We start from the raw sequence: 72,089 nt of genomic DNA on the forward strand, positions 1-72,089 counted from the left end.
GTTCTAGATCAGGGGTGTCCAACTCTTTTTTGTTCAGGGGCCACGTTCAGCCCAATATGATGTCAAGTGGGCCAGACTAATCAAATAATTACTGTGAAAAAAGTTAAATTACATTATGGAAATGTTTACATCTACCAACTGTCCTGTAAAAATGTGAATAACATGAACAACCTGAAACATCTTAAGAAAAATAAGTGCAATTTTAACAATAGTATGCCTGTGTTTATCATTCATACATGTACAGATCACAGTGGACCTACAAACACGCAAAACATTTAATAATAGGTAGAATAGTTGTAAAATTGCACTTATTTTTCAGGTTGTTCATATTTTTTCAGGTTATTCACATATTTTGTGAAAGTATAGTTTATATATGTCAACATCTCCACGTAATTTCACTTTTTTACACTAAAACAGAGAAAACTGTAGAATTGTAATCATTCATAGATAATTATGATAGTTTTTTACTGGTCTGACCCCATTTAGATCATATTAATCTGTACATCCTTTACTGTTAATATTTTCAGTGTCATTTTTGTATTTCACAAATTCATCCCCAAGGCCGGATTGGACCCTTTGGCTTTGGCCTTTGGTTTTGGCCCATGAGCCATATGTTTGACACCTGTGTTCTAGATAACTACAAAACATATTTCACAATATTTGCCCGTCTTCCTAACGATGATTCATTTCCTTTTCCTAAGTCCTATTGTAATCAGCATATTCTAATATTCTCAGATAATTTAATCGTAAGACACACATAGACAAATACAGACCAACAGTTATTCCCTCTCACATTCAAAGACCGACTGGGTAATTTAGACTGACCAGTTAACCTGTGCATGGCTTTGAATGGAGGGAAGAAGCTGAAGTATCCACAGAGAACCCATTCAGATGGGTAGAGGAGGAGGGAAGAACATGTAAACTCCACCCAGAAAGGAAGGGAAAGAGAAAGGAAGGAAGTCAAACCCAAGACCTTCTCGCCGTGAGGTGAAGGTAGTGCCACCATGACACCCTGGTATAAATATTAGGGTGGTCCAACAATCACGGTAAAAAATAAAGTTTCAGATAACCTCAATTAGAACCCTGCATTTGGTTTTGGCATTCAAAAGATGATTTAGGAAAAAATTTGGAAGAAAAAGGAGATGTTTTAGAGGCTGCACAAAGCCTCTACATCAGAGCATGGTTTGAAGCCCCATCACCAGTGAAAGCCCCTGCAAATGATTTGGCATTCCTTAAAAAGCTGTCACAGTATGAAAATTCAGTTGTCAAGAAAGCAGCCTTAACAGCTTTCGGCCAACATCTTTGGTACTTGAGTGAAGAATTGGTTGTCCTGGCATTCTTCGACTCCAGTGTGACACAAGAGCAGAAGCAGCTGATGGTTCACAACATGATGGAAAATGAAGGTTCTTTCGGTTCCACTAAAGCGTTGGGATGCCCTTAATCAAGCAGATTATGAAGGGAAGCAGATCACTGCGTTTCTTTGAAACTTTGGATCTGCCACAAACATTCTTAAGAATTCCTCCAGAAGACTGGGCTGATGATGAAGACTTTCAGCAGGCTGCTAAAACTGTGCATTCCAGAAAAGTTGTCAATGATGTTGCTGAAAGAGGGGTGGAGCTTATTCAAGACCTCAATTGTAGCCGAACAAAAAATGAAGATCAGAAACAGTACTGGCTCCAAGTTGTCAAAGAACACAGGAACTTTTTTTGTAATTTCAATAAAGCAACAGTGGTTGCTGGACTTTCTAAGTAACATTTTTATACGAGTTGCAGTTTGATTTTGAGAATAAAATTACAAATTATTCTAATATGCCTTATTCATTTGGCTAGTTATGTTATAGTATATAGAGCAATCTCCACGTGTCTTGTGCAACCTCTAAATATTAATTACTTTGCATAAAATTAGGACCAAAGTAATTTGGCCAGATATGGAACCAAATGCAGGGTTCTAATCCAGAGAATCTTAAAAAAAAATTTTTGGACCACCCTACTAAATATATTTGGTCTATAAAACTCCCAAAGTGGTTAAAATAAGCTCATCTACAACAATAAAATGAAGCACACACATTAATGCAGAAACAGTGTTAATCTATACTGTTCTCAATGCAGAACTTTGAGTATTTCCAGTGTGGTATTAGTACTTTTCCTTAAATAATACTACTGACACAACTGCTGCCTTTTGCCCCCCCATCACAAAATCCCCAAAGATCCCCAGAGGATAAACCAAACATGCCACAAAAACACATTGATGGATCAATGAAAAATTATTATGAAGCTGTCCGACCTGAATTATTGTTCTGTCTGTTGATAATCCCTTATTTGTCTCTTCCTGGCATCCAACAAAATCTGTCAGTCTGACTAAAAAAAGCGAGGGACGGTTGATGGAAGATGATGAAGTGAGTGGAAGGGGGGAGATGTGGGGCCCTCGTTTCCCGCCTCTTTTATGAAAAGAACATACTTGAAGGGAACGCTGTACACTCTCTCTCTCTCTCTTTCTCCCTCTCTCCCTGATATGAAAAATGAAAACTATAAGGGAGACAATAATAAAAATAGCAGTATGAGTGGACAGGCCGGAGCAGTCCATTACTCACAGCTGCTTTGGGCTGCGTGGTAAAAATGTGCTGTTCGCTGCAAAAGCATGCATCACCGCCGGCCCAAAACAAATGGGCTGTCTCCAACGTATTTACCTCCAATTGTTCAGGCATTTGTAGAGAGAGCTACGGCCTGTCCAGACAACTCAGGCCTGTCCATCTGAGAGACATGGGAGGGTCATTGGGAAACATGATGAGAGAGATGTTGGATAGTGGATGACAATAACACAGGATGAGGATTGGGATGAAAGACCGACAGGAAGCAAGAAACAGATCCTAAATCTGTGAGAATATGATTGGCGGCTATTTATTTTAAATAAAATACGTACTGGTTTATCAAGTCAAAGATGAGAACATTTGCTGTGTTTACGTACGTCAGAGAAGTTGGATTAAACTTTCTGAAAAAGTTATATGTACTAAACATAAAGGAAAACTGATTAAGATGAAGTGAAGGTGTTTAGCAACTAAATAAAGGTCCCAAATTGAGCATAAAATCAGGCTTGTAAAACATTTTATTGTTAAGTTTTATGCAGTTGAACAACCCTGTATATATATTCTTAATGAGATAAAGAAAAGGGCATTAACATAATATATTTTGGTTCAAATGGCAAGTCTTTGACCTGGAAACACAAGCAAATCCTCCTTTTGGGTTGTTATTCTTCTGTGTGTGTGACTGTGTGCAACATTTGCATGTGTTGGAGTGTGTTACTGAGGAGTATATCATGTTCTCATGATTACAGATCTATTTGTTTCCCCTCCGAAGCCGATGACAATTTTGGGAAAGGGTGATGAGGAGAAGAGGGAGTGTTGTGCATAAACATAGCGGAGGAGACAGAAGGAGCGAGGGAGTGAAACTCAAATAAACCACCAATTCAAGTCATCCCCCACCCTCATGTTATTGCCTTTAGTGTGGAAGTGTCCCTGGGAGGCTGAGACTAGAGACCTTCGGTGGTGGGTAATTATTTAATTTGGCTGGATGTAAGGCACTTATCTTTGGATTCTTGATCATTGTGGAATTAGAGGACAATCAGAACAACATCGGACCCCCGTGGAGCTCAAGGCATCGGCTGGGCCGGCGTCACAGCGTCGCTTTACAGCTCAACATCTCCCATAATCCTGGTGTGATACAGCTGTGCTTAATGAGAGAGCCCCACTCTTAAACAGCCTTCCTGATTAGGATGGCTCTCTGCATCGCCTATGTTTATCTCCAGGACGTCGTTAGACAGGATGGGCCCGCTAATGATGAGTAGTTTACAATATGGTGTTCTGGCATAATCGGCCTCCTGTCATCATCTTGTGACAGAGAGGAGACCGCCCAGCCCCAGCCTGTAGCTCTTTACACAGCGTCCATCTGAAAGACAGCACATTTAGAGAGCACACAGTGATAAACAGGAACGAGTAAACATATTTTCTGTTTTGATGATCTGTTGTTAAGTACGTCAGACGTCGCCTGATGATGAGAACATCAAAAAATATGCTAAAGGCAAAGCGGTAATCAGACACAAAAGCATCTTTATTGTCTCATCACATTACAGGGAAATTTGTGATTGAGAGTATGTAACAAATGTGTGACTATTACCACCACAACATTGGCGCTGACTGCTGTAGGTTTGATGTGCGTCATGTGCAGAAAACGCACAAAATGTAATAAAATGAATAAAGCTTAAAGGAGTAATGAAAAGGAGCACATGGAGGCACAGAGGGAGAAACAAGTGAGAAGTGGAATAGAGAGAGAGCAAGAGGAAAAAGAGAGAGAGAGAGCTGGTTATTTAATTTATGTGGGGAGTGGGAGAGAGTGGCAGTGATACATGGGTTTGTTAGTCAATTGATAAAGGAGAGGAAATTTCTAAAAAACATTCATCACCGAGAGATATGGCCACCATACATCACCTATTTGCAAACAACGAGGACTAATATTTATCCCTGGGAGGGACAGAATGACCCACACACACACACACACTCTATCTCACACAAATACACACACACACACACACACACACACACCATGACTCACAACTCGCCATGACCTAATTAAGCCAAGAGAATAGACCTTAATTGGAAAAAGAAAACTGAATTGTAAAGAAAATAACAAAATAGCAAACATCTCATCCCTTTATTGTAAAAGTGAGCGCCTTTATGCTGTTGTGTGGTTATTTATTTATTTTAATACAGATACATATTGCCCCACATGTGAGCTTTTAGTGCTGCAGAGGTTGTAGTGTCTGGGAGAAGAGGCCCAGATAAGAAAAGTGAAGAAGAATCTGGTGGGCCTACGCAGTTAGCTGAATGTATTTACTCAAACCTATATGTCAGTGGAGAGTATCTGCACGTACATAAGCTAAAAACAGTACACCCTTTTGCCAACACACACACAAACACACACCCACGCTTTCTTCCTGTAATGTATTAGATGTTGAATCTTTCTGATACATTGCTGCAGGCAGAATCTTTCATCTTTCTCTTTCCTCATTCAGTCGACTATGTGTGGCGAGACTTTTAAATTGTCAAGGCTGAAATTTAATTATTTAATCCCCCGTGATCGATCATTAGTTAAAACGCCCGATCTACAAACCCTGCACCCGCCACCCCCACATCTACTTCATTGCAACCCCTCCAAACCGCCCATTAAGACAGAGACTGTTCAAAATGGGGAAGGGGCGGGGGGGACAAGGGAGGGGGGGATTGAGAAAAATTGTGTTTCATTCACAAAAAAACCCCACACACTTTTCTAATCCCCTACTGGCAGTTTTCATTTAATTCAACAAACAAACAAATAAATAAATGTGTAAATAAATATGGCTACTGTGTGATGGTTCCTGTGTAAGTGGGTGTATGTGTGTGTTGGGGTGGGTTGGGGATATATTGGGGGCGTCTTTGTTGCGACTCATAGTCCAGATGGATGACTTGTACGAGGGAGTGTATTTATTTTGCAGAGAGGCGACATCAGGAGATTTGTTATTCCCTGGCGTTGCCGAGTTTTTCACATTGCTCCACATCCCTGGGACCATATTTCATCCCCACACCCCCAATCCCCAAACAGATTTATTTACAGGCTCTCTTCCTGTACATATACACCCCCTTCTAACACATGCATACATACTGCTACAGACACATATACTCATGCATATACACTGTAAACAGCAGACGTGTTCAAGCGCTGAGGATGGCAAGCATGCCTTATCTGAAATCAAATGTATGAACACACACGACACACTTACACGCAAAGGCAGTGTGTATATATATATATATATATATATATATATATATATATATACACATACATACACCCAGGCACTTTTCTTTTTTTTAATCTCTATAGTGCAGAGCTCTCTATGAGTTTCCATTGTGGATATTCAACAATGTTGCAATTTAGCCATTGTTTTTAGGTCCACAGTCTTTTCATGATGGGGTTATAATTGCTCTCATATATTCCACCAAGTGGGACTCTACTGCAGCCTGGAAAGAGATGAAATAAAGAGCCAAATAAGGAAGCAACATGGGAAAAATTGCTATAAATATCTCATGATTAACATAAATACACAAAGAGAACTCTGCCAGAAAGCAAAGATTTCCTGCTAAATTCTACATTCATGAAATCTGTTCCTTTGCAACAGTTTCTCTGAATGGTTTGTCCTCTTTTAAACTGATGCCATTGAAGAAGGGAAATGTGGAATCATCCAGTATGTGACACTGATTACACGGTACATCTGTCAGCACTGCTTATTATTATTAATTATCATTAATAATGCTTATTATGTAGCACCTCCAAGAGTGCACACTTGAGTCTATTTCAAGATCATTGGGTCTTTTAGGAACTGACAGTAGCTTTTTTTTCTTCACCCCTCCTTTTAGGTGTGAATTCTTTCAGTTTATAAACCTTTCCTCCAACTGCAGAGGCTACAACCTGATGATAATCGATGTTTGGAGACTCTGAGCACATGTGGAAACACATACTGGATGTTAACAGAAACCGTTTTTTTTCCCCCTATTCTTGCTTTTAGTCTTGTGAGGCGAGAAGCTGTTGGGTGGGTGGACGGCATCCCTAGAAAGAAAAAGAGGAAAAAGTGAGAACGAGACAGAGAAGGAGAGAGAGATAGAAATGAAAGATTAAGAAAAATGATGAGAGAACAGGCAAAGAAGAAGGGTGCAAACAAAGAGTATAAGGCCCAATCGAAAACCATCCCTCACTCGCCCTTTGCGAGAGGAAACCCAGCGCCTCTGTCTCTTAATAAAGGGGGGTGGAAGTGGTGAAATGCCAGGCACTCTGCTTAGAAATGAATAACCTGGGGATGTGTGTGTGTGTGTGAGTGTGAGTGGATGTGAGGAGGAGAGGATGTTAGGGGTTCCTCGGCCCTGGGTCTCTCCCTATCTGTGTGAGTAATGATTCAGACTGCCAGTGTGGTGGTGTCGCCCCATCTATAACCATTTCCACACAAGCGCACATACAAACAAACACACACACACACACACATACAGAAGATTAATCAGACAGGAAACGGGGCAGGTGGATGGACACGGCGGCAGGCTGGGTTCATCCATTCAGCCCTAAAACAGACACATCGGAAACACACAGGCAGCTCAGACACTGACCAACCGGCAGCATCACTGACAGCTTCACTTACACAGAGAAATGTGTACACAGGGCTTTTCACTGCTTCCCCCTTTTTCTATATAAAGGCCGAATATTACAGAGATAACAGCAACATTAATAACAGAATAGACTATGAAATATCAATAGTAGGTCTGGATTTACAGATAGAAGAAAGAATGTGCCAATATTTTTGAGCTTTACAAGGAGTGACATACTATATAACTTAAAAACCAGATTAATAAAGGGTTCAGCACATGTATTAAATTAAATTACATTAAATAAGTGAAATTACAACTTATGAAAACTGCTAAGACCAAAAGAGAAAAAAATATATGAATCTATGTAGAATTTCCAAGCATGAACATGTCTGAAGATGAGTAAGTGCAAAACTTGTGCCAGTAAATAAAGCTACCATTAGATTAGGTGATGTAAGTGAACATGGATTCTTGGTAAACAGAGCTTGTCCTGTGGGTTTAGAGTAGGTCGGGGTGTGGTCCAGTGGTCAGGGAAATGGCCGGATGACCTGAACTGTGCTGAGTCATGTCCCAGGTGAGGGATAGAGCTGCCTCCACTGGGCTCCGGGACGTGCACTTAACCTGCAGTAATTACTGGAAACAACACTGAGGACATGGCAACATGGAAGTCATGAAAGCAGCTCGAAGATTTCAAATTACTCCGAACCTCAAGAGGCTGAGCGCGGGGAAGACTGCCAGGATTGTAATGTGGATGCTCAGGTTGGTTTGCTTAATATCATTTTGATTTACCCAGAGTGAGAAACATCATCTCTTTGAAACTCATCGAACAACAACAGTAAGAGTTTTGATTTATTTTTTTCATCATAAAATTAAGACATTTACAAGACAAATAATGAGGTACCATCAGAGGCAGCAGCTCTTATACGGATAATGACGTTACAAAGTGAAGACATAAATGGTAAACATTGATTGGACTAGCAGTGAAAGGGAGGAGGAGAGAAGTAAACCAGTGAGGAAAAAGAAAGAAAATCAGGAGGTATAGGCAGAGAGTAGAAGAAATAGGTTAAAGAAAAAAAGGACGGCAATGAACAGAGAAAAGAGGAAAAGGGGCAAAGAGGGAAAAAGAGAGAAGGACCCTGCGAATGAGACCCAAATGGCTGCTAAAAATCATTAATCTTGTGGGGATCTGTGTCAGCGAACGGTGGCGACACAAAGAGCTCTCGGAGTAGCAAGGAGAGCAGCTCAGTGACCCGAGCCCAATTGGCTGAGAAAGGCCCACCAGGCTTTAATAGACTTTTGCTGATCCGACACTTGTTTGCTGGGAGCCACAAAGAGGCGATTGCAGGGGCTGACAGGGGCCTGCAGGCCTGGGGGGCTCCCCTCCTGGCCCATGATAAATGACCCAGGGTGGGCAGGGCCAGGGCCAGAGGAGAGGGGTGAGGCAGGGGAGGTCAGATGAGGAGAGGAGAGGAGAGGAGAGGAGAGGAGAGGAGAGGAGAGGAGAGGAGAGGAGAGGAGAGGAGAGGAGAGGAGAGGAGAGGAGAGGAAGAGAAGAGAAGAGAAGAGAAGAGAAGAGAAGAGAAGAGAAGAGAAGAGAAGAGAAGAGAAGAGAAGAGAAGAGAAGAGAAGAGGAATCCCAAAGTAAGGATGGAAAAAAAAAGAAGTAAAAACACCCGCTCAGCTCTTCTCCCTAAATATGCGAAGCCCACCTCCTGATCAATCATGCCCACACACTCACACACTGGCACCAAACTGACCTGTGGGTTAACTTATCACAAACCCAAATGCATTACACACTTGACAAGAAAATAAAGTCTTCTCTGATATTAAACAGAGCCATTTGAGGCCCATTAAAGCTCTTTCTTTGCCCCAGGCTTAATAAGAGGCTGCTGCTGCTGCACATATAGTACATGGCGCACATTTTCCAGAATATCACATGCAGTGGAAATTTTATATAAGCCAGAGATATAATCTGACAGCCACATATGCACACAATTAAAGAGCACCATGAATGACGAAAGAAGCTCCTGGGTGTTGACATGTTAATGCCAGAGACTGTTTTAGACAGCAGAGTGCAAAAAGATATGATAAAGAAAAAAGGTCCAATAATTTAGGATTAAATCATGTTTTATCAGCTGCATATATGTCATTGCATTTTAGAAATAAACAGGTGCAATTGGGGGAAATGGTCTAATTATGTATGACTTGTATGTTTCAGTAGAATTACAGTAGCCAGTTATTGGCTTTCAAAATACAGATGTAAATTGTGGTTATGACCAGAGAATATGGGCTTTAATTATGTGATGCCTGCACTTTGATACTTGGTTCTTGTGGCGTCCCCCACATTCTGTGGTCACACAGATTCAGTTTATGATAAAACCCAATGTTATGCGTAAACCTCAACAAAGAGCCAACTGGAGAGAAGCCAAAGTATTGTACATAGCATTGCAATTTACATTAATGAAATGACCACAGCAAAAGGCAGATTTATTGTTCTTTTTCCTTTGGGATTAGGCCAGTACAGTGTGCACTGACATTTATTTGTTGTTATATTTACAACATGTCAATCAGAGACATCTAATCTTAGAAAAGGCCTACTATTATGCTTTGGCCCCACATCATATTTTATATCCTCTCTCTGTCCATCTCTCTCTTTTCTTTCTCTCTGTCATCCTCTCACTCTCTCTTTCATTAAAAAAAAAAAAAGATTAAATAACTACAGTCCTGAAGTTGGAGCTGGCTGCATAGAGTGAGCGCCAAAAAAACGACTTGTCACTGATGATACACATCAAACTATTAGCAATGAGTAAATGCGCCACCAGAGGCGCCCTGTCACAAGAAATCAGCCCTAATTTTCCCTGCGAACCCAACTACCTTCTCTGTGCGTAAATGGTGAGAGTGCAGCTCTGATGAAAACACTACAGATGAATTATGAAAGTCCACAGCAGGCCCACGCATAAAGAAGACCACATCAAGAGCACATTTTTAACGACAAACATGTGATGTTCACTGTTAAATCGATACTTATTCATATTAATGATGTTGCCAGAATTTGCTCTTATCTCACCTCTTGTTGTTTTCCTTTAGAGACTCTTCAGTCAATTATCCCTGATGGGGATGTTCGCTTTCTTCACAGGCTGGCCTCTGCCTGTTTACATAGACGACACATCTTAATAATACATGTTTTCACAGAGATAATCGATCTGTCTGAGGTAAACAAGAATGCCTGAACAACTGCATGTTGTAAACGGAGGATGGGGCATTAGAGATGCAAAAAGGACTCCACTGGATGTGCCATGAACAAATATGCTTTTCTATAAGTTTACTTATTTTCAAAAGGAAATTATTTTTGAAGCAGGTACTGTTTTATACCAGATTACATATTGTGGATGAGTGGGGAATGCAGCTGCAGCAATAAAAGGCATTTAACAAATAAGAAATTCAGTTATGACGGAGCCGAGCGTTTTTATTAGAAGACTATCCTAAGCACCACCGTAAATAGAAAGAATGGAAAACTGACAATGAGATGAATGTCAACATATTTCTACAACCTGTTTCAGTCATAAGCACACATTGAAGAAATACGTCAAACCTAAGCAGATGTTTCATTGCATTGCAGTGAAAGAAAGGAAGTCTCAACAGTTGTAATTTACAGTTTGGACCTCATTGGTTCTTTTTAGATTACTCACTTGTAATGCGTTTTAAAAAGCAGTAAAGTACACGAGGGAGAAGGGTTATACGGAAAAAAGTTTGCAGGTTGGAGCCAGGGCTGCCTCTGCCTCTCACTCTCATGCATCAACGCTCATCTAAGCTGCACTTCCGAAAAGTCCCGTCCCTCCATCTCCATCTCCATCCCTCACCCTTCACTCGCCCTGTCACGGGCCTTCCAGCTCGGATACCTTTCCTCTCTGTGGTGTGGTGCTGCCTTTCCAGGAATCCAAGGGACCACTAGAGCCCACAGTTACGCACATCAAAGTGACCAAACCGGACAAAAGTTTCCTTTCAAAGTGAAGTCCAGTCAAAATAGAGTGAAAAATAAAAATTAAAACAAAAAACAAAAAAACATCCATTGTAGATCCTTAAGCATCCTCCTTCAGTGATGAAGTTGGAGTTCAGTCAGGTCCAGATCAGCAGCCCGGCCTCCGGCAGCAGGTGCACATGCATGGATAGGTTCCTGGTTTCTACACGGAGCTGAATTGAAATCCATATTTGTGAGATGGCTCATGTGTGTTCCAGTCTGTGAGCTCAGGCCTCCTCTGTGACACCAGCGGGCCTGTTGGAGGTGTGAGATGTGAGCTGTGGGAAGCTCTGCAGCCACTGCAGCCTCCATGCGTCAACTGTTAAATGTAACATTTTAAAGGTGATTTTATTTCTGTTATTCATTCCTAAAATCCGTAGGATGGGACTCTCATTAGGGGCGAATAAGCAAGCATCAACACTTTTTTCGCTGTCCATAAGCACACGGATCACTTAATAGATCATTAACCACCGATATGCTGCTGACATGGACGCTTTTTTACATCTCGTCTCTCCATTACAGCCCGTTATTACCGAAGGGGGAGAGCCGCCGGCAGGCCTGCCTGGATCTATTAGACGGCGAACCCGGGCTATATTAGAGAGCATTACGACCTAATGGGGCTGCCGCTGGGTCGGCCTCTCCGGGAAGATGTTTTAGAGCGGCACGGCTCGGTACGACTCGCTCAGGGTGCTTTTGAAGTTGGAACTGACAAGTGAGGAGCTTCAGAGGAGAAAAAGACCGATTGTAACTTGAATGGCACCTATAGGTTTTTGGCAGTGAACCAAAATTATTAGGGTTGAATTCCTGTGTCAGTGGTTTTTATGGAGTGATGGTCAGACTAGTGCGCACAGAGCTCCGGCACTGGGAGAAAAGAGTGTGTCTAAATGATGATAAGATGAGAGAAAGGTGCAGGTTAAGGGATCATTCTGTGTCGATAAAAATGTGAAATTACACAGATTAAATACTGTACAGAGTGACTTTAAAATGCACTTGATTACCTTTGTATAAAAAAAAAAAAGATAATAATTAAAAAAAATAAAAATACTTGCTCCAAAATAATGGCGTTTATCACTAATAATAATATCATAAAGTTATAGGAGAAGTAACAGCAGTAAAAATAATTATAATAACAATAATAAAAATAATAATTTAAAATTGCCTCAGGAATATTTGGATTTTTTTTAATCTCGTGCTTTTATGATTTCAGATTTTTCTTGACAAAACTGTGCATTGTAAATTATACTGAATTTAGGTTATGTCGTAGTTATTTAAATTACAAAAAAAAAAAAAAAAAAAAAAAGAAAGAAAGAAAGAAAGAAATTATTTAAATTCTAACTTGCAGCTGCATCCAAAAATTTCTAACTCTTAGTTTTTTAGGAGCATGCAGAGCAGGACGGGTCCTGATTTATGCCATGAGTTGGATTCAGACTTCATTCATTGATACACTGCTGCAGAGCTCAAACTGATTAAGAATTGAAACCAAACAAATAAGCCCTTCATTATCGGATCTTATCTTTGGCAGCCTCCTCTTACATCCACCCTGATCAATACGCCCTGGACGCGGCTGTACTCAACCGTGGATATGAGGGGAAAACGAAATGATAATCCAATCGATCCTTCCAATTGACTCATTTACAAGTAGTTTCCTTTTGCAGAGAAGCCTGGCAATTACTCACACTTCTCTCTTTTTTTTTTTTTTTTTTTTTTTTTTTTTAGCGGTCAATTAAAATACAGATGAGATCGATGCTTTACGCACATATCTGAGCGATCTGATTCTATTTTGGTCAAACTACCTGTTAGACTGTATCAGCGAGGCGATTAAACTTGTGACAGTCGGTATTTATGAGACTCAAACAACACAGATTAATTGTTGTCAGTCATAATTTCAGGATGTGATCTGTTAAACCGCGCAATCAAACTGATAACATTCCAAGCGCAAAGTAAAAGGACGCGTTTACGCAGCGCCTCAGCGGCTTCCATCGGTTCGTGTGTTGCCCACGCAGGGGCAGCCTTGAGCCTGTTTTCTGGTGATTCCTCTGTTGTGATGCTGCTCAGTGTAAAACAAACTGTCCGAGCCAAGAGGAGCCTGATGTGGAGATTAAACCTGGGAGTAATAACAGACTCTGGACACAGTCAACTTTCCTTTGAGCTTTGAAGAAGGAGTCTATACTTAACATGTTCTGATGCAGTGGAGGGTTGTGTAAACACCTCCAGGAGACATCAGACTGGAAATATTTATCAAATGTTTACTTAAGTACAGTTATCAAAGCATTACGTTTAAACAGACAGAACGTATCAATAATGTTTCATGTACCAAAGGTTCCAAATGTTACTGATTGTCATTATTTTGTGATAGTTAAATTTTATATATAAATAATAATAATAATATCTGAACACTTTTGTAAACAAAAACTGAGGGTGAAAACTATTCAATAAATTAGAAAATGTGTTTTTAATTAACTATCATTAAAGTTAAATAGCATTTTTACAAAACGATTTGTGAAACATGAGTGAAATTTCCTATAAAATGGTAAAAACAAATTAAAGTGCAACATAAAAGCACCAGGGATTTAATTTCAACGCTATGTCTAAAGTCAGCTTTTAATATTGGACATTACAGGTAAAGAAATTGGTTGTGTCATAAAGTGCAATTAGATCATTTTCAGCAGCCTTCCAGCGACGCAGTGCATCTATAAATCACTGAGATCTCCTGTCATCGCGGGGAAAGACAGGGAGTCGTGCGTTCCACACAGCGTTCACCAAGTGAAGGCATTTCTTTCTCCTTTTTTTACTCCTCCACTTTCCTCCCACTTTAGGGAAGTCGGTCAGCTGACTGTCTGTAGCTGTCAGAAGCGTATTGTGCACCCCCTCCCTCTTCCTCGGTTCTCCTCCTCTTCCTCCGTTTTGTGCGCACAGTCCCGCTCCCATTGGAGAGACGAGCGCGATCCTGCCTTTCGGCGCGACGTCACGGGGCGCTATAAGGATAAAGCACAGGCTGAGTCCAAGCGCAGTCTGCTGGATACCAGAGTGGGAGAGAGAGAAGGAGAGAGAGAGAGGCGAGCCTTGAAATCTCTGCGGTGCAGAGCTGGAAAAGCTGCTTCTCAGCGAAAATCAGACGCCCTATTTACTCCGCTTTATTCGCTCCTGACATTTTCCTGGAGAAAAAAGGGACTTACAAGTAAGAAGTTGCAACGAGGACTGGTGCCCGTCTCAGCGAACAAATGTGGTATCTCTTTTATGATTATTTATGTAGATTTTTTGGTGTGAATACACTTCTACTGAGTGGACTGAGGTTTTTACTTTTGCACTGAGACGCATTGCTTTCTACCTCCTGCCTGGTCTCTGCCAGATTATCCCAGCACAAGTAGGCTATATGACGCAAACCGTTTGCAGAGCATTAGTCTGAAAGTTTTCCTCCGCTACTTTTTTTTTTTTTTTCCTTTTCCTTTTTCCACCAATCAAACGGTGTTTCATGCTACAGCAAGTCAGTGCACAGCTGTGGAGGAGCCAAAAGAACTATTGCATGAAACAAGAAAGGAGAGAAGAGACACTGATTAAGAAGTCAGTTTTTGCGACGCTCGCAAGTACCTTTGCATATCTGCAAAAGAGCCGCGACAACAACATGAGTGCAGAGCTGAGCATGGGCCCGGAGCTACCCAGCAGCCCTCTGGCTCTGGAATATGTCAACGATTTTGACCTGATGAAGTTTGACGTGAAGAAGGAAGGCCTGGCCGGGCTGGAGCGCAACGGTGTGCGCCAGTGTAACCGCCTGCAGCCCCAGGGCTCTGTGTCCTCCACCCCCATCAGCACACCCTGCAGCTCGGTGCCCTCCTCACCCAGCTTCAGCCCCACAGAGCAGAAAAACCACCTAGAGGAGCTCTACTGGATGCCGACGAACGGCGGGTACCACCAGCAGATAGACCCGCAGACGCTAAGCCTGACCCCGGAGGACGCGGTGGAGGCCCTGATTGGAGCCACGGCTCACGGCCACCCTCCGCCTCCGCACGTCCAACAACAGCTGCAGCAGCAAGGGGCTTTCGAGGGCTACAGGGGCCCGCACCACCACCACAGTCACCACGGCCACGGCCAGCAGCACCACCACCCATATGCGGGGGGCATCCCGCACCACGCCGAGGAACTGTCCGGGCACCCGGGCGGACACAACCACCCACACAGCCAGCACCACCACCACCACAGCCAGGACCCCGACAGCCCGTCCCCGGTATCCCCAGAGTCCCACCAGCCGCTCCATCACCACCGCCACCATCACCACCACCATCCGCACGGACACCTGAACCAGTCCGGGCCGCACCACGGCTCCGGGGGCGGACTCAACGTGGAGGACCGCTTCTCCGACGACCAGCTGGTGTCCATGTCGGTGAGGGAGCTCAACAGACACCTACGGGGCTTCACCAAGGACGAGGTCATCCGCCTGAAGCAGAAGAGGAGGACCCTGAAGAACCGGGGCTACGCGCAGTCCTGCCGGTTCAAGCGCGTGCAGCAGAAGCACGTGCTGGAGAACGAGAAGACGCAGCTGATGAACCAGGTGGAGCAGCTGAAGGCGGAGATCAGCCGGCTGGCCAGGGAGAGGGACGCCTACAAACTCAAGTGTGAGAAACTGACGGGCTCAGGGGCCAATAACGGGTTCCGTGAGGCTGGTTCCACCAGTGACAACCCTTCATCTCCAGAGTTTTTCATGTGAGTTGTCATAGCCTTTTTGTTGTGAACCCCCTCACAACAAACTTCCCCCTCACCTTTCCTTTTCTCCACAAAAGACAGACTGGCTGATGAACAAATAATAATCCACACCTCCCATACTCTTTATGATTATACTAATACGGTAACAATTATATTCATATTAGAAGAATAATCCATCAGATAGTATTCTCATATATAATCATCTCTCCATCCACGTGTCAACTGAGATACAAAGAGCAATGTAGAGTGTCTGACCAGTCGCAGCATCTTTGTAGATTAGTTGCTTGTAGTGAAGAGACTTTTTTTCTTCTTCAAAGAAGAGGACCGGCTGATATTTTTTTTTTCCTTTAAGGCTACAGCTTTTCAATGATCTGTAAGTAGTGTGGGATGGCGTCGAGGCAGTTGTCTTGTACTTTTGTTTTCCAAAACGATGACATTATGAAACAACAAGTAGGCCTGACTGCGCAGCCTGCGACACAAGATTCACATTCGACAAGTGGGCCCATAATCTGAGAAAATCTCCAAAATCAAGACTTCGTTTTATGCAAATTAAACTTCTGTCTACAAACCCGTCACGGGGGGGACATTTTATGCAACATCTCATTGATTTATTGCCTGCTTGGTTATATTCGAATATATATTGAAACAAAAAATCTGCATTAAATATTAATCCTGCATGCTGGACATGTACGGTAATAATTTCTATTTTGTACTTTCATCTTCTCGTGTATATTAAGAGCATGTTGTTGATCTGCGCTTCTCCATAGTTTGGGGGGTTAGAGAAATGCAAAGGGGACAGAACAGCAGGACTGCCGGTGCAGTATCATATGGTGTGGGTTTCTTTGGGCTTGTAAATATTATGCAACCGCAAAACTGCACAACAAGATTGAGGAGGCTGGTTTGAACTTCTTCTTCTTGAGTTGTGTTTTTATTTCACTTATTTTTTATTGTTATCATTTGGGGTATAGACTGAGAGAGGAGTGCATTTTTTCAGTTGCATTTAAATACAACAAACTTTGTGTGTCAAGTGCACTTTTTGGATAATGATTTCCAAGTTTTCATTTTGAACTTTGTGCAAACCTCCCTCCAGGAAGACATACTATGATTCCATTCTGTAATATTATGTTAAAGAAGCCTGAGTGCAGTGCATTTTTTGGTAATATTTGGACACGTGTGTGAAGCTCAATAGACACACATGTGGCTACAATATTTTCGGAGCCTACAGAGTACACTGCACAGGCGAAGTTACAAGTTTTCTAGAACATATAACACACACACATGCTTTCTGTTATCTTAATTAAATGTGGCTGCAGTCCCACCAATTCAGAACAGTCCTGTGTGTCGTTATCTCAACTTTAATAAACCACATCAAACCCAGACCAAATCTAAACCTCTCATTCCGATTGGCGGCCACCTGTAGCATTAAATCATTTATATTTTTAACAATTTAGAAATGTGCAACATGTCACTTGTCAGGGTTTTATGCAGATATTTAGATAACGCAAGCGTTTTAATACAAAGTTCAACTAATAATGTTCTATGTTTTCCTGATTTTTTTCTGCCGGTCAGTAAAAAAGGGGATTCAGGTTGTGCAAATTCTCAAAATGAAAACAATTTGTATGTTATATAATACGTTTTTTGTCTGTTTTATTATTATTTGATGATTCTGGTTCTGCTGGCCAGATGCATAGTTAAAGTTTTTATTTTAATGATTTAAATTAACAAACTGTCAGATCATATCGAATAAGCATGGTGCTTGCATTTGAAACTATTGTTGAAAAGTCATGCATTTAACAATCTTTCGTTTGTTACTGATTCAACTGTGTTGAAATCGAACTGAAACTGCAGCAGCGGGTTGTTGTTTTGTTTTCATAAATTCCAGTGTACTTGGCCGATGATGGGGATCAATTTTCAATCCTGTTTATATAAATAATAGTTAAACACTAATTTGAACTGTTTCCATTCAGGCTGGTTTCTGTTTTGTCTTATTTTTTGTTGTTTTTGGAAGAAATTGTTTCCTATTTTGCTTATTAAAGTCATTGAAATGGCAATAATTACCTCTCAGACTTGTTTTTCCCCTAATAGAGAGAAAGATCATGATAATATGACAACATCAGGCGCACACCGACACATTAACAGCACATTATCGGTCATTAATAATCCCACACACTGTAATTACAGGAGCGCACTCTGGCACACTTTGTGCCAAAAAAAGGTACAAATAAAAAGTTAGTGAGTGTAGCCACAGCTCTCACACATACACATCAATTTTTGCAGCGATTTAGGAGAATTATTTCCCACTTTAAGAACTTATTTTCCACATCCTGTAAACTTCTTGCATTTGTCCAGAGCTTTAATTTTATTTTTACATTTTAAAATCAAGTGGCAACTTTTGGATCTACGTGCGTAATGTGACTAGATCCGAAGTTGAGCAGCTCTGGCCGTTTATGTGTGGCTGCGGGGAGATTCCTATACATGCTGCTGGCCTCTGCTGGCATGCTGACTTCTGCAGAAACTCCCGCCGTTCCAAGAGCGCACGGTAAAAGGAGATCTTTGACCTTGCAACGCACCGGAGAGGAGATGAAACCCTCAGATTTACATTAAGTGGTAAAATAATTTTTAGTGTTTCTCCGTGCATGGCTTAGAATACATTTAAAGGTTCGAGTGGTGCAGGTTGTTACACAATCTGAGTCGTAAAAAAAGTCTCCTAATTCGCTGAGCCAGACCTCAGCTCCAGAATAATCCCATGTGCGCGCCTGCGGCTGAGATATTATGTGTGATAATATGGTTACAGGAATTTATGATTGCCATGTGTCAACACACTTGCAATCTCTCAAGTGGCTTGATGCTACATGTAAATACACAAACAAAATATGAAATTGAAATAGTTTTATTTTAGATTTGTCAAAAGTTTGAATAGCAGATTTGTGAATTCAATGCGCAAAAACCATCAAGAAACACCCGGCGTTCTTCAATCTGCGCGTCAGGATTGCATGACAATAGAAGCAGAAAAGAAGAAGAAGAAGAAGAGAGTAAGTGTTGATCTGGTCCGGGTCTAGAGTTTCTGGTGTCAGAACATTATCTGCCCCGTGTCTGCACATTCTCAAGGACAAAACCGCTAGGCAGAGAATCAACCAATGAGACCCAAGGAGGGCGAGTCTAGTTTACATTCTCTCTCTCTCTCTCTCTCCCTCTCTCTCTGGACAGCCACTGCAGCCTGGGGGCATGAGTGCAGCTAGGGTGAACCAGGAAGAAAAAAAAGAGAGGTTTACAGTTGTGATAATAGCACAAAATAACATAAATATGTTTCATTTTGTTTGCTGGATATCCTTTTCGCCAGCTTTTTTCATTTCACATTAAAGCTGATTAGTGTGTGAGTGACCCAGAGGGGAAAATGTATTATGTAAAGTATTATATGGTGTAATATGACTTCAGGATTCAACACACATGTTTACACTCAACAAGATGCACAGAAATTACAGAGGAAAAAAAGGGGAAAAAAATCATACAAGTGACTACATTTTCTAAAAAAGAAAAAAAATTATTTCACAATTAATTCTGCAAGTAATAGGGATATAATATTAATTCAATTAAACACATAAAACACAGATCCAACAAACATAAACTGATCCGCTAAGGGGTGTAATATTTAGTTGTATTTTCCCTGACTTCCTCATCACTGGCTTGTGTTAATCTTCTATGCATTATTAACATGCTGCACATGTGGACGTTCACTCACATTCTTACCTGCAGAGGTTTTTTTTGTTTTGTTTTGTTTTGACAAGATGTTCATGTTTTTGTTCAAACCCAGCGACATATATATATATATAAAGAAAACAGTAGAGCGGTAAAAATGGTGAAAGATACAGAAAAGAGGAAGTCGGAAACAGCGGGGGAAAGTAGAGAAAAGCATCAGCACTGGCCTCAGCTCAGCGGAAGAGCCAAGGACACAGTGACCAGGCGTACTGTAATGATTTTAGTCTCCAATCACACATTCACGCCCCCCCACAGAGATCCTATCTGCATTCAGCCTGCTCTGCCAGCCTCCACCAGCTCCTTGTATCATCATCATCAGTAGCAGCAGCAGCAGCAGCAGCAGCAGCAGCAGCGAAGGGCTCAGGGATGTCTGTCCCTAACCTGAACTGCTTCTGTTCACCACCAGGACCCAAAAACATTTACAAGCCCCAAACTCAGTCAGCTACAGCGGACCGAGCATTAGTGTCAACTCTGTGGTGCAGGTACTTCAAGTCCAGTTTGGTTTGTACCTGCCTTCCTGCCTGTTCAAAACATTCAGTGCTAGAACAGCATCAAATCATGCGTATGTTGCATTATTTAGAAAAGACTGTGAGGTGATTTTTAAATTTTTTTTGGCAAATAACAGTTTTTCCTTCTTTCTCTGAGCCATATGGTTATTTTAATTTCCACCAGCTTCTATATAGTTTGAACTCCCTCTGTGCTATCGTGTTGATTTAATTACATTTTGATAAAAAAAAAAAAAAAAACTCCACTTAGGTACACTCCAAGCACACACACATGCACACACACACTCATGCAGCCCAACCCACCGCCACACCAGCGGTCCATTGACTTTCATTGGAAGTGACTTCCCTGCTACTCTAAATCACAATGATTTCCTGGGGAATTAAAGCAGGCTTTCCCAAGGGACACACACACACATACAACAAAGCATTAACCAGTTACTAAGAGGGTTTTTTTTTAGAGTGTGTGTGTCTGTGTGTGTTAGTGTTCACCTACAGATTCACACACTGAGAACAGGAGATGAAAGAATTACTTTGCAGTAATTAGTCTTTGTCTATTTGTGTTTTACTTTGCTCGGTATTGTCAGCGGGCTCCCTTCGGCGTGTTTCCCTGTGTTTTCCAGGTATTTACCATATCTCACAGGTGTGTGTGTGCATGTGTGCGTGTGTTTCAGACCGGCTGCTGGAATCTCACAGTTCTCAGCGCTCTGGACCAGAGTCAATGGCAATCAATCTTCACCATCTTCTTCTCGTCTCTCGCTCATCTCGCTCTGTCCCTCCCTTCGTCTTCTCCGTCTCAGTCCTCAGCTGAGCCCCGACGCTGTCTGGAGTTCAGATCAACACAGCATCACTGCGTCTGTTATTTATCTCCGGCATGTAACGCCCAACACACACGTGCACAAACATACACTTCAACACAAATAATCAGACTGTGTTTGACTGTTTTATGCAGGTGAAAACACATGCGCTCAAAATGCAAACGATCTAATCTTAAATGTAATTTTGTGGTTTACTTTTTTTAGTTTTCCACACCACATAATTGGCAGAAAACCTAATTTTACATAAACACCCATGTATAGTACATTATACTGTAATTACATCGACATTAGTGATAATATCTCAAAAGGCTTAATTTCAACCGCATGGCAGATGAGAAGCAGCCGCTACTTTTTCGCTGACCTCGTCCACCACAGCCTTTCCTTATGATGAATCTGTACCTTCATGGTCACAACGAGTCAATGGCCTGTATGATGGATACCTATGGACATGGCCGCACTGAGTCAATGAAAGTGACCCATGTGTACATCTCTGCTTCCGGGATGTGAAACCCAATTCCGGGTGGGATTGATCCATGTCTGGCCGCTGTGGGGATAAGGCCAGAGGGAGAAGATAAGAGCAGACACCGAGCGGTCAATGATACGTTTGAACCATCAACCTCTACTGCAAACAAGACGCTATAGTGTCCCCCCCCTCAGACTTAAAGCTGTACAGACCATATTTCATCTGGACATGTGAAAGACACTTTGCTGTCAGAGTTTTGCAGGAAATATTACAGATGATTATATGGAATCACAAAGTTAAATTATGCATGATCAACTTGGGAGGGCAAAACTGTAATCTGAACCAATTATGTCAAAATATTAGGGAAGTTACAAATAACTGAATGGATAATAATTTCAAAGGCAATAAATGATTTCAGTTAATTGTAAATTTGCTCACATATATAAGAATTAGCTGTTTTTTTACGGGCTAAAACCTTTTAATATTAGGATCTCACTCTTTTCTTGGACTAAACGAGCAATTTGCAACCCTCATCGACCACCGTTTGAGGCCTATTACCCTGGTTAAACTGTCTATCAACATTACTTCCCTCTCACAAGTACATTATAGATAATGTATATAATATACCAGTCAATTAACTCTATCGAGTACCTGCACAAGTAGCGTCTGCGTGCTGTGCGGATGTGTACTGTATCATCTCCACCCTGTGTACTGTTCTCTGGCCTGTTGTCGCCCTAAGATGTGAGGTAAATAATTGAATGGATCCATTAATAAATAAAGTGCAGGGGAGAGAGGAAGAGGAGGGGGGAGAGGAGAGATGGGAGAGACAGGTCACTCATCTTTACAATCACAGCACAGGGAGTGGCATGGCTGCAAACATACCTCCACTTCTCTTCTCTTTGTCTGCACTGGTTTCTCCCTAGGAGGTGTCTGGACATAATAAGCATTAGCTGCAGTGAACTCTGACTCTAAGCTCGGAGCAGGATGTGGCATTTCAACACATTTCCTCTCTGATCCACCGGGACAAGGCTACTTCCTGTAAAACAGGTGGAGGGAGGTAACAGAGCTGCCATCGCAGAGCCAGGCCAAGTCTACCTTCTGCCCAGAAAAATTGTTTTCCAGTAGGCCTCGGTAAATTCCAATTTGAGGGGTTGGTTCTTATGTCCTAAAGCCTGCCACAGTATGTTGTATTTAATGGAAAAACCTGCCGGGGGAGCAGTAAGTGGAAAAGGGAGTACGAAGCTGTGGTTTTGAACCATATAGAATTTTAAGAGGATCCATTATCAGGTATAGAAACACAGCTGAATTTAGCAGGAAATTTATGGTCCTTGTTAAATGTTGCTCAGGTTAATTTTTTATTTGTTGTTGACTGACATTGATCACTTCTTTTAAGTGATAAAAAAATGTTTTTAATTGATTTCTGCTGATATTTCAGTTTTTTCGACTAAAATGTGATCATAAGAAAAACATTAAGAAAACAGCTGTAAATTGTATTTACATACAGCAAAAGCAAGATAAGCTGCCCCTAATCACTGCTCTTGAATTCCAGGTAAGTATGTTATACTCTTTCCAATAATTCTACACTAATGCTTGCTCGTTGCTTACCCATTCACACATTTGCTCTCTTGCTTTCCTCTTGTTTTCCCTTTCTCCATTCCTTCTTTTTTATTTTACAGCCTGATCTCTATTTAGATTTCCTCGTTTGGAGTTGCCACAACGCTCCCCGCTGCCAACATCTGTAAGTGGTTTGGAGGCAAGAGACACTATGGAAAACCATCAAAAAATAAAAAAGAGCAGAGCTGCTCTGTGCTACCAGGGTCAGATAGAATAAAGGCTGTGAGAGGATACAAACTGCACTGGGATCAGAGGAACAGTCAGGCGGCAGGCCAGGCTGACTGAAGGCTGTTGGTGAAAGAAGATAAATGTCTGACTCAGGAAAAGGCGTACGTATCTTCAAGTGTGTGCTTTATGGTACTGCAACACTCATGAATACTGACTTAAGCAAACCATAAATGCAATACATTACATACTGTAGCTTACACGATTGGGGGTTGTTGTGAGTGGACCCCACAGTTTGGGGTTTACTGAGGATTGACCTCAATCACGTGTCAGGTTTTAGGCAGATTGGATTTAAGCTGCAGCACTTTTAAAGAGATTATGTTATTGTAAGAGATTAGGGGAAGTAGATACATTGAAGGGAGCTAATGAGGGGTTTCTCCCCTCCCCAGCTGCCAGCCTAATTCAGTGTTCACTGTCCTGTTGATAATACACACTACAATAGTATTACTGTGGCATTAGAGGCTTTAGAGTGTTGTGGCAGTGAGAGGCACAGTGTTGATAGTTGAGTGTATGTACAGATTCAGATGGATGTCTATTACAGTGTAGGCTATACAATTTTGTGTGGGCATATGGCAGCACTTTACACACGTGTATTTGTGAAAGAGTGAAATGTAGAAGCAGCGAAGGAGAGTTTGTGTGTACAGTAGGGTCTCATTAGGTAATGAGGATGATTACGCTGCATTAGGTGGTGGAGAAGAGAGGCTACAGCCACAGGGTGGGAGGGGAAAACAGAACATGTGTCTGTGATTTGCGGCATAAGCACATACCATTTAATTGACACAAGCTCTTGTTGTCTCCTGATTGGTGCAGAGCTGTCCTCTGCATGTCTGCTTGGCCCTCTCCGTCCTTGACTCAGAGGGCAGAGAGACAGATGTGGTGTGAAAGGGGCGGAGTAGGGGAATACAGAGAGTGTGGAAAGGTACTGGACAGAAAGTCGGCTGCGGGTAAAAGTAGAGAGTGGAATATTGGACGCGCGTAGAAGTGTTTTGTAGGTCAGTCCGTCGCAGCCGCGTAAAGAGGAAGATGGAAAGGTCTCGTCTGAGAGTCCCCGTGACAGATTATTAAGTAACACTATACGACTCTTCAAAAGGGGTATTGGAGAAAGCAGTAGTGCAGTAGAGGAGCCGTTTGCTGAATGTGTGAAGACAGGCTTCCCTTTGCATGGAGCTGCCCTCTCTGTTCCCCTTCTATAAGTAGGCAGGTATTTTTACCCCGGATAAAGTGCTGACCCAGTCTCAGGTAATTACACCCCTGTTGGGCTTTGGCACAGACATGTCAGGGCGGTGCTGAGTGCACCTTACACCCCAGCTACGGGTAAACCACACTTATCTCACTATTTACAAGCAAGTATAGAGCAACGCTCCACATGCGAGACAGGGAGGAGGGCATACCTTGGCAAAGCAAGGAAACCTCTCTCCTGGCAAAGACCCACTGACATCCCATCCCCCCATCAAAGAACACAAAAAGGACACAAAAGAAATGAAACTGTAGTCGATATTTATGCAGAGAGTGTAATCAAAGTAAGGAAAAAAGCAATGTAAATACTGCCAAACTGAGGGATTTTGGCAAAGCTGTGCCTGTGTGTGGTACATTTCCTGGACTGAATTCAATCCAATAATCCCTAAGAGGGTTAGGCTTGTTTTAATCACTTCTAACATAATAATGTTAAATGATCATGAATGATGCATATCTTTCTTGGAAGCTGTTGTCAAAGAAAAACAATGGCTCTATTAACATGTCTGGATGTGTTGATGCTTCAAAATGATGATGATTTTTAGTGTGTGTTCAGGTGCGTTATTTAAAAACATAATAATATAATATGGCAACATCCTATCTGAGCACACAGTACATGTAGGTATTTAAAATGTGCACCCTGGCCTAAAGCCAACAGGACCTGAAGGTAATGGAGCTGAGTTCAGATTTATTTTCAGCTTTGGACCTATAATATGAATATCACTACTTAATCATTTAATGTAAGCATCGGGTGTTAGGTTAAATACTAGAATTACAAGAGCAGATTAATTATGGCACACTAATAATTTTCCTCTAATTTTGTCACCTGTGTGTGTGCACATTGGGTGAAAACTAGCTAACAGGTTGGAACATGCTACAGTCGCTTGCCAACTTTGATTGTTTTGAACATACAGTAATGAAGGCAAAGGTAAGACAGAATGCTGTAATGTTCTCATAAATAAATTATTATTCAAGTAATGTTTTCAACTTGTTTTTGTTGCTGTTGTTGAGTCTTGTGACTGACTTGAAAAATCGGAGCACTAATTTGACTTTAAAATATTGGCTTCTGTTTTTTTTTTTTTTAAAGAAATGTTAACCCAGTGGAGTTCCTTACTGTAACATCGTGTCCTAGTTGAACTGTTTTGCTAGTGTATGAAAGATGGTAGGTTTCAATGATGATCACATTGAATCATTCTGTTAATAAGAGTTTCTCTTTGTGTAAAAGCTAAACCAAAACCAACACAATAAAAGCACAACCCGCCACGACAGACCAAAGCAATTACCATGGTGTTTCACTTATTATGGTCATACCCTGTATTTAATGTTGTAGAAATGATTTCAGTTATGTTTTCAGTACGCTGCCCTTCATTCTTCCACTACACGCCTTTAAGAGACAAGTCTGTACCAAAGCCACTGAACATGTGTTTTTTAAACTTTGTGAGCAGAGCAGGAAATCTTTAGACACAGTTGTCTTTACCAGAGACTTTCACCAGTATCTATATATCTTCTCCCCCATTAAATGCATGTTCTATGGAAACTATGTGCTGTGTGTTGCTAGGCAAAGCCGAGGCTAAGGGAAATGGCTGTGGTCAAACCGTAGTCCTTGAAGAGCAAGTCGGGAGGAAAGCATGAAGAAGAAGAAGAAGAAATGGAAAAAATAGAACAGTGAAGCACTTTGCGAATTCACAAATCTGCATATATGCGCATGCACACCTATATGCGCTCACACTTGCACTGATACATACATGCACAATGCACTAGGACTGTTCCAGCTGAGGTGTTGTGTGAAATAATATGCTGGTGGGAATGTGCCACTGCACGTTAATTCTCCCTTCACGCTTGCGTTGAGGAACACAGAGCCTCTAATTGATGCTAAACAAACTGCTGACCCAGACTCAGGATGAAGGTCTGTCACTGATGCGCATGCACACACGCATGCACAAATGCAAAGTAAAACGTACCACTTCCTCACGCATTTACAGAAAGGGAACACGCACAACTCCGGTGGAACAAATCTGAGCTGTACTAAATTGTCATAGCCTTTTTTTTTGCATTGTGTAAGAGGCTTATTTAGGTGCAGAGCTTGAAAGTCACCCACCACACGCACAAGAATGAGACTCCTGTGGATGACAATCTGCAATGTCCTTGGATTTTTGAAGGTGCATTTGCCACTGAGTGTGTGTGTGTGTGTACTTATACCTGTGTCAGGAGAACCTTTTGGTAGGTGGGGGACCTGAGAAGGTAAACCCTTACTCATCCATGTCACACACACACACACAAACATCCAAACATACACTCACACATCAGCCCCTAAAGGAAGCTCCAGGGAGGCACAACGACTTCTTTGTGCGGGCCAGATTTCCCATGTCTCCCTGCTCTGGCACACAGATAGATCATCTCAGTATAGCCTGCTGTATGAAGGGCAAGTGCTTGCACGTCGGGTGGAGAGAGAGAGGGAGGGAGAGAGAGAGTGAACGAGTGGGAGAAGTTATAACACAAAACACTTCTTTCCTTTCTCTTTTCACACTTTCCCCTTGTCTCATGTCTCCCATGTCTCTTTCCTTTCTCTCCCCGCATACCCTCCCCCTTTTCTACTCCTCTCTCCACAGAGGAATCCAGTCTATCCGTTGGGACTGGAGCTCTTTGAAGGTGATCCAGAACTGTACTGCTTGCTGCCTCTGCTGCCGCTGTTCTCCTCCCTCTCCTCCACTGCACCCCTACCCTACCCTCCCCTACCCCCAGCCTCCACCCTCCACCCTCCGCTCCCACCCCTTAGCCCTCAGGGGGCCTGGATCCCGCTCAACCGAGAGCAGCCATGCTCCAAATCCAGGCCCAGGCTTAGCACTCCTGCCGCAGGCCTCGCTGGCTGTTCCACTGCACCGCAGAGACACATAGAGGTGGGAGGCCTGGGAAGAGAAGAGCAAAGGGGAATGAGAAAGAAAGACGCAAAGAAGGTGGGGGGTAAGAGGTGTGTTTGGTCACATTCACATTTGGCATTTAAGAAACAGAGATTAGAGGGCAGATGCTACGTACTCTACTAAGCAAGTTCTTCTGAGCCAAACTCTCGCTCTTTTCGAAGTCATCTCCCCCCCTTTTCCTCTCTCCTTCACATAACTGTTTATTTTCCCTTTCATTTCATCCTCACACTCCCTCCCTTTTTCCATCCCACTTCCCTTCCCCTTTTCCCTCCATCCCAAGGGCAAGCTCTTCACAGACTCGTCAGACTGGTTTCTTTGGCACAACTCGAACACACAAACACACACTCGGATGCCAACACACACTCGTACGAGGCATACTTCTTCACTGTAACAGAGGGTCCTTCACTCAGTGCTCTGAGATGAACAGAAAAAGACAGAGAATGACAAACACACAGAGGAAGAAGAAAGAGAGGCAGATAAAGAGAGGGAGTGAACTGGAGGGATGTGCATTCCTTTGGCTTCTTTGGCTCCGGAGCACAGGAGACGTGTTGCTGGCTGTTCGGTTTATTATCCCCAAGCCATATGGGTTGGCAAGCTTTTGGGGCGTGGTGGGATATGTGTGTGTCTGTGTGTGTGTGTGTGTGTGTGTGTGTGCAGTTGTGTATGTGCCTGTCAGAGCTGAGCAGAGAGTGTGATTATACTTACATTACGTTTTTTTTTATCACTTAATCTGTGTGTGTTTGAGGTCACACTCACTATTTCTTTAATAATCTGAGGAACCACACCTTCAGATTACTGCTCTCAATAAAACATAAAGAGTTTCCTGTACTCCTCAGCCTAGAGTGAATTCATACCGCACATTTAGACATAAGCGCACGCAAACAAATTCACAGTAGCCGGTAATTTCATCTATTTGCGACTTTGATGGTTTCATTGCGACTTAAATGTGGTCGGACGATGGCATTATGCAGTGCCCTGCATAGTGTTTAATTCAATATTAAGGAATCGTTGTGCTTTATTAAAATGTACTGTTTCCATAGTAAAGAGTAAACTTTGAACTTCAGCTTTTAGAGTGACATATGTTCTGTGAAAATAGCGTCTACGGATGAAAATCTCTGGATATGATCAACAGCCCAAAAAACATCTAGTAAATCCTTCAACTCCTTTAAATTTCAAGTCAGTTCTATTGGTTGTGACAGTACTTTTGGGACTACTTTATTGGGCTTTTATTGAATAGCTGACTGAAAGGAAGAAAGAAAGATTAGTAATCAGGATGACCATGCAACTGATCCCTACCTGGAGATATTGTTTCATGTGATGGGCATTTACTTAGTTTATTTATTTAGGTGTCAAACATATGGGACACTTTTGACTGTGTGGTAAGTACTAAGACTTAAATGCGCAGCGTTATCTCCGAAACACAATCAGATAATCATAAAGATGTAAAAAAGTCATTCAACCCATCAAGTCAGACTATCTCAACCGCCTTATTTGACTGTATATTAAAAGTGAGCACATCTGAACAAGTGTAATTTATTCATTTTGTGATATTACTTAAAGCACAGACAGACCAGGGAGTCCTGTTTACAGCAACTTTTGTTAGTTTGTGCAGTTTTTCTGCTGTTCTGTTTCGCTCTCGCTTCCCTATAACCTTTGGAATTTGTTTACACTACTTTCTATAATCTTTTGTCTGTTAATGTTTCATCTGCTTGTGACTTTTTTTAGTGATATTGTGACATTTCCTGGTCTTAAATGTGGCGAAAATGACAAAAATACGCAAAGTTGGTAGATGTTTAACAGCCCTTCATAAGCTCTATAAGCACATCCTTTACTTTCTGCATTTCTCAGTTATTTTCATTCCAGTGAGATCCTTCTGACTCTTACTTTCCTCTTAATCACCTCTTTCTGGCTTCTCCCTGTTCTGGCCCTTTAACGTCACGGGGGTCAGCAGCGGTGTGTGCACTGTGTGTGCCGGACTGGGACAGCTGCTGAAGGTGTATATACCTCGTGTGTGTGTGTGTGTGTGTGTGTGTGTGTGTATGGAAGGAGCAAGCTATCTATAGCCTGTGTATCCCTGGGGATTTGAGTCTTAAACTCCATATTCATGACACATCACTGTGGGGATTAGAAGGGCATCATCAGATAGAGGGGCTTACGTCAGCGTGCGCGCACACACACACACACACACACACAGACACACATATACAGACGCAGAAAATAACATAGACACACATTCTGAGTGGCTGTCTCACCCTGGAAAGCACAACACACTTCACACTTTCATGGAAGTCCTTTAATTATTACTGAATGAAGTGGCTTTCTTGCACACATTAATCAACCAATGAAAGGGTAAAGACGATCTGAACACCTGCTTCTCTTATAACAAACGGTCTGTTATGCAGAGCAGGCACGATGACTGTTTTGTGTTTTGTTTCACTAACCCGAATAGTTCAGTGAGAACTTGAGCAGTGATTGTTTAACTATTTGAAAGCTATCAGTGCTAGACTCATGGCTTTTAATTTCAACACTTTTGTTGGACCGGGAAGTAAAAAAAAAAAAAAAATGTTGAGATGAGAACAAACCAAAACTGTGTGATGTGTGAGGTGGGTGGGGGTTGATTAAGGCCAAGCCTTGTGGAAGTTGATCTGCGGGGGAGATGGAGAGGGAGGGGGTGTTAGTGCAGGCAGCGTGGATCTGTGTTGTGATTGTTGTTCAATGCTGTGTGTGTGTTTGTGTGTGTGTGTGTGTTCTTATCTCCTCTGGTCCACAGGGGCAGGAGCATCAGAGGAAACGCAGCCTTTCCTTCCTGTGCCTTTCACACTGTCACAACACACATGAGCCATAAAACTCACTGTGGCACTGTCCAACCTATAGAGAGACAGAGGGGGGAGAGGGGGGAGAGGAGGGAGAGGGGGAGGAGAGTCTGTTAGTGGAGAACATATGTGTGTGATTTGTGGCATACAGCGCATACCATTTAATTGAAACAATCTTTTTCTTCTGTTTGGTGCAGAGTTGTTTTCTACTGGAAACAGAGAGCAATTGAGGGCAGGATGGAGACACAGCTGAGGTGAGTGCAGAGGAAAAGTGCCAGGAGTGGCCTAGCAGCAGTAGAGGGTACTGGGACAGTGGATGTTCGGTATGGGCTGGTGCCCTCCACGGGGGAGCTGAGGAAGGACACCTCTCTACCCTACATTCTGCACCTGGCGCTGGGCTCTGGCAGGCAGCCATTTCCCCGCTTCCCCATTTCACCCTGTGCTATCCATCCAGCGCTCAACAGCACCTCATCTTCCCTCAGTCGTCCCTCTCTGTCAGTAACACTATCAGTCATTTACTGGAGTATTTACAGACAGGATGGGTTTCCCAGTTATGCCTGGTAGCAGAGGCAGGGCTACTGAAAAATGTTAGGATTAATACATGCCCTACTCCAACTATGAGTTCTGCATTCAAAACCTTATTTAAGAAAAAGTATACATAAAAAGTAAAACGTCTAAAACTTCCAGTACAATGGTCCCTGTCAGTGTTTTACCATTGCGTATTTGGATTCATTTTACTACTGTTGAGGCTGTTTTATATAATGCATCACATTCTATAACGTCAACATACAGTCAGGGGAAAAATTATTAGACCACCCCTTGTTTTCTTCAGTTTTTTGTTCATTTTACAACTAAAGGTACATTTGTTTGGATGGATATGATGATATCTTGCCATTTTCCATATTTTCTTGATAATAACCGAAATCACTTCAGTTCTTACATCAATAGCTATGGCCTTGTACTGTCAAAAACAGTGCTTTTAGGCATTCCATGTTTTCTTTTGTCTGTTTTAGTCACATGATACACACAGGAGTTAGTATTTGATTGCATAACCATTGTTTTTGATGACTTTTGATGGTCTAATAATTTTTTCCACGACTGTGTGTTTGTATTCTCGCTGTCTTGTGAGTACTACATATCTCCATGGACTCAGAAAGACAGGTCTGTGTTCAGCTTTGGGACAATGCATTTGACTTTTTTTCAGACAGAAATTTCTCAGCATATAAAGGAATACTTAATAACATTTGGAAATACAGTATGTGGTTTTCAGTGGACAGGAAGGAGATGAAAACTTTAATCTGTATCACTGACAAATGCAACGTTCGCCCCTGAGACATAGTGGAGTGGAGGTATAAAGTTGCACAAAATAGCAATATTCAACTGAAACACATGTTTGTCAAATTTGTGCTTTTTTGGGTCAGAATTAGGGGGAAAATGCCAGAAGTTGAAAATAAAGTTCTTCCTTCTGTAGCTCCCTCCTCTCAGTCCAAGTATAAATGACTGAATAATATGATGTTGTTTCATGCTGTTTATGGAAACGCGAAGCCACTTTTCCAAGCTTCTGTATCAAGCGATGGAGTTGAGCAGTAGGTTGCGTCGGGCAGAATCTGATAAGTGATTGGTAATTACAGCTGTCAATCAGGTATTGAACCCTCCTACCTGTCTGAAAACAACTGTGATTGAATCGGACAGCACAGAGTAGATATTCTACAGCCTCGAAACATAGACAAAATGTAGATACAGGAATCTCATGTTCCCTCAGGCCACTTAAATTAACCCATAAAGACCCAAACATACATAAGCAACCAAAACCATCTACTGATCTCATTTGTTTAATACCTGTTGACCGACTAATCCTATCAATACATGTAAATAATTGGTGTAAAATACCGTTTTTCATCTTTTCATGGTCATCGGATATGACCCATTTGGACATTCAGAGGTTCCGTAGTGAATGTAAAAACACCGTCATCTACAACAGTGATTCAGCAGTGAAACCCATGGAGTTTGATAAATGATACTTGGTTTATGTTCAGTTAATGATATATTTTACTGGTAAAGTCACTTTTTCTTCAGTTGTCTCTGTTTTTGATATAATAACCCTCAACTTTAATCTGAGCTTTTATGGACATCTATATGAGCTGTAAATTAAATATAGGAAAGTAGGTGATTTTCACTTTAAAATGCAAAATACAGTGCATGATATTAAAATAAATGGTGATAAATCTTAAGAAATAATAAACATAGAGATGACAATTCATTTGGGAACTGTCACAAAAGTAGCACTGGGTCCTTATGGGTTAAAATATGCTGAAATTGCCTAGTTACTATAAAACTATCAGGCACTGCAGCTGTACGTAAAATACTACATTGAAAGTACTTTCCACCACTGACTGTGAGTGATGTGAGTTCATATGTGAAAATCTGTAAAACTATGTTTGGGTAAATGATCTTTTCATGATAATAATCCTCAGTTTAGATCAAATTATAGGCAGATTTTTTCAGTCTATATCACAGGTGTCAAACATGCGGCCCGGGGGCCAAATCTGGCCCACCAAAGGGTCCAATCCGGTCCTCAGGATGAATTTGTGAAATGCAAAAATTACACTAAAATATTAACAATCCTTTCAGTTCAGGTTCCACATTCAGACCAATTCAATCACAAGTGGGCAGGACCAGTAAAATATAATCATAATAACATATAAATAATGACAACTTCAAATGTTTTTCTTTGTAAATGTAAATATTTTCATGTATTTACACTAAAACAAAGTATAATGTTGCAAAAAAAATGGGAATAACCTGACATGTCTTAAGAGAAGTAAGTACAATTTTAACAATAATGTGTCTGTTACTCAATGTTTTGTGTGTATTTGTAGATCCACTGTGATCTGTAAGTTATAATGTACAAGTGTAAATGAGAAACTGAGGCAGAATATTGTTAAAATTACACTTATTTTTTCAGTTTGTTCAAGTTATTCACATCTTTTGAAAGGATAGTTTGTAGATGTAAACCTTTTCATAATGTAAATTAATGATTTTCGCTCTAAAACATAGAGAAAAGTTTGGAGTTATCATTATTTATAGGTTATTAAGTCATTATTTTACTGGTCTGGCCCACTTGAGATCAAATTGGGCTAAATATGGCCCCTGAACCAAAATGAGTTTGACACCCCTGGTCTATATGAAAGACAATATCATTATCAAAGCCATGGATGGCAGTTTATCCAAATATCCCTTAATACATAAAGTAGACAACTTAAGTAAAGAGAAAAGGTCTTGAGACGACTGAGCCATTATGGTAATATGCAAACACTTTACTTCTCTATTTCTCTATTTCTATTTCGTATTCTGCTGCAGTCTATATACTATCTGAGCTGTTCTGTAGAGTGAAAAACATGTACATACACTCTATTTCCATGAGGTTACATTGAGGGGTTACAGTGCCAAAATACTGACTTTCATTTTCATTTCTCAGGTCTGATTTTTAAAATAAAACGGAAAAAAACAGTTATTGAATCACATTCACATGGAGCTTCTGCTTTTTTTCCCCCCTCCTCTGATCATCAACTAAAACTCCTAGCCCTTATCTCACCACAAATTTCCTTCTCATCCTTTTTCTCATTCATTTCTGCATTTGTCTCTCCACTATCACCTCGCCATATGACAACTTCCTAAGACTTCTCATGAGTAACCGTAAGTGACTTGAACAGCTCATCCTTGGTTACTTCCTGTTTCCTGAGGCCTTTGAGCAGCACTTCCTGTCTCTGCGAGTTCTGTGGAATGTCACCTTTCATCATTAGGAGACATTGACACGTCTGCCACTGACATATGCGAGAGCGTTCCTCTCTGCTGTTAAACTGTCAACGCTGATTGTGTGAAAGAGAGTTAAGAATAGAGGCAGGAGGGAAAGTGAGGAAAGCAAGAAACTAGAATCACTGCCTTGTGGATGTTTGTTTAAGTCAAAAAGTCAAGCTGCAGATCAGGTCCATGTCTGTCCAAACTCATATGATCTACGCTGTGAAGACTTTGAATGAATTTAATAAAAGGTACGGAAACCTGGAAGTCGTCCCAGTATTGGCGTGTATGATTTCCGTGGATAATTTCCAGTGAGAAACATGCAGTGTTCACTTTGACTATTTTCACAGAGGGGTACAGAGGACTGATAAAGTGTCCTGCAGGAAAACTTTGGTTTCCAAGTCACACAAACACTTATCAACACTGTCACAAGTACATAAGCCATACATTAAAACTCAAACCAAACGTGTATATTCACAAGTTGACAGTGAGACAGTAGTTCTTCATAGTTGTAAAAAACAGAAAAGCTGCAATAGACAGTAGTTTTATACAATAAAACCACATCAAATCAAACTAGTAGTTGATGAGACAATAGAAGGAAATAAAAAGACAATAGTTTCAATCATATAGTACTCCTATTTGTTTTTATTTAATATCCCGATAGCCGACGGATTTGGTTCAATCTGCTATTTGGCATTGTAAATGTAGAGCAACAACAATCAGCTTAGGCTCAATATCAACAAAACATTTTTTTCCACTACCAGAGGAACAGGAGAGCTTTGTTGTTCTTGTTCTGTTGCATGTATTATAATAGCCTGTGACTATATTGAGAAACGAATGTTCATGTTTGGCAAAGGTTGTACGCATGACGATAGACAATACTTGAAATATAATATTGATGGGTGCTTCTGTGAAACTGGTGCCTAAAAACAGGACAGAGGGGCTAAAAATTCAAACCAGATGTAGACTAATGTTATGAGGCAAGTTTGGAAGCACTTTGGGTCTGTTTTAAAATAAATATTCACTGAGATAAAAGAGAAACTATTTTTCAGATAAAACACATTTTTATATTATTTTGATATTATGTTTTGTACAAAACCTGCATGTAACACTGTAAAAAGGACATGAAAATTACATGCTACTATTTTTTGGAATATCCTTTCATTCTCTCACAGGTACATTTTGGGACTCAAACTAATTAGGCAAGGCAGAGTGTTTCACAAAAATGACCGCTGTTGCAAAATCACTCGCAATTTATATGTGTTTACATGGGCAGGTTCTGCATGTAACTCCAGTGGACACGATGGGTTACACACGAATCCTGGAATGAGACTGAGATTCATGAAAAACCCACATGTCTGGATTAGAAAAAACACTATCGACAAATTTAACACAGTGTCTTTATTTATGGTGGTATATAAGATCATCTCAAGCCACGTTTTCCAGATCAAATGCACTGACAGCCTAGGTAGTTTTTCATGTCCCAATTTTGGTCTTATTTTTGGCCCTAATATTTTATTAAAAATTCATTAATTTTGGGATGGCTCAGAGCAAGACCATAATTTTTTTGCATTATCTGAGGGTGTCATTAGGTACATCCTGGAGGGAAATATGTCTAAATTTCTCTTTTATTATTGGGTCTAAAAAGCTGGCAAAGTGCAAGGTACCAAAATGAACCCAGTTTCACAGAAGCACCCAGATGTGATGCAAAAATGCTACAGAATCTACACAGTGGATGTTTCACGACATCTTCATCCTGACAGAACAAAAGAAAGTCTTATAGATACATTATCACAGTTTCTAATCACTAGTTCTATCTCAGTTATGGTGTTGAAATATTGGTCAAGACTCATTATAACATCACAGTCAAAGTGACCTTTGACCTTTTGGAAATTTAAAAAAATCACAGTTTTCTATTACATTTGTATGAAATGTTGCTGTAATTACAGTAAGAATTCTTAAGTTATGGCAGGAAAAGTGACCTTTGACCACTGTTATTATTATCAGTTCATCCTTGTGTCCAAGTGAATATTTGGGCCAATTGTTTTTTTTTCCAACATTCTTTTTATTAGAATCAAGCTTAAAAAAAAAAAAAATAAATAAATAAGTCACACAAAGTCACACAAGAAAAAACAATGCTTTTGGATTTTCCACATAACATAAATACAATATCCACCCCATCCCTCCCCCAACCCAACAAATTTTGGGCCAAATTTTGAGAAAATTTCCACAAGATATTCATGTGATATTGAAGCTTATGCAAGACCCATTCATATTAAAAAAACAACGTATTCTTAAATTCCACATGCAAATCATTTATAAGAACTTGCCACCTTCATTCATTTTCACATTATGAATTTTCTTTTAGGTAAGAACACAATTTGTGAGTGGTCCAGATCGGTTTTAGGTATTTTATTTCACTAAATTAGTTTATATTTGATAACTTTGATGCAATTTTAACTTGGAAAACCCTATAAACATAATTTGGGTTGACACAGCCGGTAACGTTGATCATGTTTATGTCGGTCACTTATAGTTTTCTGAACTTACAAGAGTTCTCTCTTCATATCAAAAAAAGTAAGAGAAAGTTCCGTAAAAGTATAAAAATGTTCTCACCCATTGTGTTCAGAAGAATGACATGAACGGATGTGCGTAGAGATGAAAACATAATGCCTCCGGCTGTCGTCGGTGCGTAGGCATAAAAAGAGAAGATAGTACAAGTGAGAACATGTTTTAGAAATAAATAAATCCACAGAAACCTTGACTAAAAATTTCTTTCTGTTAAAAAAGACCAACAGTGACAAAGAGCTCTATTTAGGAAAGTTGAATTTATTTTCAGTGATTTAACAAGTGTCGTATGACTATCAATAGAGTCACAGAATGAGATTTACAATAATTTCTCACTCCATCTTCCAAATGTTAAGTTTTCTGATCACCAAATGGCAGTTACACAACACTAGTGATGGGGAGGGAGGGTGTTGCTCTAAGCCAGAGGAAGGGTGTGTGAGTGTAAAATAACACCAAAAACTACACCAAAGGAAGAGAGGAGATGGAGAAAGAGTGGGAGGAAAGTGGGAGATGGAGAGGGGGTACCCAGTTGGCTGTTCCAAAAACCTGTCAAGGTATTTCCTTCTGCAAACACGAAATTTGTGGAACTGTACAGAGAGGCGTGTCGACGCACACACATACACACACGCGGACACACACACATACACACGCACACACACACTAAATCTAACACATTATGCTAAAAATACACAGCATTGGTCAACAGAGCAACTTTGATTTACGAATTCTTTGATTGGGTAAGGCCAACTCCCGTTTTCCGGTGCGGCGATGGCTGAGTCTGCCGTCCACAGCTGCTGATACACAAAAACACACAACTACACACATGCATACAAACTTAATGAGCCATTCAATACCCCCACAAGCTCCAGACGTTGTAAGCCTCCTCACTAGTGTCCAAGTCCCTCAGTGTCTCAGGCTTTTAACACCCCCACTCCAGATATACAGTCACGCACACACACACACACACACACACACACACACAAACACACACAAAATTGCACAATTCCTTTCTTCGGTGGATGTCTTGTAACTCCTAATTCAACCACGCATATGGCTGTACACTCCCACATAAATATGTACACACCTCTGCACACACACACACACACACACACACACATAGACACACACTATATCCCACTGCTCTCCTACCAGGCCAGCTGTAATCCACCCAATGTGTTTACATAGTCTGCTGAAGCAAGAAAGAGAGAGAGAGTATTGGAGAGCGTCTGGGGCTGTTTGTCTGAGGGGGCTTTCCGTTCTCAAAGGAAATAGTAAATAAAAAAAAAAAACAGGAGAAACAAAAATGGGGTTCAGATGGAAATACATGACACAATAAAGCAAATAAAAGGTACGTAACATGAGACTAAACAGAACACAGACAGTTGATAGGAAGGATAAGATCTAGTCTGTCTATTGTAACATCTGTCCTGCTGTTCAGATAAGACAGTACAGGATTGGGGATAACCTCTTCTCTCTGCCATCTCTTTGACACACAAAGATTGGACTGTTATGCAAACCTGCAGGCTATGGTAACAGTATTTTGCATTTTAACTTTGCCACCTGTGGTTGTTGACTCACAAGCTAAAGCTCACAGCGGGATGTGGTATCTTTGTGGTAAATGTTTCCCATCATTATCCCCAAATCAACCCACTTTGAATGGAAATATATTTTACCTCTGATGTGGGTGTTTTCCTGTTATAGTAGCTCATTGTGAGTGTGTTAATGCTGGGTGGATCAGTTATGGTCCTGGATGGGGTTAACACCGTGTCTAGACCCAATGACTCCAGTGGATGTGTTCAATGGTGGTGTTCAATGGAGGTAAAAAAACCATAAGTCATTAAATATTCACTTAAATGCTGCTAATTACTCCTCAATAGCTCTGGGTAGAGACAACAAGAACCCAATTCATTCACCGCGCTTGCATCATAAACATGCTGTTCTCTCATTTACTAGCAATTATTGCTCTGAACAATGGCCACCAAAATGTACTTTTTTCATCCTTGAGTCCAAAAGAATGTTTGTGCCAAATAAGAAGAAATTTCCTTGGAGCATTCCTCAGATATTGCACTCATAGTTATGGACAGAAATGAGCTCACAGCTACCTTGACCTCTGACCTTTGACCGCCACAATTTTACAGATAATAGTGCATCCAAGTTACTCACAGCCTGATCACAATGAAGGGTACCAGAGAGAGTGCACATATAGATAAAAAATAATAATGCTCTATCAAAAAATCAGACAGGCCATTTTATTTGTCTGATATTTCTCTTTTAAAGTCCAAAATATTTTTGTATTAAGGTGTCTACTAAAAATTTTGCAGGCTTGTACCCCTGTCAAATCAGAAATTATTGGGTGTACGGACACTACAGCCTAATAGCCTCCATATTTAATGCCTACAAAGATATGCAAATGTTTCAGTACTCAGGATAATCATGCATTGTTTATTGCATAGATGTCGTGTCCAAAGCATGCGTGCTGAAAAATTCCATATATTGACAGAAACAATAAAATTAGACCCACATATTTTGAATATGGTGTATGGACTCTACCAGATTGGAATGGAAATCTGGCTTATCACATGGTCACATCTCTGTTAGATCTTTAACTAAGTCTTCCTGGTACAGGAGTAAATAAACATTTGTGAACAAGTTATAACAATACATCTATAAGGCATATACGCCATATTATTGAGGGAAGTATATTGGTGTACAGACACTACATGAATTTTGGTGAACAACTCGCCATTGAAAACATGCGGTTTGACGTAAACATCCGTTTGCCACATTGTTTCCAAATTTTCTGCAGCCAGGGAGCATACCGAAATCTGTCTAGTTGTGCATATTTAGTCATAATAATACTTAAATAACAGGTTCCCATTCTGTTATTACAATTAAAGGGCTGTAAAAGAAGGGTTTTCAGAACAAAATGGTTGATTGTCTTAATACTTAAAATAAGAATTGATAATCAAACAGCTGTTCAATAAAAATGATCAATAAATGAAAAGCAATGTTTTGGGTGTATTTTGTAATAAAAAAGACACAAGAATTGAGTAGTAATTATTTATTGTGTTACAAAACATTATGTACAATAATTTTGCTCTCTTATAACAATAAAATTGTGCACGTTTTCACGCTCATTGGGTCGCCATTTTATCAGTTTTTATCCGATTTTCTTCAAATTTGGAGGATTGCAAGATCTAGTAATAAGATGGACAAAGAAACATTTTGGGAATGGTTTTGGGGGTATCTTTTTACAATACTGATTAATAACTGATGCAAATACACTTGTACACCTTGATTTTGATCAGGCCGTCATCATTTCTCAATACGCATTCTTGTCTGTTTCTCCGTTCTCGTGTTCTTGTGAAACGTCATCAGTCGCAGCCCAATACAGTTCCATTTGAAAGTTTGGGTAAACCAAGAACACGTGGAATACCCAATTGTTGTTCTTGTCTGCTAGCTTAAACCAAGGATGCACTGGTTGGTGACTCGTGTACACTTGGCTGGCAAAATATCCCAAGATGCACTTTGTGCCACAGTGGCTTCTGTGAAAATTTAATTCAGAAATGTTTAATTGAGTAGATGACCATAATGAGATGATGTGATATAATGTTAGAACACGAGCGAAAGGCAGAATAGCAAGAAACACATCTTTATTATCATGATATGGGATTCAATGAAATGTATTAGTTTTGAAAAATATACAAAATGTATAAATGACATGTAAATACTAGTACAAATGTATTGAAATCAAATTGAGTGACTGTGGTGATTCGAGGGAAATACGTTAGAAAGCAGATGGCAGAAGTACAGCAGTGACAGGGAGGAAAGTTCACAAGTATACAGCTGTTCCAATTACAGATAGACCTGCGTTCTTAAGAAGTACGTTCTCTAAAACAGTTCTTATCAAGACCAGACCCGCCAAGTTCGCAAGACCGTACTCTGCGTTCTTGGTATTGAGAAATGGCAAATGTTTTTTTTTCCACTTTCTGTAACATCCTATCAAACCACTCCTGTGGCATTGCATTCATTATAATAAAGACATGAGGTTACACTAGCCTTGACCTTTGACCTTTAAAACCTAAAAAGTGAACATTTGTGCTAATTTTGCAACTTTCTGTCAAACTGTTACTCCCATATTTTGGGAATGACAGACAGACTGGCCAACAGACACACCTCCTTATAGAGATGCATCATGGAAACTCATTCCTTCACTGCTCTTGCTCTTCCTTTTCTGTCCCTTATGTCCAATTTCTTTTGATAACTGATAATAAAACATCATGGCAGTGTTTGTCCACTCTTAATATTACTCTGATGTATACATTCTCATGGACAGACTTAATGAAAAGCAGACTTTCCCAGGAAATAGACATGATTTTCAAGTACACTCCTTAAATCTTCCAGTTTACAAATGATATGCTGTATGTTTCTTTGATGTAGCAGATGCCTTTCTCTATTAATCATTACAGCTACTGTATCTAAAATGAGTTTTGAGACAAGAACTAGTCTAATTTTTACCTTATGTGTTTAATTGTAGTGACTACGTATTGTGTTCTTACATGTGTGGAAGCTTTGGTATCTTTCTTTTAATGTAAAAATGACAAGTAGAAAATAATTTAATGCATGAATAAATATAATATATCAAAAAACAAAAAAAGACAGTAAAAATTCCCTATTGCAGTCAGGGTTTGGGTAATATTTTCACTTTCCTTTTATATCTCTATCAAACAACAAAGGTGCTCAGAATTACATGCATAATTTGTCTTTAATATTTAGTTCAAACACCACAAATGAAGCGATGTGTAACCTCAACAATCCATTAAAATGCTGCCAGTGTATGTTTAGATTACAGATAAGTACAACCTCAACATTTCTGAACCACAAATACACTTCATATCATTAGTTCTAGATGTGCTTATCAAGTCATGGTGCTTTTGGCATGAATCCAAATTGCTCACAGACAGCGTATTTCATTTATTTTCCATCAAAAGAGTCACTCATTCAACATCAGGCGGGTGTGAAATCTGCATAATACACTTTGAAGACACTAAAAGCACTTGGGTGGGTTTAGAAGACACATACCAGGACTTCCTATAGGTCTGTTTCCTAACCCTAACCAATTCTAAAAATGATAAAGTTGTGGATTTTGTATATCTTCTATTGACTTCCATCATTCCCTGCCAACTGAGGAAAGAGGCAATCATAGGTGTAAAGGCATCATTTTATGACACTGACAGACCATGTGTTCGGTTGGAGTCTGGTCACCTGTTGGTTCTGGTATTAGGAGACCACCAAATCTGAACCCAACTTTACTTCACACCTGTTTCTCCTCCTTCCTTCCTTTCTCAGGCTCTCTCCTGAATCTCTTCTTTCATACACAATGATATTTTGCACACTTATTTTGTATATTTCTTTTATTATGCTGATAATATATTGTCTAGTACATACTGTACAAATTGTTGTTCTAATTTTGTGTCTGAATAGTGTTTTAATATGTATATTTGGTGTATATATATTCAGAGCAATATGTATACATACAGTATATCTGCATATTTAGAGCTTTGTATATGTATATCATAATACTGGAAGATCTCAGACTGTGTGTGTGTGTGTTTGTGTGTGTGTGTGTGTGTGTGTATCTGTACAGTTCTGAGAAATTGAGACGTTTTTACCTGGCCAATTTGGTACCTACAGTTGAGGAATAGTTCCGTCTCCACATTAAACATCTCTGCAAGTTGACAGGACCAATATTTTAGGAGATATTAGTAATTTTGGAATACAATCACACTGCTATGCCCATGACGGTTGACAGGAAGCGCAATACCACGCTGCATGACAGGAAATGAAGTTAAAACAGTAAAAAAAAAAAAAAAGTTAGAATTTAGTCTGTTATGTGTAGGATTTGTTGCGTTACTTATGGGATCTGACATGGGAATTTAGGGTAGGTAGAAGGATGGGGTAAGGGGGCAGGAGACTGTAAGTTAAACTTCACCCCACTCCTTTTTGGAATGTTTTCCTTTCTTTTTATATAAATCTTTTTGTTGTTTGGTTTTAATGTTATATTCAAAATAAACAAACAAACAAACAAAAACAGGAACAATGCATTTACTAACTTCAGTCCCTAGATATTGGTATTAATATGACCCGTGGTTCTCCAAGGGTCAACGCAAAAGTATTTATTTTTCATTATCTTTTTCTGTTGTAGTGATCATTTCTTTCCTGCTACTTTATTATCTTGAATGGAGCGACTATAACATCCAATAATTTCCGACTGGGATTAATAAAGTATTGTGATTCTGAGTTTTTTCTTCGTACAGTCCCGTCCTTTGTGGTGTTGCAGTAAAGCAGCTGGAGTTGAAGAGCTGTCCACTCCTTACTGGAAGGCACTCCTCCTCCTCTTCCTCCCCATCCTCCCTCATTCTACACCTTCAGCAGCATTCTTTCATCTCTAACTCATGTCTTTTTTTTTCATTTTCTACCTACCTCTACTCTTTCCTCCTGCCCCCTGTCCCTCCCCCTCCCTTCTCGGTTCTCTGGGTTCTCTGTATGTATAGCAGAGTGAAGGGCCTCTGCGGCTTGTTTGACCTGTGATAAGGATTGGGGGGGGACAAATATTGTTTCTCGGTGGAACTGGGCACACACTGTTCTGTTCTGAATCTGCCAAGAGCAAAAAGCACAAGTGTACGAGCGCACATGTAAAATACAGTGAGGTAAGACACACATGAAAGGATCAGGGAAAGTCGGAGAGAGTGAGAGACGGTGAGAAAGAGGGATGCGACATATAATTGTGCTCTAATGAAACATAAACAACATAGTCTGAGGGAGTGTGTCTGGGCAGGGCCCCCAGCTGGCCTAAAGGCCTAAAGGCTCTGCTCTGTTAGGCTCTTAATTATGACTGAGGGGGTCAGTCACGCCTCCTCTAACCCGTCACCAAATACTCTAAGTATTGTAAATATTGTGTGTACGTGTTTGTGTGTTTGCATGCGTTTTTCTGGGCCTGTGTGTTTATGTGCGGCATGTGCGTCAGAGAAAAATACAGAGAATGTCGACTTAGCGGGAACCAACAGATCTAAATTTTCTCCTGATGGACGCTGTTCTCCACTGTACAAACCTGCCCACCTGTTTTTCACACCCAGCGGTGGTCACATTCAGGGTCTCCTTTATAACCTTGTACTTTTCTTACTCCTCATTTTTGGTAGGAGAGGAGCAGCTGTCACATACTTCTGTTTCTGAGGTCACACTTGTCTCCTTGGGAAATTCCAGAGAGAGCTTTCTGTTCACAGAGCCCTGGATCTGGATCTGTGTACCTTCAAGAAGATCTTAAACCATTTCACAATATGCAGCTCATATGTGTGCATATTGTTTATATGAAAGAGCGACCTGCGGCCAAGCTAGGTTTAACTAACAGACGGGTATCCCTCGCCAAACAGTCTGACCACAAAACCCAGACTAACTAACCTCAGTGTCTGGGTGGCTGGTCTGAAGCCCGCCGTCAAAGTCCTAATCAGCCTGCACATTACACACCATTATGGTTACAGTGAGGGAGGGTGAGGAAAAGACGCAAATCGAGAAAGACAGAACGTTATTTTAAAAATTATGGTACAGTCACATCTATTTTTTTCTACTTGTAATTGATGTGTAGTAATAGGGGTGGGAATCATCTCTCGATAATACTACGATAATGATGGTATTATAATACAGCAATTCTGCAATATTTGATACATTACAGACAAACATCTATAATACATAACAAAGTCTGTGTGACTAAAGAAGAGAAAATACAAGGTGAAAGTTGGAATTATGTATTTATTTATTGCATTATAGTGAAATAAAATTATGTTAAAAAATGCATAGAGTCTGACTGTATGTTTTAATAAAAAAAATATTGATAATTGGCAGGGATATCATACAATCTATCATATATTTTTGTACCATTAAACATATTTCTGTATTAATTGGTATTTTGGACCACCCATGAAATGTAACATACTACAATCTAAAGCAGAACCTGAGCTTTACATTTACTCTTTTTCATGATTTTCTACTTAAATCCATTAGTTGTGAGTGATGCAAAAAAGTATTAGTCAACACCAAAGCTGGAAATGACATTCTCTAATGTTGTGATGAGCCCACAAACCAATGATATTCCATTTTAATTCCATAGAGAAGTGAATTAATGAATTAGTTATAAACAGAAAAGCTTGAAAGCTGACAATCCTAGCATCGGAGAATGTTGACTTGTCAAAAAAAAGTTTTGAAAGATACAAATGAAGAGTCCTGATTTGTTGTGCTTTTCTGATCCTGATATGTTAAATTGGCTTTTTAATGCAGAGGCTTTTGTTGTGGCATGGTTCATGGATGACACCTGAGAACACTGTCTTCAAGATAGAATTATAAGTTCTGTGCATAACTGAATTTACAAAATGCATGTATTTGGAATTTGAGAAACTGTAAATCAAGAGTTGTCGTGTGGTTATCTAGGTTAGTTTGTTACAAGCTCACATAGAATAGAATAGAATAGAATAGAATAGAATAGAATAGAATAGAATAGAATAGAAAAGAAATCTGGAATCTGGTTTGATCTGGAAGAATCTGGTTTATTGTCACTGCAGAACATGAGTAGTGTAGTTTTGTTTATGTACCTGTTAAATGCCCTGTATAAAAAAAGAAAGAAAACAGTAAACATATAAATCTATATATATATATAAATCTAATACAAGGCAACTGAGGGCAAAGAATGTGCAGTACAGATAGAAATTAAATATAAACATGAGTATAAATATGAAAAATTACCAAAAAAATATGGCTATGAGTGTAATAGTGTGTAATAGTGAAATAAGTTCCAGTATAAATGTGTTACAAACATATGCTAGGAAACAATGACAAACAGAAAGGGAAATTAAGAAAGGCACCTGTTCATTCTGTGTTGTCACTTTCTCACACTCCTATTTTCTCCTCTATTTCTGTTGTTCCCTTTCCCTGAGAACAGACAGGTGAGACAGGCAGTACTATCCAAGGAGTCCTGACCTCTGACCTCTCATCTCTAACCTTAGACCATCAGCTGCACTAGTCTGGGTGGCCAAATGAGTCGACCCGACCTCCACCCTCACACTGACCCACAGTCACCGCCAGTTGTTGTACTGACAGAGTACACAACAACAAGAAGCCTGGGAAACAGAGGAGAGGAGAGGAGAGGAGAGGAGAGGAGAGGAGAGGAGAGGAGAGGAGAGGAGAGGAGAGGAGAGGAGAGGAGAGGAGAGGAGAGGAGAGGAGAGGAGAGGAGAGGAGAGGAGAGGAGAGGAGAGGAGAGGAGAGGAGAGGAGAGGAGAGGAGAGGAGAGGAGAGGAGAGGAGAGGAGAGGAGAGGAGAGGAGAGGAGAGGAGGCTAAACAAGCTTCCACACATATGAGCAGAAAAAGTGTGCAAAATGCCTCCTCTACATCGCTAATTGCATGTTTTCTCTCCACATACCTGTAATTACACTCTGCCTACCACTCATCTCTCCCTCTGTGGCAACACTCACACTAACCATAATGAAGCCTGGCTCTAATGATTTACAACTGCTTAGCATTAACACATACAGAAACAGCTACAGACGTTATGAACAATGGTGAAATTATATCATTTTCAAGCCAATTTAAATTGTGTGTGATTAAGTAAAGACATATAGACATGGAACAGCAAGTTAGGCAAGCAACATTACTGTGTTTAAAGTTTGACATTAACAGTGTTAGGCAAACACTATTACACCACTACAGGTAACTGAAGGCTGTTTCTGAGTTCTTTTGAAGCAGGGGTGTCAAACTTATTTCAGTTCAGGGGTCACATACAGCCAAATTTGATCTGAAGTGGGCTGGACCAATAAAATAATAGTATAATAACCCATAAATGTCAGAGTCCAAACTTTTCTCATGTTTTTGAGTGCAAAAAGTAGAATTACCTAATGAACATGTTTACATCTACAAACTATCCTTTAAAAAATATGAATAACATGAACCTGAAATTTCTTATAAAAACTAAGAGCAATTTTAACAATATTATGTCTCAGCTTCTCATTTACACGTGTGTATTACAACTTACAGATCACTCTCAATCTACAAAAGCATTAAACATTTAGTAACAGGCATAACATTGTTAAAATTCCACTTATTTTTCTTAAGATATTTCAGGGTGTTCATGGTTGTTCACATTTTGTGTGAAAGGATAGATTGCAAACTTAAACATTTTCATGTAATTTAAATTTTTCACACTAAAACAAAGGCAAAATTTTGGAGATGACATTATTTTTAGGATTATTATGATAGTATTTTACTGGTCTGGTCCACTTCAGATCAAATTGGGCTGAATGTGGCTCCTGAACTAAAATGAGCGTGATACCCTTCACAAATTCACCCCACGGGCCGGATTGGACCATTTGGCGGTCAGGTTTCGGCCCGCGGGACGCATGTTTGACACCCCTGTTTTAAAGCTTTACTTCAGAACTACAAATATGTAATGGAAAAGTGTTTGTCCCATGATTTATTTACATTTGTCCTGACTGACTGACTGCATGTGCCTCCCAAGGACAGAACTTTCAGAAGAGAAAGTGTGCGTATGTGGAGTCATTTGCATAAGTAGGCCATTGGTTCCTAATGGAGGCGTTTTGTTCAGGCGTTAACAAGGTGTCTCGCTGGGGCTCTCGTTCATTCTCTCGTTCATTCGTTCCTTCCTGTCGTCCGCTGACTCTGACGTCCAGGCAATCAGCGCTGCATTTGGGCTCTCTCTTTGTGTGATTTACGAGCTCCCAGATTCATTTAAAAGCCATTGTTCTCCTCTGACGGATACCACGGCCCCCTCCGCTTCCACACTCCCGCTTACGGACCGCACACACACATTTTTACACAGCCACCGCTTACTTTATCTCTCACTCACTCACCCACTTGCTCAATCACTCAACACATATACACACAGTGCCCATCTATCATGGAGCGATGCTGGGGGAGATTGTTATCCCGGTAACCGTATTAACCCACAGATCCCCAACACTGGCTGATCCCCGCAGTGAATTAAGACACAGAACTGACAGAGAGAGGAGGAGAAAGAAGAGGATGAAGAGGAGGAGGAGGAGGGGGGTGATGGAGAGGAGAGGAGAGGAGAGGAGAGGAGAGGAGAGGAGAGGAGAGGAGAGGAGAGGAGAGGAGAGGAGAGGAGAGGAGAGGAGAGGAGAGGAGAGGAGAGGAGAGGAGAGGAGAGGAGAGGAGAGGAGAGGAGAGATGAATTAGGAAACAAAGTGAGGAGAAAGCAATATGTCACACATTTGTTCTGATCCATATTTTCATCCGTATCTGTCAAGCCCAGCCTTCATCCACCAAGCGAAGGAGATAAAAAGATGGCCTCCTCTGCGCTCTTGTTTTGCCGTAGAAGATTGTCAGTGAGGCGTCTGTAAATGCATCAGGACACACCTGCTCTTGATTAAGTGTGTTTAGACTGCAGATGGAAGGAGGAGGAGGAGGGGGGGGGGGCAATTTAGAGAGCAGAGGTTTTATGAGAGTAATCATCTCCAATAAGGCTTGCTCGGGAATCTCAAGCCCCCGCCCTTCGCACACTGCGCCTAATGTACAAAACTCACAAACACACACACACGTACACACCCATATGCATACACATTCGCACCTTCTCACCCTCTCACACTTGCACACAAAGATCCTTTATGCTCCTGTGTTCATTCTTGGGTTTAATAAGAGCCAACTACATTTTAATCTCATTCCTCATAAGTGGACAACTTGTATTAATTCTCCGAGATGAGGACAAGTGGGCCTCCCACAAAGCAGGCTGTATTGAGTTACAGCCTCCGCTCTGCGTTTGTGTGGGAGATTAACTTTTCTCTCTGAGTTCATATTTTCATCTGGGTCTGACTGCAGCTAAAGGAAGGGCAGTGAAAAAGCAAAAAAAAAAAAACAGCAGAGAGAGGGAGGGGGAACGGGTGGAAAAGACATAATGCTGTTACATCATTTAATGACATTAACTCATAGGCAAGTACATGCACAGACGCACAAGTGGAGTGTACTCAGATTTCCGACAATTAGTGGTTAGAACATTTAATATGCTTTTAAAGTAACTTAAGAAAAAGTAAAAGATGTTAGCAAACATGTTGCATGCACACCTCCACACCATCCTCATTGATGAAGTATTGTAAAGTTGAGCAGATGGATGGAGGCAGAAGTTAATCTTATTCTTCTCTTTTACTTTTTTCATTGCTACATCACTGAAGTGGTAACACCTAATCTGGGGCAGAGGCTTCAATCTGAAACTAAAGATCATTATTTCACATCATCTCCCTGTCTCCAGTCTGATTGAGAACAATTAACAGAAGAAAGATCTCAGGAAGAAATTGTATATCCTGCCAACCCCGAACGGTATATATCCGAGAACAAATGTGCAAATGTTGTTTTGTACCTCCAGTTACAAGAAAGAGAGGCTGCATGTGACTCCGGGAGCAGTAACAGTGTGTGTCAGCTAAAGTGTGTCGGGAAGACTGCCTGCAAAGATCCCGTAAGCACAGGCCATAGTGGCGCTAGTTTTAGGGTAAGTGGGTTGTTGACAGTTTTTTGGACAGCTCGCACTCAGCTCTGACAGGCCAAGAGTTATTATCCAACCTGAGACAGCCCAGTGGCACAAACCCTCAAACATGCTCCGTTTCAGATGTGTGTATGTGTGTGTGTGTGTGCTCATACGTGTGTGTGTTTAAAACAGAGTCATCCAGTAGATTTACTGTGTCAGTAAGCAGCTGTGTTTGTCAGTACTGGCCCCAGGCTTTTCAATGTCATCTAGTCTGTGTGATTATACGCCGTACTGTCCTCGCCTCTCATTCTCAGCTCTTCTCAAACTCGTCTTCCTGAAGAGCCCACGGAAAGAAAACAGGGTCATCTTACCTGGGACAGTGTCTGGGCTGGCAGGATATGGCTCCACTTTATTCCAATACGCACAAACACAGAGGCGGGAAGTAAAGCACAGAAGTACAAATACTAGGGATGCACCAATACCGATACGAGTATGGGTATCGGCTCCAATACTCAGTGTGTGTACTCGTATTCATACTTGTAAAAGATATCCGATACAAATGCACCGATTCCACTTATGGCCGTGTGACATTCACAGTTCAGTGCAGCAGGTACACAGCAGTGGAATAATGTGTGGGGAGTGTGAAGAATGTGGAGATTTTTCAAAATAAATGACGGTGATAAAAGTAAAGTTGACTGCAAGTAATGTTAAAGATACAGACAGATACGGACGCTGCGTTCTGCCTGTCCTCTGCGTACATTCCACCCGTTTTCCAGGTGCTGGTGGATGCATACCCAGACAGAGAATACCACCGGGAGTACGGAGCGGTGCGGACCGCTGCCAGCGGAAGTGAAAACGAAATTTATTGCTCATTTCTCTTTTCTCTACTTGCTGAAGCTAAGCTTTTAAACCTTACTAGCGAAAACACTGCAATATTAGTATCACATTAGCATTGCCTTTGTTATCTCCATGTTTGTTATGACTGACTTTCTTCTTCTTCTTCTCAAAAAACTTTATTCTTCTTCGTGGTATTTGTCCAGTATGGTTAATTCAGAGCGGCGCTCCCTGGTGGATTAATTGAAAAACGCTCATTCCAACACAATAAATGTCAGTAACAGCACTTTTTTCCAGTCAGACTAAAGACAACAACAATAAAGCACATTTACAAAAGGAACTAAGAACTGGAATGGGATTATTAAGTACTCGTATTGATACTTGGTATCGGCAAGTACTCAAATGTAAGTACTCCTACTCTGTTTGGAAAAAAGTGGTATCGGTGCATCCCTAACAAATATATTTTCAGGTACCTGTGCTTTATTGAGCGTGTACTTTTACTCCCCACATTTTAATACAATAACTTAGGTATGCACAATTAATCAATTTTTAAATCTAAATCAGATTATTTAATTAGGATGATGTTTAAAAAAGCTTAATCATCAAACTGAATTTCATCTCTCTCGTGTCTCCGGGCACCTTTGGGCTACCGTAGATCCTCCTCCTAAGTGTGACAGCGGTCTCCACAGTCTTTGGTCTCCCACTAGTACAAAAATGACATTTGCTATAAAGAGTGAGAAGTTCGTGGCTAAAAATAGCAAGAGCAAGTCGGTTGTGTAGAATTGGTATAGCTATGAAGTTTCCGATGAAGACCAAACCATTCCTCATTGCAAACTCTGCCTGAAAGTGGTATCAGTCAAAGACAGCAGCACAACCAACTTATTTCAGCACCTAAAACACTATCACATGCCAGAGTGGGAGCAATGCATTGCATTGCGGGCTGCACACGAAAACAACATGCCAGCTAAAACGCCACCACCAGTCCAAATTCAAATCAAAAATTGAGTTTTTAGGGGAAAAAAATCTGGATTTTATTTTTGGCTAAAATCGTATAACCCTACAGTAACTAGTTTTTACTCCATAATGGTCTAAAGAGTTTTATATTTTAGTAAAGAAATTATCATCTGCTGTTATTTTTGCATCATTAAGCAACTTCCAAGCATCTAAACTGACTATAGTAGCGTGTTCTAACACAACGCTACTGTGGTGCTTGACTCCCAGGAATGACCTGGCTGACGCACTAATGAGACCTCACCTTATGTCCGTTGCTTTAATGAAGAGTGTTCAGGCTCGTCTCAGTTGTGATGCATATTAAAAAACAAACAATTTATTTTCTTGTTCACAGTGAATACGTAGTCCCGACTTTTCATCAATCAAACAGTAACTCGTTCTTTTGTCTCCTAGCAGCCACAGCGGTCAAAAACCATAAGCCCTTCCGGGGTCAAAACACACAACGACAAGGTGAAGTGACCTGCCTAAATACCTGTGCTCTTGGTAACAGGACAGCGACAACCAATGACGCGGCACAGTAAATACACCCCATGTGACAACAAAAATTTGTCACTCTGAACTTTATGAATATGGCTCTTACACTGACTTCAACCTGAATAGATGAGACAATAACACATATAAATACAATCCATTACTGTTTGTATTCATTGGCGATTATTATAAACTACACAAAAGAGAGAAAAAAACATCATAATGTTCTAAATTGTCATGCTGACACTGAAAACTGATAAAGTTCATTCATTTTCTGAACCACTTAATCCTTGGGAGGGTTGTGGGGGTGCAGGAACACACCCTCAGGTGTACCCCACCTTCGCTAGCAATGGGTGAAGGTGGTGTATAGAAAATACAACACAAATACAGACCAACAACCATTCATTCTCACATTCACACCTACGGGCCACTGAGATTGACCGATGAACCAGTTAAACTGCATGTCTTTGGATGCAGCTATGGGGAGAACATGCTCAAATGATGTGAGGTGACAGTGCTAACTACTACCGGCTGATCAACAAAATCACTGCTCGTTATTTTCAGTCACAATGATGTAATAGCCTCCGCAGTATATACGAGGGGGGGCTGAAAAGTTCATAGCCTGACCAAGAAGGAGTTATTCCACAGCAATGAAACTTGGCATACATTAAATTCAAACCTCTCCTGATACTAGTTGCATGGTTTCCTTCCAGATAAATCCACATTGGATAAATAATTTAGGACTTTGAAAAGTAGTACCAGAGACATTTCATGAACCATCCGTGGCACCATGGTCTTATCAAATGCCTGCAGAAAAAGGGGTTAGCCCCCACAGACATTCATGCTGACATGGTGTCTATAGGGGATGATGCTCCAGCTTTATCAACTGTGCAAAACTGGGAAGCTGAATTCAAGAGGGGTAGGGAGAATGAGGAAATGGGTGAAAAGCAAGCATTTTCATGAAATGTCTGTAGTACGACTTTTCAAAGTCCTAAATTATTTATCCAATGTGGGTTTATCTGGAAGGAAACCTTGCAGTTAGTATCAGGAAAGGTTGGATTTAACGTATGCCAAGTTTTATTGCTGTGGAATAACTCCTTCTTAGTCAGGCTATGAACTTTTCAGCCCCCCCTCGAAATTGTAACATGAGGTTCAGTTAGAAACAGTCAGCATATGATGTCATCTTAATATTATATTTTAAGTGCTAAAGTTTTTGGGGTTTTATTCTGAGTAAAGCACATGAATCAGCACATAAACACAGTGTGCACTTTATTTAGGTGAAGTACACATTTCGACCTCATAAAGATCCGTAACACATATGCAGGCCAGAACTGATGCTGTGATTTGTGATTCTTGAAAACAGATCAGGACCTGACCTAAGAAAGCACAGAGCAGCACACCAGTAGGATCATCTGTGACGTCCAAACCGTGCTGGATGACTGTTCAGCCAAAACACTTGTATAGTTTTCACTGCAGGAGTTCAGGTTTGGTTTGGTCTGAGAGGATTATGGGGTGGAGGAGTGCCGGTAAGTACAGTTTTGCCTTTATGTCTGGCTCTGACTCTCTTTTCTTCTGTGTGCATGTGTATGTGTGTAAGACAGACAGCCTTATAGAGTATGCACGCTTAAATTATGTGCAAATGTGTGCGTATGTGTCACACAAGAAGACAGTTTCTATTTTCCGCTGTGTGTGTGGGTGTGCGTGTTGGGAGGTGGGTTTGAATGATGGAATAAAATAGCCAACCCACCTCATCAGTCACTCCACACCTCATACTCTCTTTAACTGAAAACCCATCTCTCTCCCACCTGAATCACATCCTCCTGTCCTCCAAAACTGCTTCTGTAACTTTCATTTCTTTGCTAGCGCTGCTTCACATTTGCATATAACCGTTTAAGAAAATTCATAGTAATGCTAGTGACATCAGCTGGGGGAGTTATGTGCCTTTGACCCGTGTAATTTATTATTATGAATCTGCTACACACCTCCGTAGGACAGCTGAGGTGTGGGTACAGATAATTCACACTATTGTTGCTTGTGTTGTCTTTAACAAACCATTAACTTCTATAAATACTTGTGAAATTAATGTAACTACACATTCACCCTTCAGTGCTAATGTTAAGTATTTTAGTTTATTTACATTCTATTTGACAAGGAAAATACGTAGAGGCATTGTTTGCAAAAATTGCAATGTGTATAGGACTTGTAGACATAAGAATGTGCAGACCTCGTCCCTGGTTAGGTATTTAAGAAACATTAACCCTCTAAGGCCTAAACATGGACCGATGACCACAATCATCTACTGATCTAAAATGTTTAATAACTGTTGAACCACTAATTTTATCAATACATGGGTCCAATCTAGTGATTTCACGCGGACACATGTGGTGTTCAACAGTCTCTGTCATGTAAGCAGAGTAACTTATATGTATGTATTATACATATTTGAGTAGGTATTTATAAGCACTTTAACATTATGTATAACTAAATTTGGGAAGATAAAATTTTTAGGTGAAAAATGTGAAATTACTGCTCGGTAACATGTGGACTTGAAACAGACATCAATTTTTTAACCTTTACACAAACATTCAAAACATGCGGTCCTCGACAGAAATTGATATCAAGTAGGACAAAACCTTTTACATATTATGTTCAACCAAGCTGAAAATGAATTTTGGAGTAAAATATTGAAAAGTCTCTGTTTTATTGACATGAGAATGTGGTAACACGTGGACAGGCTGCCATAGTAACACGTGGATGACTCTTTACCATTGTATGCATCACCCAAAATGTATCAAAAGATCATTACTTTCTGAAAGTTTCACTCAAATATCTGAATTATAAGGAACTTCAAAAATTCAAAATTGGCATTTTTGTGGTAATAAGTGGACAGGGCCTTTTAAACAACTCACAAATGTTCAAACTCATAAATATCAATAATATTCACAAAATAATGAAAATCTAAGGCTTGAAATTTAACAATCATCTATATAATCAACAGACTGAATAAATTTTCACATTTTTTAGACATAATTTTTAGCGTCAAATTCGAACTATGGCTATGGTGTAAAAAGTACCATCGATAAAATCAGTTGTGTATGACACAACAACATTACAATTAAAAAAGACTAAATGTTTGAGAAAATATAAATACATTGATCGTGCAAGAAAAAAATTATTAACAAAAACCAACTGAACTTTTGATCAATTCACAGATTTTTTTTTGCCACAGATTTGCGTTCTTATTTAAGGAGTACTTATAGTTATCAGACACTTCAAGTTAAAGTTTGTCCAGACCATCTGGAGATCATTTTGAGTTTTATACCACAGATAAAACTTTGAGTAATGTCTAAAGGAAAGAAAAATGCAGGAATATGATGATTTGTGAGGCGACGAACATTGCATTCAGAGGTAGGATTAAAGCTTCTCACATTGGCCACTTTTACACAAAAAAGGTGAGATAGTGATCCCACCTTTTTTCCACCATAGACCAATTTCCTCAGCCAAGCCAAAGGAGTAACAGAGGTGAGACAGACTGGACTTTTACACAGCGGACCTGTGTTCTAGAATCAAAGGGGCGGTGATGCAGCACAGCTCATAGTGTGACATATAACTTGCACGTCGGAAATACCCCAAGCATAATGGTGTTGCTAACCTCTCCAGAACCAGCCCGTCTTTCACCGTTCCACAAATGTTAACATGGATAGAGTCCTGCACCCAAAGTGACAAAAGCTTGCACATCTCAGCGTCTCCCCAGTTCGACATCTTTCTGGTTGTGTTGATATGTTTGTTTACTGTACACGGCCCACGCTCATTTTCATGCTCAGTTCCTTTTACACAGCGTTCTGGAATCATGATTCCACCTTTATCACAGCTGTGTTACTACCTCCAGAGGCGTTAGAAAGCTGTGACAGAGGTGGGATCAAATGATCCACCATTTCATTTACACAGACGTTGTTCCAGAATAAAGGTGAAATATTCCCTAACTAGAAGTGCTGTGTAAAAGGGGCTATTGACAAAACTAGGTAAAAAGTCAGATAAATGATGTTAGATAAATTGTTTGTGTGCCAGTTAATACCTCATTTATCTCAGAACCTAATTTAAGATTTTTTAATTAATATATTTAAGATATTTAATATATTTAAGTAATATATTTGAATGCTGTATGTATCAAATTAGTTTTTATCCTTTTTATAATGATCTTGCTCATAAAACTGCAGTACTAGATAGCTGAATTAACACCACTGGTAGCAAAAATCCCATAAAAAATCTCATCAGGCTTTGCGTATCTACTCCTTCCCTGTGTTTTCAGTGTGCAAAATGTTTGCAGCGACACCCCCATCTTGTCTAATCACAGGTAAGGTGGTTAAATATGTGATTGACACCTATAACTATTAATCACTGATCAGATTCCTTCAAACATGACCAGGGCACGACTCAGCCACTCGACTCCATATTGCAATGTCAAAGCACAACATGAAACAGCGTTAGATTCAGGTTTACATCATCTGATTTGGGCTGAGAAGAGAGAGCTGCAGAAAGAAGGTCTGTATTTTCCTGCAGCTTTAATGCAGAAAATTACTTTATTTTCATGAAATGCCCATAGACAGAAGTTATCTAACTCTACAGACAGATTCTTTTCTTGTTTAAGGAAAAATACCTAAGCCTTGGAGGTCGAATGTGAAACTGAACATTTTAAAATAAACATTTTAGGTTAAGTGTGTGTTCAATGCAATCTTACTAAAAGCGCCCCACTCTGCTCACCCAGGCCCGGCTCCCCTCCCCCTGGCTAATGGTTAAATAAACAGGCCTGGTGTCTGCCCTGCTGTGGGAACAGGCCGAGGGATCTGGGAGTGTGTGTATGTGTGTGTGTGTGTGTGGTGCTACACACACCTCTGCACTCAAGCTGGTCAGAGTGTCACGGCCTGCAATCTGCATGACTCCTCTGTGGGCTGACGGACGCAGACAGACAGCGAGAGGCAGACAGCGGGGAAGAAGAGACGGTGAGACAGATCATTTGCTCACCGTTAGCAAAGTCATTAACCGTTTCTTGCCCAGTTTCTCTTTTTTGCAGCAGTGCAGATGACGCAGGAAATGACGACTCATGCAACGGACTCTGATTTCTGCTTTGTCTTTTACTTTTACTTTGACCGTTTTGTTCTCCCACTCTTTGTGTTTGTTTTTATTTTTATTTTTTATTAAAATCAAGTAATTTCTGTTTAACTTCTGCAGCTGTGATCACAACCTGATAAAAAAGAAAAAAGGTCAAAGGTCAACTTGCTTTATTATCCCTGTAGGGAAATTTGGCCTCTGCATTTTACCCATAAAACACACACTCAGTTCCCAGCACAAGTAACTGGATCAAAAGCTCGAGCAGGATAAAAATGCTTCATGTAAACACGCTAACCAAAATATTCTGATCCGATCACACTCCTTCGGAAAATTTCCTCCCACTTGAGATTTGGGATTAATTGTTGATCCAATTAGTGTGCATTTAAACACTTCTTTTAAAGTTTGGGTAAAAAATATCCTTACTGCACATGTCTTCTTACGTCAGCCATGCGTCAATGTAATGTATTTTCGTCTTTATGGCAGCGAGGGAAGACAAGTCACAAACACGAGAGGGAGGAGAAATTGAAATCGGTGGCACACACCAAGATGGAAATAAAAGCAGAAATAAACACACAGTGGTATTTGTTTACATCAGACTCTTCTTCTTCTTCTTCAATGATGTGATTTATGAAAATGATTTATTCTGTGCAAACGTGTATTACATGTGAATGCATGTCGTAACTGGATCAGCTTTTTCAGGATCCATTAAAGTGTAAAGTTCTGATCCAAATTGTAATCAGACTGAGGACATTTGGCATGTAAACAGAGCTATTGAAGGCACTCAGATCTTCATAAGCACCGTGGTCAGGGGTAACAACAGGAGAATTAACCTATATGTACCTGTTTTTAGTTTTGGTCGGAGACACCAGAGGATGAATCCGCTCAAACCGCAAAAACGACCTTTCACGTCCACAGTATTTATAACTGAACAATAAGGTAGATGAATCAATTTTATTAACACAAGAGGCAATAAATCATTCATTAACCCAGATGACACATCGGGTTGCGTTTCCTGTCGGTGCCCCATAATAACAGCCTGTTATCTGTTAAATAAAGAAAAGCAGGATACTTAAAATGACGCAGCTATTAAAGTTCTGTAAGTTGAAAATAGCGAGAGTAAGCTGACCACATCTGTTAGCTCCAGCTTGGCTGAGGGTGGAGGCTGCTGCTCCCAAGTAGGACCATAATATTCCAGGTCAGCCGGGTTATCCTCTGCTGTGGAAATGCATATAATCACAGCAAGAGCAAAAGCGAGCTATACCAAGCCACTAAATCTGGAGTATAATAGTCTGTCTCCAAGCTGTAAAATATGACCGTTTGCACTCACAGGTTTGGTGAATAATCACAGAGATGGAACACAGCAGACTTCTGGTTTTGGAGTTTTGGAGTAAAACAGTAAAACTATGCAAAGGGGGATTTTTTTTTTCTATTTTTTCCATAAGAGAAATCAAATGAATGCAAGTGAAATGGTAAGTTTAACAGTATCGTTATCAACTCCCTCTTTGCTTATAGGAGAACACAGGAACCAGTTAAAGAAAATAATTAAATCTTTGATTATTATGTGGGAAAAAAAGGTGGAAAAGTGGGAAAAAGTGAAAGTTAAAATACACAAAACTTTGACGAAAAAGTACAGTACAGGCTAAAATAAAAAGTATAAAAATGTGTGGTATTTGTTAAATATATCACTTAAACACATCAAACTGGATGCGGAAATACATATTAAAATGTTAAAAAATGGGGGGGGGGGGTTTAGTAACAACAGAGAAAGCAGAGCAAAGATATAATAACTATCATATTTGGTTAACTATTCCCTCCTGTTAATGAGCACAGAATCTACACAGCAGTAATGACGTTCTCCTAATGACACACATTGTGTAGCCTTGGCCGACTGTACAGAATGTATGAAATGTATGATGTGTGTTGTGTTTTGTGTGATAGACTCAAAGCCAGAGAGAGACAGACAGAGAGAGATAAGTAGGACATGACTCTGAATGGTGGCAGTGTCATGTCTTTGATGTCAGTTTGTGTCCATGTCCCACACGCCTGGTTGGACAGCTCCAAACAAACCGGCAGAAGCCCAGTTCAACACTTTGAGCACGCAAAGACAGCTAAAACCTCACAGACGCAAGTTGCTGGATTTCATATCCCCTCTCTTCACCCCTTAAAGACCTAGAGCTACTTCAGTGGCAACTTCCAAATGATTTTTTCCCTATATTTAGTTTTTCCTGAGTGATTTATTGCCATTTATTTTTGCATTATCCAGAATTTTGCATTTTTTCAATGAAAAATTGGTTACTTTCCTATATGCAATTTACTAATTATCTCGACTAGCGGCATTGTACCTGTGGTGCCATTGTACGATAGCATGAGAGGCTAAAACGCCCTCCTGTGGTGCAACAGTGGCACTGTACCCAAACGCCCTCCCGTGCAGCAACATCGATCGGACAACGTGTATTATATAGTAGGATGTTTGATGAAGCTCAGTGCACATCTGATGGTTATTGTGACAGGTTATTACATTAAAAGTGATTAAAAAAAAGCGAATTTTCAGCCAACTATAAGATTAACTGACATAAAAACCAGCCCCTACAACTGTTATTAGTCAAACTAGATGGGTTTTATTGGTAAATCAATGTTGTAGAAGACGGTGTTTCCACATTCGCTACGGAGCCTCTGAACATCCAAATGGGCCGTATCTGATGTTGCTGAAAAGCACAGAAACTGCATTTTACCTGAATTATTAAAAAGTATTGATAAGATTGGTGGTTCAACAGTCGATAAACGTTTTCGACCAGTAGATGCTTTTGGTTGCCAATCGCTGTTTAGTTCTTTAAGAGTTAAGAGTCCACTTTGAAAAATTAACAGCATTAAATATTTCTGGTTGCATTTCACAGTTTATATCACACCATTCACTTTACAAATCCCAGACTGTTCTGCTGCACAGAAACAAATATGATATAAAGTATTCAGCATATTTGTTTGTTCTCTGAATATTTAGCTTAAAGGTAATACAATTACATACATTACTTATATGTTACCAAAGAGGAAAAACAAACTCCCAAAGTTACCTCTTGAGATTTCTTGTTGAACCGGGTGCACACAAATACACAAACACCTCCAGATAGACGTGCACACATATGATGCAGGCCTCTCCAGGCATGATGTTTACAAATGCAGCTCCCCAGTGACTGGGCTGACTGGGGTAATAAGACGTAAACAACGGTCTACTGGGATGTTCCTCAGTGATAAAACACACGCATACACTTACACACCGTAATTCAATGTATGTAGAGTATGATATGCATACTGTTACTGTTTCAAAAGTATAGTCACTAGATTCTGCCGTTATGATGGGACCGTTCATAGTCTCCTGGGATCACATCTGAAGTTTTAATTAGAAAATGCAAAGTGGACTGATACCATGTCTACACTGACAGTATTTCAGATGAGGGTCACATGTTCATTTACCCTGTGTCGTCCCAGCTGTCCACTGGACACATCACGGCTCACATTTTAGCTTTGTTGCACATGTAGATGCAGGTTTTTATTTTAAAGGAGTGATATTTTGCATTTTTAAAATAGAATTGTGCATTTTAAAACATTTCTCTGTGGTCTACACAAACTGTAAATGCTCTGCTTGGGTCTGAATTCTTCATTAATGAAACTCCACAGGTCAATCTTCAACCCTATTTCGGAGTAATGACACCAGAAAGGTCATTTTGAGCGCTGGCCCTTTAAATGCACATGAGCCACTTCACACCCCACCCCCTCCAGGTTTTTGGCTGTGCTGCTCTGTTCTGCTCTGTTCAACCAACAACTGAACATTTTAGGTAACAGGCTCAAACTTTGGACATATTTTCAGTATGGACTACAACCACTGCTGCTGACAAACAATTATTGTGTATTATGAGAAATGTTCGTCAGAAGTCTTGACCTTATATGTGCAAATGTCGTGACGTAACAGGTTATAGACATAACAAATTAAGAAGGTATTGAAACGGGTTGTAGAAATTCACTCGGTTTTTGCCAAAATTAATATAAAGATAGCTTTGCAACACCTGGAGGGTTCAAATTCAAGCTCTATGAACTATTAGGGTCCAAATACACAAATAAATGTACCAAAGACTAATAAAAATGGGTTTAGCAAAATATGACCCCTTTAACTACCTCTGCAATTTGTCTAGAAATATAGGAAGAGGATAACCTGAAAAACAGTAAAACTCACAAATTAATATTGTCTTTCTGAGTATTAGAGACGGTCAGATAATAGCAAGCTGTCCTCCACATTTTTTCAGTACCTGCCATTGAAATGTTATTTTTCAACAATGTTTTAGACTTGGGGTGTCAAACATAGGGTCCATGGGCCTCAACCGGTCCACCAAAGAGTCCATTCTGGGATGTGAGATGAATTTGTGAAATGCTAAAAATTACACTGAAGATGTTAACAATCAAGTTAGTTCAGAGGCCACACACAGACCAATGTGGTCTCAAGTAGGTCAGACCAGTAAAATACTATCACAATAACCTATAAATACTGTCTTTTTTTGTGTGTAAAAAGGCAACACAACATTAATTCTTTTGACATTTACAACTATCCTTTAACAAAAAATGTGAATAACCTGAACAAATATGATCAACCTGTAATGTTTTAAGAGAACTAAGTGCAATTTTAACAATATTATGCTTGTTACTATATAGATGCTTTGTAAGGTTTACCACACAGGTGTAAATTATAAGCTGAGGCATAATGTTTTTTTAAAATGACACTTTTCTTAAGAAACTTCAAGTTAATTTGTAGATCTAAAGATTTTCATAATGTAATTGTACTTTTTTCACTCTAAAACATAGAGAAAAGATTGAAGTTGACATTATTTATAAGTTATTATGTGTTTATTTTACAACTAAAATGAATTTGACATCCCTGTTTTAGATTGTTATAAATTTAACATAATTTGTTATAAAAGAGTTAATACTTTTATTTCTTAGATTTTTCAAAAGCCATAACTATCTTATGGCTTCTTGCTCAGTAGACAAAGCCTATATTTATTGCATCACACATATAATAAGTACTTTATTCTTTCTACCTCATCTAGACACCATGGAGAAAAGATGCAAGCCAGAAGTTACCTCTGCAGTGTTTGCTGAAATCACAACCAAGGGCATTGTGTACTAGTGTGTTCGCTTTTACATGGATGCTCCCTCATGTGTGTACACATGTAACTGACATAAGCACACCAGCAGGTACACGTGGATGCAGCGTGCCGAGTACATGAATCCTATTTAGGGAGAGTGCTTAGGCAGCACAGCGCAGCACATTCTCGGTGTCAGTCGTCCTGGTGAAATAAGGTTTATGGAGAGGTGTGGTACAACAAGGTGAGGCCCAGAACAATGATTGTTTGTTTGTTGTTGTTTTATTGGCAGTGATAATTGCTCCCCCTCCCTTAAAGGATGCCTCCAGATATGCATGCAAGCATGCCGGCACACACATGCACACACTTACATGCCCACAGGAATGCATACACACTACTGCAAGCATGCACTTACATACACAAAATTTGACACATGTATCTGTTTAATGAAATTTTTCGCATGTGTACTTTTAGCGCTCAGTTCTTCTTTAACTGATGTTTTTTCAGAATAAAATGTGCCACTGTCATGATGGGGTCATGATTATATACTCAAACACATTCATGCTGAATCTAGAGGTGAAGTTCACCAAACTGTATTGAGCAAGTTGAGAACGACCTGAGAGAAAAAATACTGGATGTAGATCAAGACGCATTCATCTAGAGCACAGGTGTCAAAAATGCAGTTCTGGGACCAAATCCGGCCCACCAAAGGATCCTATTTGGCCAGTGGGATAAATTTGTGAAATGCAAAAATTACACTGAAGATATTAACAGTCAAGGATGTTAAAATCATTTTAGGTCAATTCAATCTAAAGTGGGTAAGACTAGTAAAATACTATCATAATAACCTATAAATAATGATTAATAATTTTTTCTCTTTTAGTGTAAACAAAGTAAAATTACACAAAAATGTTTACATTTACAGACTGACCTTTTACAAAAAATGTGAACAACCTGAACAAGTAAGAACAGCCGGAAATGTCTTAGGAGAAGTATGTGGAATTTCACCAATATTCTGTTACTAGATGTTTTGTGTATTTTTAGATCCACTGTGATCTGTAAGTTGTGGTGAACATGTATAAATGATAAACTATGGTGCAACATTGTTAAAATTGCACTTATTTTTCTTGAGAATTTTCAGGTTGTTCATATATTTTTATGTTATGTTTAAGTACAGTTCATACATGTAAACATTTTCATTACAGAATTTTACTTTTTTCAATTAAAAAACATAGAGAAAACTTAGGAATTGATATTATTTATAAGTTCTTATCCTACTTCTTTTACTGGTCTGGCCCACTTTATTTCATATTAGGCTGTATGTGGCCCATGAACTAAAACGAGTTTGACACCCCTGATCTAGAGCAGGGGTGTCAAACTCATTTCTTCCAGGGGCCGCATTCAGCCCAATTGGATCAGACCAGTAAAGTAATTGCATCATAACCTATAAATAATGACAACTTTTTCTCTTTGTTTTAGTGCAATAAAAAATATTAAATTATGAAAATATTTACATTTACAAATTATCCTTTAACAAAAAAACATCAATAATTTAAAAAAACTGAAATTTGTAAGAAAACTAAGTGCTGTTTTAACAATATTATGTCTGAACTTGTGTGTATTATGCACAATTTTACACAAACATTTGGTAACAAGCATAATATTGTTAAAAATTTGGAGTTTGGAACTAAAATAAGAACAATTTCTCATTCAGTTTCTCATTTGCCCAGGTCATTGTTCTTCTTGGTAGTTCATCAAGGTTCAGCTGGACTAGTTTTGCTTCAAAACAGCAAAACTAGTCCAGTTGAACCTAGAAAAATGGAGTTGTCACTGTTTATAGGTTTTTCTGCTATTATTTTACTTTAGATCATATTGGTCTGTATGTGGAACCTGAACAAAAATGAGTCTGATAGCCTTGATTGTTAATATTTTCAGTGTAATTTCTGCACTTCCCAAATTCATCCCGCCGGCCAGATTGGAGCTTTTGGCGGGCCAGTTTTGGCACCCTGGCCGCATGTTTAAGACCCCTGATCTAGAGTTTTTGCATTAATAAAGTCTGTTTTTTTAGTTTGAGTATTATCCAAGTCATATGTCTCCATTACTTAAAAATGAGGCCATTAATTTTATATTCACTTTGATTTCTCCTCTCTAAACTGTTATCTCAAGCCCATCTCTAATCTCCACTGATGACACTGGCCAAGTTTTGCACAAATATAAAAACATTTGGGCTGCTGCTGAGAATGAGGTGTGTTATAAAACTGTAACTGGAGACAGAACTGGAAAGAAGGCCAGGCATAAGGCGAGGTCCAGATCTGGTTTTATTTTATCTTTTGTCAGGACTTGTGAAAAGGCGTGTTGGGTAAAGGGCAAAGTGTAAAAAAAACCCAGCAGAAATGAGATGCTTTCTGAATTGGAGCACTGGAGAAAAGTGGCTTTTTTAATTTATGATTTGTTGTTTATTTAAAATAAACCAATCACACCATCTGTACTGTTTTGAACTGCAAATCATATTTTTTTCGTACTGAATCACATTGTGTTTGTATCCTTACTCATGTATCACATCAGTCTCTGTGATGGAGATGCACATCCCTCACTAAATCTGTTGTTCTGCCATATCCATCCTTTTTACTCCCAGATGGAAAGAATGACAACATACGCAGTATAAAAACAAGTTGTTTTTCTTATTACTGCCATATTGTATCCAATGACTAAATCCACATAAAATTTCATAGAGATCTGCTGCCGAAACAAAACAACAGGAGCCGCTGCAATCAGGGATCGTTTTGATTGGAGATGAAGGATGAACTCTTTGAATGTTCTTTAAAACCACATCTCTTCATTACTCTTTTCTGCAGCACACAAACACTGACACAAACACACACAGAGGCTAGGAGTGCTTTCCTATGAGGCGTAGGTAAAGACAGGCAGGCTCCAGAGCATAATTGAACATGTAGCTACACCACCACAGGGAGTTGGCAGTGCCTGGGGAGAAGACTTGGCTCCCCCCAGAGAGGCCTGGAGCCTAACCAGGCCTCGCTGTGCCAGGCACTGAAACAGACACACAGCGCCCCCCTTTTCCTCTGTCCTCCTTCAACCAACACCCCTCTGCTCTGTTTTCTTCTCCCTCCATGCATAACTTTTCAGATTTTGTTTCTTCTGCAAGCCCTTTGACTGTTTCTAACCCTCTTCAAGCCAACAGTGAGGTCAACAGTTTGACACACAAAAGCACACATAAAATTATGTTAAGACCCGTTTTAAAGTTCCCCAAGAAATTTCCTTTGGCCTATTTCCAGATCCCAGTCAGTTAGTCAGGTGTGTGTGAGTAAGTGTGAGAACCATGTTCTGTCTTGTCTGATCAGCAGTGCTGTCAAACCTCCCCTTTATTCGCCACATGACACCATTTGCTGCTATGAGATGGTTGCAGGTAAAACTTACATCTTACAAAAACATTTATCTACACAAGCAATAAAGTTTACACTTGTATGTGTGTATAAATATGCTCCTCATACATGTTCACATTTAAAGTAACATCCACACGGCAGATATGCAAACACAGAAACACACATAAGTGCAGGAGCTTTGGCAGACTTTTCCTGTCAAGTCGTGGTCAGTAGGGAGAAAAAGGAGGGTATGTCTAATTTGGGATACAGTGCCTAACCATAACAGCAAGTCAAACAACATCACATCTACACCAGAACACTGGGTTTCTAGGAATTTAGGGTTCATGACTGGGTTTTTTAAGAGAGACTACGTGAGCAAAGCTTTACCACACTTTAAAACGTCCTATAAGCAACAGACAAAACATGTTTGTGTTAGCTGTATGTCAAGATTTGTAAGATAAGTATGTATGTTTGTAAGATTTTGTTCAGTGTGATGTCTGGTGTGTGCATGTGTTATGCCAACAGCCTGGTATTTACACTTCTCTTCTTTTGTACAGTGCGCTCTTTCACTGGTTCACTTTGAAGAGTCTTGCATAAACAGGCTTCTCTGGCATAAACCCAACCTTAGCCAAGTCTGACCACACGAGGGGCCAAGAGGGTCAAAAGGAAAAGTTGTAAGAGTGATGTTTTTTAGGATCAATGCGAGGAGTAAATGCTAAGATTTGTAAGAGAAATGCTTCAGCCAATGGCATTTCGGATGAAACTCTGGCAAAATGGAGGGGGGGGGGGGGGAGTAGAAGAGCGGAGAAAGAAGAAATGCCAGTGCGAAGCCAGAGCCCTGCCAGGACAGGACAGGACATGGCATGTACCCTGCTCCACTGTGCCACCTGGACACTCCCCTCACAGACATGTTAAATCAACACCTGCCATCGAAATGTTGTCCTTTCTTACATCTCTGCTTTCCCTCTTTGTTTTGATTGGTCTAGTGTTTCCCCCTCTGTTCTGCGAGGCTGTGTATTGAGGCCCAGACTGTAATTGGGCCAGTCGTGTTATTTTAGGGCTGGAGCGCAAAGTAATTACCCACCCTGTGCTGTACTGTACTCTCAGAAAGACAGAAACAGAAAGAGAGAAAGAGATGAAGACAGATTTTTGAATACACAAAGAGAATGTAGAGATTTACTACACTACTATGTGTTACAGCGGGATATTTTTGAGACTTAAGTCAACTCCAGTGTTCTCTACCGTCGTTGTACTTCTGGGAAGGTGGAGCTCCAATACCAATCTGAAGGGATGTGAAACCCCACTTCTTTTTAACTTCTGCATGGGCGGCATCCTGTTGATGAACTTCCCAAAGCAGTATGACTATGACTTGGGCTCAGTTTTGCTCTAAATAATAAGAAAAGGGGAATGCAGCTCTGGACATTGGCTTGATTCAGCACATCGAAAGCATTACACAGTGGAAAAGCTACTGTACACGTGCACTGAGTCTGATCATGACTAGAGTAAAATTGCAGATTTGCAGAAGGTCATTGCGAAGTGAGCTTTGACATTTTTAGAAATGTATTGCAAAACCAAAGCAACATGAAATTTGTGATGAAAAATTACATGTAAATCAGTTTAAAGTTAGCAAAACGAAACGTGAGAGATCTATATTGAACTATGGAGTGGAGTTTTATAGTAATTTCTGAGGAAATCTTAAATGTAACTGGTAATTACAGCTGTAAGCTATGTATTTAAGCACCCTACCTGCCTGAAAACACACCTTATTAGACAAAATCTGTGCCACATGGTACACTGTCTGCACAAAAGTTCACATAAGTTGGTAAAATTCTTGTTTCATCTCAGACCACCTGAATTAATGATGCACACATTTAATGTAATGTAAGCGGTGTGTCAGGTGAAAAGGATAGGCAAAAAACAAGCTTTTGCTTCTAGCCTACTCCTTTTTTGTTTGGTTTTTGTGTTTATTGTGGTTGTTGTACTGTGTGTGGTGATTACTGTGCAAACCAAAATAAACTACTCATTCATTCATTCAATTATACTGTGCTAAAAACAATAAAGCACTGCAGCTTTAATGCACAGCCAATTAATTATGACTGATTCTGTGACATTCATATTGATATTTTGCCAAATAAAACAAAGAGATTTTTTTTTTTTCTATTTTCCCCATAAGGAAATTCAGTCTCTGCATTTTACCCGTCCTAATACACACACAGTACCTGGCATTAGCATTCGCATATGGGTGCTCAGGGACCAAATTCAGATCTTCATCAGTACCGTAGTCAGGAGCACTAACAGGAGAAGAACCTCTATTTTTTTTTTTTTAAGGGTGGGGGAAAATAGTTAATCATTTAATAGTTTGTAACTCAAACAAAGTTATTACCATTAACGAAAACTAACAAAATGACAAAAACTTTGATGACAAATGACAAAAAAATTGAAAAAACCTTTTCGTTAACTGACATAAATAAAAACTATAATTAGAAGAAAAAATGATAACTAATTTAAACTGTATTGTGTGCTTACAAAACTAACTAAAACGTAACAAAATTATAGATAAAATTCGCTTTGTTTTCATTTCTGTCAATGTCAGATTGATATGAAATCAATTTATTTCACTCGAGCAATTTTAGCTTGCGGCACCATATGACACTTCATGGTGCATCACTTCTTGTCACTTGTGGTTTACAGTGGTCTTCTGGTCCCCACTCTACCTGGAAACATGGAGACTAAAGTTGGGAGAAAGCAGCAGCGTCCTGTATGGGATTTATTTGAATTCGACAGCGAAGAAGATAAAATATATGAAAAAACTAAAACTAAACTAAAACTAAGCATTTAGAAAAAAAAATAATAATAAAAACTAGCAAACCTGCTCTAAAAACTAATTAAAACTAACTGAATTAGAGAAAAAAAGGTCAAAACTAAATAAAACTAAACTATAATGAAAAATCCAAAACTATTATAACCTTGAACTCAAAAGCTCAGTTTGTGATGTTTAGTGGAGGCACAGACTGCAAAAAAACTACTCATTCTATAAGGTAACTTTCACTGGCATGTGAAAAGGAACTAAAGAAAACATTATAATGAATTATATGTCACATTCCTGCAATTAAACCCTCCTTAATCTCCTAAATCTTATCCCCTGTACCTATAAAGTAACACTTCCATTTAAAGTGTGGGCACTCACTCGCCCACTTACAGTGTCAGGGTGACGTGTGTAATCTTGGCACTAGTAACTCCAGATAGTAGGTAATGATTTACCACAGCGTGGTTTTCTGCCTCTGTGGTGCTGAGAGGTGATGTCATCATAGATATTAGTGCAGTATACACACAAACACAAGTACAAGGAGTTGAATGTGCTGTGCAACGTGTGAGTGAGTGTCAAGGAGACTAATCCTACATTTGATAAGATTAAACTGCTCCAGACATGTGGTCAAGCAGACATGAGCACATGAGACTGAGCACACACTTCAAATCATAAGTGTAAATACATGCACATGCAAACACAGACAGGATAGACTGAAGCTACTTAATAACAGGAAATAAGGCTTTATAAGTGCTTGTAGAATGATTACTAACATTATGCATTAATACTATTACATACGTTTTAATAAAAGCATCATAAATATGTTTATTGTTTGGTTGTAAGACAGTTATACACACTGCTTAAGCCTTGGGAGTTTTGCATAATAGCTTTACAAAAACATCTATTGACTTTATTTAACTTACCTCCTATGTAACTTTTAAGGTTTTGTTATATATAGTTTAATACCCACATACTACATCTACAAAATATGGACAAAAAAATGAGCACACATAACACCTATAGCTTGTGTGACTCTCTATTCCTGTTTATTTGAAATATTATCATGATAAAAATGTTCACGTCAGTTGCTGCCAGTAACTATCACATTAAATGTCGATAATGACTTGATGATAATATAAGTTTAAAGGTAGATCTTTCATTCTGGGTGAAGGTTTAGTGAACTGGAGGGTTAGTTTTGCTTTCAAATGATTATTTATGGATGGAACGTGACAAATATCACAGTCGTCTACAAGCAGAACATTAAAAACAATTATAATGATTACAAAAGGAACTGAACATGGAGTAAAACAGAAACAATTTGAAGCATTTCATCAGTATTTTAGATGAAAATGCAACAAAAAAGACAACTTAAAGTATTATTGCAAAACTATTATTGCAATATAAAGTTATATTATGCCTCCTACACCTCAATTTAATGTGTCCCCGTACTTTTGTCCATATGTTGTATTTATAATGTAACTGTTAACTACATACATATAAACAATTAACTATGCTTTGTGTAGGTTATGGGAGTAAAGGCTGAACAACGCTTTATTAAGGTTAATAAACAATAAAGCAAACAGCACGAAGGGTAAAAAGGGATTGTAAGTGATAAATGAACCTTCATGTCCCATGTAAAAGAGTACAAAAAAAAACACAAGTTGCAGTCCTTTAGTTATTTTCCTGTTGGGCTAAAGCACAGATGTCAAACATGTGGCCCGGAGGCAAAATCTGGCCTGCCAAAGGTTCCATTCTGGCCTGCGGGATGAAAGTGCAAAAATTAACCTGAACAGTCAAGGTTGTCCAAATCATTTTGGTTCAGGTTCCACATACAGACCAATGTGATCTATAGTAAAATAATAACAGCATAATTACCCATAAATAATGACAACTACAAATTTTCGTTGTGAAAAATTTAAGTGAAAAAAATAAGATTACACCGTGAAAATATTTACATTTAGAAAACTATTTTTTCCAAAATAAAAAACAAATAAATACATGTATATAAACAAAGATGAACAACCCGAAATGTGCAATTTTAACAATATTCAGCCTGTTACTAAATGTTTTGTGCATTTATGGATCCACTGTGATCTGTGAGTTGTGTTAATAAGAGATGTAATATTGTAGAAATTGTTCAGATTTTAATTCCAAACTCAAAAATTGTAACAATATTCTGCCTGTTACCAAATGTTTATGAAACATTGTGTGTAATGTACATATATGAATAATAAGTTGAGGCCTAATATTGTTAAAATTGTACTAATTCTTCAAATAAAATGTCTTTTTTCAGGTTATTCACATCTTTTTTGTAAAATTTAAATATTTTCATAATTTAATTGGGGTTTTTTGTACTAAAACTAAATGGAAAAACTTGGATTTGTCATTATTTATAGGTTATTAAGTCATTATTTTACTGGTCTGGCCTGCTTGAGATCAAACTGGGCTGAATAAGGCCCCTGAACCAAAATGAGTTTGACACCCCTGAGCTAAAGTATTGTTTCATAGTGTTCTGAGGTATAATCGTTAGATGAAAAACAAAACTGAGCCCTGTCATTTTACTGTTAATGTCTGTGTTCACATGAAACAAGTTAAATGCATCACAGATGATACAGTTTTTGTTCACTTCCCATATTTATGTGTCATTTACTTGAAAGTTTTTGTCATACATGTTATGAATCAAGACAACGGTTAACCTGCAACCCGCAGCATGACACACGAAGCTGCCATTTATCGGAACTGAAAGGAGGGAGGACCGTGTCTGCTGCTTCTGCTCATCTTCCTTTTCATCTCTCTTTGCAACCTCTTCCGCATTCTGACCCTGACTCACTTCTTCACCAACCGAAGGGACAGTTAACAAATATTACGACATCGAAACTCGAGGCTGGTGGCCCTCACATCATAGTTTCAGTGGAAAAATTTAGAGAAATTCGCTCAGCACATTTGCTCCAGCCGGCTCTAACAGGACACTGCAAGGAGTCACGTTGTCAGAACCAGAACAGGAAAGAAGCGTGTGAACTAATGGAAAGAATGACCAGGCATTAATAGTATGATGAGTGAAGGAGAGAAGAGGAAAAGAGAGCTGGAGGAGAGGTCAGGAGAGTGACCAGATTATAAATAAACAGCAGGAAGAGAATGACTTGCAATCTGGACTCAACCAGTTCTGAAGGACCTAAGTGAATATTCTGCCCACTGCTTCTTTTTTGCATTAATGTACCAACGCTACCTTAAAAACTTGTCTGTTGTTTGTCGACGTGTGCAGAGTATAGCCTGTGTAATTCATTACAAGGACTTTGCTGATGCAAACGTAGTGTAAAAATAAATAAATGAGGACGCATGCACATCAGCCACGTTAGGAAATAGCACCAAAAAATGAGTAGAAATACTACACACAGATACGGCCGCTGCTTTATTATTTACAGCCCTGTGTTGTTTGGCCTGTGTCTCTGGGCAAGTCACACCTACGTGTCTCATAAAAACAGCAAAAATATTAGATTGTGTGTTTGAAAGAGTGAAGGAAAGATAACATTGATGTGTGTTTGTGCATAGATTTTGACACAGATTTTGATTTTTAAAGCTATGCATTTATGAATGTATATCATTTGCACATAAAATTATATTTATGGACATCTTTAGTTCCAAGTACCAGATCAAATGTTATTTTTACTTCATTCAATCATTTTCTTGATCATTAAAATTGTAATGTAACCCATAGTATCTGTAGTTATTTTTAATTTATTGTAATTAATTTCTCATTTAGTCATCAGGCCATAAAAAGGTGTTGAAATTTATCAATCATATTGTTTAAAACATCAACAAAGGTTAAATCAGATCAAAATACTTTATTAATCCCAGGGCGAAATTATTGTTTACACTATTATTACATATTTATTGTTACAGTCGCTCCATTCAAGTATAATAAAAGTTAATATAACCCCTTTTAACTACATATTTTATTTAGTTCATTTTATTTCCAAATTAGGACATTGTGAGAGGGTTTTGATGAGGAAACTGGAGATTTGCAGGGTGTTTTTGCCGCTCAAAGGTTTTTTTCCTTCTACTTGGGTTGCACTGTTGTACCTTTGTCCCACTTGAGGATCTACCCCAGACACTTCTACATGCACATGAGCATTTGCATGTATGTAAGGATCCTTGCATGTCAAGAAAGAGCAGGTCAGTAGATGAGGAAGGCCTTCTTTCGGTTCCTCCTAATAAACAGCATCTTTACG

The 72,089-nt window shown here is 39.7% G+C and overlaps 1 protein-coding gene and 2 long non-coding RNA genes across 5 annotated transcripts; 2 read left to right on the forward strand and 1 right to left on the reverse strand.

The window, feature by feature from the left end:
- Positions 1–4,153: 4,153 nt before the first annotated feature.
- LOC115422104 (uncharacterized) lies at positions 4,154–36,692 on the reverse strand. Of its 3 annotated transcripts, none has more exons than XR_003935789.1 (6): positions 36,630–36,692; positions 22,295–30,270; positions 22,064–22,146; positions 20,826–21,493; positions 6,545–6,632; positions 4,154–6,046 (listed from the first exon to the last, which is right to left on the reverse strand). It is a non-coding gene; the product is annotated as an uncharacterized LOC115422104 (long non-coding RNA). The 3 variants fall into 3 exon arrangements; XR_003935788.1 differs by having other exon boundaries at positions 20,826–20,955; positions 21,390–21,493; positions 22,064–30,270; XR_003935787.1 differs by having other exon boundaries at positions 22,064–30,270.
- On the forward strand, positions 14,170–17,923 carry mafba (MAF bZIP transcription factor Ba). The gene has a single exon (XM_030138179.1). It carries the CDS (start codon positions 14,647–14,649, stop codon positions 15,874–15,876), a length of 1,230 nt encoding a protein of 409 aa, XP_029994039.1. The 5' UTR covers positions 14,170–14,646; the 3' UTR covers positions 15,877–17,923.
- Positions 23,252–34,943, forward strand: LOC115422105 (uncharacterized). Its single transcript, XR_003935790.1, has 3 exons — positions 23,252–23,355; positions 30,413–30,469; positions 33,895–34,943. It is a non-coding gene; the product is annotated as an uncharacterized LOC115422105 (long non-coding RNA).
- Positions 36,693–72,089: the final 35,397 nt, after the last annotated feature.

This window comes from Sphaeramia orbicularis, chromosome 7 (genome assembly GCF_902148855.1).
Source record: "Sphaeramia orbicularis chromosome 7, fSphaOr1.1, whole genome shotgun sequence".
In the NCBI taxonomy this organism is placed as follows: Eukaryota; Metazoa; Chordata; class Actinopteri; order Kurtiformes; family Apogonidae; genus Sphaeramia; species Sphaeramia orbicularis.

What these genes read in the sequence shown, in the direction of transcription:
- mafba (XM_030138179.1), top strand. Translation starts at nt 14,647, where the DNA reads ATGCTACAGCAAGTCAGTGCACAGCTGTGGAGGAGCCAAAAGAACTAT.